This window comes from Vicugna pacos, chromosome 17, assembly GCF_048564905.1.
Source record: "Vicugna pacos chromosome 17, VicPac4, whole genome shotgun sequence".
NCBI classification, from domain to species: Eukaryota; Metazoa; Chordata; class Mammalia; order Artiodactyla; family Camelidae; genus Vicugna; species Vicugna pacos.
The window spans coordinates 48,607,189-48,677,628 of record NC_133003.1 but is presented as its reverse complement, the minus strand read 5'-3'; the positions used below and the strand labels follow the sequence as shown (position 1 = coordinate 48,677,628).

Here is a 70,440-nt window from a genome sequence, read left to right as displayed (position 1 = left end):
ATTTATTACAGTATCCGAAGACGCAGGAAGGGGAACATCTGTCTATAAGCTGGAAGATTTGATTTTCCACTCACACAGAGCTTTTTCATGTCACTTACTAACCATAGCTCTCACCTCAAACCTCCCGAACTCCCCCATGCACCCCCCCACTGGCCGCTGGCCAGCAGATGACCTCACTCTGTTCTTCACTGAGAAAATAAAGACAACCAGAGATTGCCCCATGGTCCCTCCAGGTCTCCCTGCTCCTGTGGTCTCTGCCCTCCTGCCTGCCCCTCTGGAAGGCATGTCCCTGCCCCCATCAGAGGCCAGCCCTCACCTGAGCTGGGGTCCTGTTCCCTCCATCACCCTCTCTGCCGGAGCATCCCAGGAATATTCTAGCATATTCTAGGACCTTCCATCCGGGAAGAGCCTCGAACAAGACCCTCAACTGAGCCCTCCCTCCAGCCTCATGGAAACCGCTCTCCTCCTATGCCGTCATGCCTTCCCTTTCCTGGTTTCTTCCCACTGTGCGGGCTGCCTCTCCGCACCGCCCTTTTCTCTGCCTGCCTTCTCTCTCTGCTTTACGTGTTCTCTCCCTGCTCAGGTCCAGACCTTTCCCCTGCGTTCCAGCCCATTCACCTGACTGGCTGCATGAAACCTCTGCTCGGGTGTTTTAAAAGCCTCTTATAACAGATGTGTTAAAACAGAACTCCATTTTTTCTAACTTCCTGCCTGGAGTCAAACCTGCTCTTCCTTATCTCAGTGAGTGGCCTCGGGCATCCCCATCCAAGTGGCTGCTCAAGCCAGAAACTTGGAAATGACATCTGATTCTCCCCTCACTATCCCCAGCACATTCAGTCCCTCAGCAAGTCAGCTGGTTCAACTTTGAAGCTATCTCCAGTCCGTCTGTTCCTGCCATGCCCTCCACCTGTCCCATCTAAGTCACCCCTAGCTCTTGTCGGCATAGAGTACACACATACACTTCACCTGGGGATCTTGTTAACATATGGATTCTTACTCTAGAATTGTGGGAATTCTGGGGTGAGGTCGGAGATTTTTCATTGCTAACAAGGTCCCCAGGAATGCTGATACAGCTTGTCCATGGAACACACTTTGATCAGAAAGACATTTAGATGTCTCTGCCTGCTGTCATAGGTAACGATCATACACACGTGCTTGTTTTGGCAGGAAGCAAAAATGAGCCCTTATAATCCTTATCCTGTATTCGAGTAGCTTTCTAGGTGTTTGCACTTGATAACTTGATAACTCCCGGGGCTGTCTTTTGGATCTCTTGCCTTTCAGGTGGGTTACATCTCTGTGTTTGAAAGCAAAGACTGCTTCTCAGAATTCAATTACCAACTACTTTCCATACCTTCATGACTGCAGCAGCTGTCCAGTGGGTGGCTGCGGGCTTGCCGTGGCACAGGGAAGGGGCATGAAGATCTGAAGATGTGCTGGGTGCTGCGTTGGGCTGGTGTGGGAGATCCCAGTCCTGGATCTCCTGGAATCACTGTTGCTGATGTCTTAGACGTGCAGTCACCAGATCCTGGTGATTCAGAGTCTGTCTGCGTCCAGTGAGTTTCCTCAAGCAGCTTTGCTGTCTGGCCTTTGTCCCCTGTGCTGGCTTTGCCCATCTCTTCACTTGAGGCAGAAGGACTGACGCCCAGTGCATCCAGCCATTGTGCCTGCCTTTGCCTCCTGGGTCGGGCACTGTGGCTTTGGCTGCGGTCACTCGTCCCTGTCTCTCTGCCCCTAGCCTTAGAGTTCATGCATGCCCATTGCCACTGGAGGGATGGCTGGCCCCTAAAACAGGGGCTCAAGCGAAGGGAGGCACCGAGAAGACAAGCTCTGTTAGGGCTCGTCCCCACACCTGTCTGAGCATTTGCTATCAGCCAGGCCTGTGCTGGGTAGTTACCCATCTCTTCTCTCCCCAGCTCCTCCTGACAGCTCTGGGAGGAAAGCATATGAGACTCAGGGAAGAGCTGCCAAGAGAGGTGGCTGGCTCACGCAGGGTCTCACAGCTTGGGGGTGGGGGTGACCCACCCTGCACTGCAGTGCAGAACTGCTGTTGCTGCTTCATGGCAGGTGTAATCGCGCAAGGCCCCCTGGGGAAGACATTCTGTCGAGCCAGGGCCTCATCTCAGGCTTAGAGGAGATGTTGAGAAAGCACAGGAAAGCCGGTGCCACAGGGATCAGTCTTCTTGGGGCTCTCGAGCAAGAGGGCTCCGGGGCCAGCTTCGCCGGGGTTCTTCCTGGGGGCAGCCTTATCAGAGGCTCTGACACCCGCCCTGGGAAATCCCACCACAGCACCCAGTTCTGCCCTCCAGGCTGCTTTCTGCAGGGCAGGAAGTTTTTGTAGCTGTGGGTCTGGCCCGCTTACAGTTATGCAGAGATACTAAGTTAGGAGCATCTCGCTGTGAGCTTGTTGATGAGACCATGTCTGAGACAGGAGGCCGTGGTCACTGAGGAAGGTGGAGCAGGTGGGAGGTTGTTCCTGAGTTATCAGTTCCATGAGGGTGAGGCAGGATGGGGGAGGTGAGAAGAGGCAGTGCTCAGAGAGAGGAGGGTAAAGGCTGGCAGCTGGCAAGGGACCAACCTGTGCCTGAAAATGAATGAGGAGCTGATGAACGCTAACACCTTCTGGATTCTTAACCATGTGCCCGGTGCCGTGCTGAGCACTTAGAATTCATGTCTTCCTCCTTCCTCCCTCCCAACCGTCCTTTCATTTAACTAACATATTTAACGTGAATGGGTTTAGCATGAACCTGCATGTTTACCAGTCCAGGTGATGCTGAAATGTGTAAAGCAAAGAGCAGGCTTAGCTCTCCCACCTGACACCAGTCTAGCTCTCAGAGGTAACCAGGCATTGTTAATTTCCTCTGTCTCCTATGATCAATATGAATGGATGTAATTTTTTTAAATATTTTTTTCTTTTTGCAAAAAAAGCCATACCATACTCTCTGTTATTTTTCCATCTGCCTTCCCCCCTTTACCGCAGAGCATGGAGTTTTTCCGGTCAGACATATGAATTTCCAAAGGGTAACTAGACTCAGATGAGGATGGGCAGAGATGGATTGTTTGAAGGTCCTGGGAAAAGGTAGAGAAAGTGTCAGGGAAGCGGGATGGGGGCCACTAACACTGGTTTCTATCCACGCAGGAGAGTGCCTGCCATCCTGAATTCATCAATGGTCCTGCCTGGTAGGTGCCAGTGGAGCAGATCACCCTGGAGTCCTCTTCTTGGTTTGCCACCCCCAATTCCCTTCCTGTCAGAAGTCCGTGCGGCCAGACAGCCAGGGTGCTCCAAGCCTCTCAGGGTGAGCCATTGGGCTAGAAGCCAGGCTAGAAGCCATTGGGCTTTGAATGCAAGATTGTGACATTGAGACACATGTTGCTTAGCAACTGCATCCACAGAGGACCAGAGGGGTTCAGTTGATGGTAAGCGGCATGTGAGTCAACGTCATAGGAAGGAACGTCCAAGGAAACCAGTTTGTTCTCCAGCTACATTAACAGAACTGTAGCATTTAGGACAAAGGAGAGGGCTGTCTCACTGTTACCAAGTCCAGACTCATTCTGCTTGCCACACGACAACCCAGTAAATCAGGAGACAAGGTGTTGGGGCAAGAAATAATGACTTTATTTGGAAAGCCAGCAGATTGAGAAGATGGGAGACTAATGTCCTAGAGAACCATCATCCTCACCAGAATTCAGTCTCCTTTTATACTAAAAAAGGGGAGGTGTGTGGTTGGTTGATGCAAGCTTCTTGGTGTCAGAATCTGCTGTTCTCGCAGCTGTCTGCGTAGGTCAGGTCATGATGTCCTGTAAACCTCCAACAAGACAAATGTTATTTTCGATTATGCAACTTTTAAATCTTTATATGAATGGGAAAGTGTTATACTTTTCAAGGTCAGAGCCTTGAGAATGGGCTATGCTGTATATTTCAGGCTATAGACAACATTCTTTTGCAAAAGGTGCAGAACAAGCATGACTAAGCACTGGAAACAGAGCACAGGGTTAGGGCCAAAGGAACAAAGCAAACACGGATTCAGATTTGTTCTTCCCGATTATGTTACCAGCCTCTGGGCTGGGCAGACATCATCTGGAGCCATGGACTCACCTCTAATCTGTGCTTTGTGAGGGACAGGGCAGAACGACATGGGGAGAAGAGTCCACAAGCTCTGTCCTGAGGAGGGATCGGAGATCAGGGATATGAAGGTGGAGGAGCATGAACAAGGGACCTCTGCTATGGGGTCTGTAGGGCATTGTAGTCAAGTCCACAGGCATCAGGGCCAGGAAGAATGTGCTGCCACTAACAGTGTGACCTTGGGCTGACCTCACCTTTGCTGAGCCACAAGTTCCTCAGCTTTAAAAGAAAGGACTTGGACATGTGATCTCTAAGGCCAACCCTTGCTTGAGCATTGCAGATCTACCTTTAGGTGTATTCTTTACTGTCTCCTGGTAACAGCTCTAGAAACACCATGAACATAGCCAAGCTGAGTACTCTGGAGGAGGGCAGGGAAATGCCCAGCATGGGTCTTAGCCAGTGGCAGGACTTGGCTTTCTTCTTGATGATCTGTTGTCTTCAAATCAGGGAGGAGCAACCAGAGAGAAAAGATGTATTCTGTATCTTGCCCTAGAGGTAGAAGAGGTAGGAGCAGAGCATTGATTCCCTGAAGGCATTTAGACCTTGATTTTCCCAAGCAGTAAGATTAAATCTCAAACTGACTTGGTGAAGTTGTGCCCAGTTTTTCTGGGCAACAGCAAATGAGTTTTATTAAATACCAATAACAATAATATGAAAGACTTAGCACTACCTGTGCCAGTCCCTGCTCTGAGTGCATCTTATATATATTGATGCAATTAGTTCTCAAAGGAATAATAATAATAATAAACATCACCATCATCATCATCATCATCATCATTATTATTATTATTACTCCCATTTTACAGATGAAGAAACTGAGATGGAGATAGAACTTACCCGAGATCATCTGGCTGGTTTGTCATCTCTTCCTGCAGATTGAATGCTGATAGGAAAAATCAAACAAAGAAAATCCCTATGAAACTGTCTGAATTGAATTAATCTAGAGGTATTTCCCCACCAGCTCCATCCAACCAACCTCCCTCTTCTAAACCCAGCCAGGAAATGCTTTCTGGGAGGTGAGGTTAGATCCATCAGAAATACCAAAATGCTTTACATAATGAGCAAAGTGATTCACATCCTTTTCTGTAAGGATTGGCTTCATCAGTTCAAGAACTGAGTCAAAGAGACAAGTTCTTTGTCTTACTTGTTCACCCTGCTTTTAATAGTGTTAATATAACTGGATCTTTTGCTGTAGAACTCCTCAGATCCTTTTAGGAAGCCAACAGAATATAAGTAATGAATAATTGGAATAATTTTATGAGCAAGCCTCTGCTCCTGGTGCTTTGATCCTGACTGGATGTCTGTTAAGTTCTTTAAACATCCCCACATTAGAGATAATACTAATGGCCTTCATAGATCGAAACCACTAGAGCTAAACTTTATATGCATTATCTAATTTAATTGTTATAATAACACGATTTTACAGTTGAGGAAATGAAGATTTGGGGGGAAGAACTGACTTGCCCAAATTTGTACCCAGATCCAACTGTTTTTGACATCTCTCTCTATTACCCTGTCTAAGGCATCATCCTCTGTCTTCTACCTAGTCACCTGCTTTCACTCTTGATCTGTGTGTAGATTGCATCATTGGTCCCAGTTCTCTACCATTCCCTGTATTCTTGCCCTTTACATAGATTTTGCAGTTCTTCTACTAAAGGGGTGTTAGGTATTCTTTTGCCCCTTAACTTTGAGTTGGTCATGTGACTTGCTTTGACCAGTGCAATAAAACATATCCTTAAAAGATTTGTTTTCACTGACATCTTGAGCTTCTGCTGTCATCAAGAGAAAGATGTGTCTACCCTAGCCTGCTGGTCCCAGGAGAAGGATCCAGCCAGTCTCAGCTTAGATCAGTCTACATCCAGCTAATTCACAGGTGCATAAGCTAAATAAATGCTTATTATTTCAGTGGTTCTCAAAGAGTGGACCACAGATCCCTTTCAGGGGGGTCAATGGGGTCAAGATTATTTTCGTAATGATATGAAGACATTATATATCTTTTAAACAATGTTGACATATGCACTGATATTTAAAAAGCAATGGTGGGCTAGATAAAAAAAACTATATAACTATATGTTGTTTGCAAGAGACATAGTTTAGATTCAAAGGTAAAATAAGTTGGAAGTAAAATGATGTAAAAAATATATCACGCAGACAGCAACTATACAAAGCTGGAGCAACTATACTAATATCATAGATTTTGAGACCAAAAGTTACTAAAAATAAAGTAGGGCATTCTACAATGATAAAAGAGTAAATGCATCGGGAAAATAAATAAACACATGCACTCTCTCTCTCCCCTAAAAATGGAGCCCCAAAATACATGAAGCAAAAACCAACAGAATTAAGGGAGAAATAGATAATTCAACAATAATAGTTGATGACTTCAATATCCTAATTTTAATAATAGATAGAAAACTAAGCAGAAGCACAACAAGACTGGAACACCATTATAAACAAACTAGACCTAACAGTTATCTATAGGACATTCTACCCAACACCAGCAGAATACATATTATTCTCAAGGGTACGTGGAACATACACCAGGATGGACTACATTCTAGGCCATAAAACAAGCCTTAATACATTTGAAAGGACGGAAATAATACAAAGTGTGTTCTCTGTCCACCCACAGAGTGAGACTAGAAATTAAAAACAGGAGAGATTTTAGAATATCTGCAAATATATGGAAATTTAAAAACATAGTTTCAAATAGCCATTGGGTCAGGAATGAAACACCTTACAGACTTTCTGACCTTACAGGAATTAAAAGGACTATAAGAGAATATAATGAATAGTTGTATGACAATAAATTAGATAATTTAGATGAAATGGACAAGTTCCTAGAAAGACAGAATTTACTGAAACCGAAGAAGAATTGGAACATCTGAGTAGACCTATGACAAGGGGTTGAATTAGTGATTAAAAGTAAACAAAATTACCCACAAAAAAACCAGACCTAGAAGGTTTCATTTATGAATTCTGCCAAATATTTAAAGAATACTTAATGCCAATTCTTCCCAAACTTTTCCAAAAATCAAATAGGAGCTAACACTTCCCAACTCTTTCTATGAGGCTAGCATTACTCTGATATCAAAATCAGGCAAAGATATCACAGGAGAAAAAACCTACAGACTGTTATAAGAACAGACGCCCCCTAAATCCTCCAAAAATACTAGCAAACTGAATCCATAAACAAACAAACAAAAACCCCAACACCAGTATGCACTATGACCAAGTGGGATTTATCCCAGGAATGCAAGGTTGGTTTAACATCAGAAAACCAAATAATGTAATATACCATATCAAATGTTCATAGCAGTAGTGTTCATATAGCTCCCAAGTGGGAAAAACCCAAATACCCATCAACTGATGAATGGATGAATAAAATGTGACACAGCTACACAGTGGAATGGTATTTGGCAATAGAAAGAAAAATAATACTGATACCTGCTGCAACATGGATAAACCATGAAAACGTTGCATTGAGTACAGAGGAACAGACATAAGAGACCACATATTGTGTAACTCCGTTTATATGAAATGTCCAGAACAGGCAAACCCATGGATACAAAATAGATGAGTGATTGCCTGGAGCTGGGAGTTTGGGAGAGAAATGGGGAGTGTGCTGATGGGTATGAGGCTTCATCATAAAGTGATGAAAATGTTCTACAGTTGATTGTGGTGATGGTTGGGATATTAGTTTCACACAATTTGTGGCTTAAAACACCATAAGTGTGTTTATCCAGTTCTGGAGGTCAGAAGTTGGAAATGGATTTCTTAGGGCTAAAATCAAGGTTTCAGCAGGGCTGTATTTCTTCTGGAGTCTCTAGAGAAGGATGTGTTTCCTTGTCTTTTCTAGCCAGCTGCATTTTTTGGTTGTGGCTCTTTCCTCCATCTTCAAAGAGAGCAGGGCAACATCTCCCAGTCTCTCTCTCACTGACACAGATTCTGCTCCCTGCCCCCTTTCATTTATAAGAAAGCTTGTGATTACATTGGGCCCATCCATGGAAGTCTCAAGGTCAGCTGCGTAGCAACTTTAGTTTCTCTTTGGCTTGTAACAGCATATTCACAAGTTTCTACTGGGTAGCACAGGGAAGGATATTAAATATCTGTAGTAACCTATAATGAATCTAAGAGTTTCTTCCTAGAATCCCAGACACTTGGGGAAGGGATGGGAAAGAGAGAACTCCCTTTATGTCCACCTGCCCTGGGCCTTTTGGTGCCCCTCTGAACATTTAATAGACACTATTGAACATTTCTCTTGTGCCAGGTGCTTTTTATACACAGTTTCATTCTTTGTTTTTCAATTGGGATATAATTGACATACAGCACTGTAGAAATTGAAGGTGTACAGCATAATGAGTTGACTTACCTACAACACAGTCTCATCCTTACAACATCCATTCAAGGAAGGTATCCTAGTCATCTAGTTACAGCTGAGGAGACGTCCCTGTTCCCTCTTTTGGCCAGCCAGGCCATTGTCAGTGCCAGGATTTCCATGTTTGTGGCAGGCATTGGTTCATGAGGCCACTTGTGTATCACGTGACTTGTGCATGCACCATGTCCTAGGCGCGGGGACACAGCGGTGAATACAGCAAGACTGGCTTCAGCTCTTGGGGCCAGCATTATCCAGAAACCTGCACAAATGTACATGAAATCACACCCATGGGAGGTGCTAAGGACGAGAGGTCCTAATGGAGTTAGGAGAATGGGACAGACTTGCTGGGATATGAGGTGTGAGCAGGAGGTAACTTGGCCAGCGACGTGGGGGTGGTGGCTGAAGCTCAGAGACCCGGAAGGAGGGTGATGCCTGACAGGGCCAGGGCCAGTGTGGGCAGCAGGGGCTGGACCACTCGGGCACTCTAGGCTGCCTTAAGGTGTGTGGTCTTTACCCACAGGGCAGGGGGAGGACATTGAACTATTTGCAGCAGAGGGTGACATCATCACAAGTGTCATTTTACAAGGTTACTGGCTGCTGTGTGTGAGTGAGCAGGTGGGAGGGGACAAGGGGCTGCAGTGCCCAGGCTGTGTGTGGGCCACAGCTTGGAGTGAGGCACTGACATGGAGATGGGGTGGAGAGGAGACAGTTTCAAGAGATACTTAGCAGATAAATCCGATAGTTCTTGGGATGGAGTGGATGGTGTGAAAGTGGTGAGCAGGTTGGCTTCACGGACCTGCAACCTGTGCGTTAGCCCCACCCTCAGAGGGCCTGGCACTTGGTTTAACGCTCTTCCGTCACTTTCTTAAATTCTTTATGAAGTTGGAACAAGGTGCTCCATCAGCATCGTTACTTTGCACTGGGCCTTGCAAGTTAGGTGGCTGGACCTGCCCTGAGACTGGAGCTGGGGCTCTCGGGCCCCTCCCCCCAGCTCCAGGCAGGCGAAAACCAGCTTATCTGGAGCAGATGGTACAGGCCCAGGACTGGGGGACTCACTGCCGAAGCCGTCAAACTGAGGACAGGCCAGAGCTGCAGCCAGAGGGGCCCGGGCCCTGTAAAGAAGCAGCAGGAACCAGGGCTGGTCCTGATCCCATTTCAGATCTCACTTCCATTTTCTGAGAAATGATGAGATTGCAAGGCGTGAGTCCTTCCTGGCCCAACGTTTAATGTCTTTAGGACTCTCTCCTGTCTGTTCCCATTCCCTCGGTGCTCCATGCTGTGCCAGGCCCTCAGGACTGCCAGGATGTGTAGATGCAGGTCGGAGGGGCTTGGCAGGGCCCTCGCTTGTCCTCTCTGTCACTTCTTTGTCACTCTGTACCTGATTTCCCACCATTCAAGAGAAATGCACCTCAAGGTAAAAAACAGAAACAAAAACAAACTCTGGGAGTAGTGATATTTGGGCTACTTTCAGCTGAAATTTCTGCAGCGTGATCTTCACTGGTGGGGGTGGTGGGGGAGATTTACTAAGAGGACAGACGTCCACTCACAGTGTGGCCCTGTGCTGGGCAGTGCAGGCCCTCAGGGACTGTTTTGCTGGCCTAAAGGACACCTGGCCCTCTCTTCCTGGGAGCTGCAAGCATCTCCACTGCCCCTGCAGTGGTTTCTGTTCTCACTTCCCAAGCTGTTTGCTCAGTTCTTCGTGTCTTGTTTAGGATGTGTGGCTTCTCCGGGACCAACACCCTTGGCTTCTAATCTGGGGTGTCGGGCAGTAGTGTTGGGGTGATGGGTGAATGGTGGGGTGCATGGGGAAAACTCTCCTGAATGAGGGTTTCCAGTCATAGGCCTCTGGTTCACTCAAATCGGGGACAGTGAAGTGAACCTTGAGCTTTGTGTTTTGGGGTGTGGAGGACAGATTCCAGCTTGATCCTCTGGGCGTGGCCACTGGGTCCTGACCTGTGGTCCCTAGACTCCTGGGCATCCTTATGGGCAGCACCCACATCATAGCTCCCGTGTCTTGGATCCTCGTCATGTACCAGGCACTGCTCCAATTCTTACTTCATGGAAGCTTCCTGAACGACACAGTGACATGGTGGGGGTGTACAAGTTCCCAAAATGGCACAGCAGGACTTTCAGCATCTCACCATTCCCTGTGAAAGACAGAGTCTGTTTCTCCTCCTCCTGCCTCTGGGTGGGACTTCATGACTGCCCTGTGGATCAGCATGTGGCAGAGGGATGCCCTGTGACTTCTGAGACTAAGCCGCAAACGGCCTTGTGGCTTCTTCCTGTCTGTCTCTTGTCTCTCTGTTTCTTTCTTTTTCTGTCTGTCTCTCCTCTCACTTGTGATGCTTGCCTTTGGAACTCGGCCCCCATATGGTGAGGCAGTCTAGGAATCCACCACACACAGGCCTTCTGACCCACAGCCAGGGTCCCAGCCCGAATGGAAGGCTGTGTGGGAGAGCCACCAGCCACGAGATGATGGTCCCATCCCCCAGTATTTGCATGGCTCCAGTCGATGTTGAACGAAGCAGAGGTGAGCTGTCCCCGTCCAGTCCTGTCCACAGTATCGTTTCATGAGCAAAGGGCCCATCCACTCTCTAGAATCCTAGTCCAAAGTTCCAAAACACAGTTCTCAGAAAAAAGGGTGACAGGCCAGGAGGGAGTCAGAGATCTGGTCTGACACTAATTGGGGCAACTTTAGGCAAATCACTTCATGTGATGAGCCTCAGTTTTTCCATCTGTGACATGGGCAAGGTGTGGGATTCGATAGAGGGAGGGCACTCCCAGCAGGGGAAGGGGCTGGGCAAGGATGTGGAGGTGGAATTGCCCAGTGGTTGGGGGGACGGGCCAGGGGCAGAGGAGGGGTTGGGAGACCTGCCCTGTCTGGGGAGCCATGACTGGTCCAAGGAGCAGAGAGCTGTGTAGGTAGAGGGGAAGCAGATGGGACGGGCCAGAGGCTCCTAGGGGCCTGCAGCGTGGGATTAGGGAGAGCCTGCTAAAGACTGTGAGGTTGGTGTATTGGGGAGGCAGCTCCGTCAGTGGGGACCTTAATCAGTACCCCGAGCCTGGCATCCTGGTCCAAGCTGGATCTCTGACTCGCTGGGTGACATTGAACATGTCGTCTTCCTTGTTCCACACCTCGGATTCATCCTGTGTGACATGAATGTAGACGGGTGCCTGGGCTCCTCACTTCCTAAGGCTCTAGAATTCTTGGGGTCCTGCCCTCAGCTTGGGGCTCCTGGGTCAGCTCTAGGATGCAGCTCATTCAGGAAGAGCTTCTGCACGTGGGCTGCCCCAAAGCCCAGGCTGCAGGGACCTTGGCTTGTGGAAATAGATTCTGTAAGGATTCTCTAATAGATTCTCTGTTTTGCAATGTGAAAAGTCATATTGCAAAATAATCCCTATGTACAGTGAAAATCAGAAGTTACAGATAATAAAAATATTTAAACCACCCCTAACGCTACCGTCCGGAGATAAGTGCTGTTCATTTGCTTGTCGTATCCTCTGTGGACGGTTCTCCTTCTCCACTCCCCCCACCTCCTGCTTCCTTCCCCTCCCCACTTCTCTCCCCCACTCCCCACACAAGAATAGTCCATGTCAATTAGCACAGATCCACTCTGTCACTTTTCACTGGCTATTCATCATAGCAGCCTTGTTCCCCTCATCCTCTGTCACTGTTATCAGCAATGCTTGCATAGCATCTGTGTTTGTATCTCTTTGCATTTTTGAAGGATTGTTTCCTTAAGTTACCTCCTCAAGGGTTCACTGCTGTGCCCAAAGGTATCCATGTTTTTGAGACTTTTGCTGCATCTTGTCCAGTTTCCTTCTAAAGAGTCCCTTCCAGCATACAGTCGCGTGAATGGTGTTTGAGAGCCTCAGATTCCCCCAAGGCTTCCTTCTCCTTCAGCTTCACCAGTGTGACCAGTGAAAGTGACGTCTCGGTTGTTGAAGCCTCACCGTCCTGGCTGAGCGCTTCAACCGTTTCTGAACCGTCCGTGCTCGTTCCTTCTGCGGGTGATTACCGAGTACCTACGAGATGCCCCAGCTGTCGGAGCGCTGAGGATGCTTCATCAGACCATCTGTGCTCGCTGCTTCGCTGCGTGTTTTGCTGAAGGATGGACAGTGAGAGCAGTGAGGGAGCCGAGAGATCGTCAGACCCCCTTGTGCTCAGGAGAGGAAACTAAGGCCGGGGAGGAGTGGGGACTCACCCTCGATCGCACAGGGCAGCGGGTTCCTGGTAGAATTGTGACTCGGGATCCCATCCCTCTGCTTGTCTTGATTTTCTCGCCCAGCCCAGGACTGCTGGTTGGTGGAGTTCAGCTCCAGACTCAGCCCTGCCTCTCAGTGGTACGATCCAGGGTCCCCCCTGCCAGGCCCATAGTAGGTGCTTCGAAAAGGTGTCTTGAATGGGTGTTTGTGCACAACAGCACAGGCTCCACTCTGTCACCGTGAGCACATTATCCCAGGAAGAAAGGCAGAATTCTGCAGGGGGCCCCTCGGGGAAGAAATTTTTCTTTTTTTTTTTAATGAAAAAGAAAAGCAAGTGGGCTGTTGGAATTGGTGGAGGAGGAGAGATGGGGCTGCCTGGGGCTTGGGACAAGGTTTGTGTTTGGAGCTATCACATCCCTGGAATTTCCTTTATGTTCCTTTGTCCTACCAGAGATGGACGGATAGAAGAAAGCAGGGCGGCAGGCCGGAGAAGAGCTTTGCTTTCTTTGTGTGCCCTGTGTGAGTCTAGACCGACCTCTCCATTGATGCCAGGGGACCATCTCAAGTCGCCTTTCTCGTCCCCTTACAGTTGGTACTCCCATCCTCTGCTGACCCCTTGTGTTATCACTGATCACATCTGTCCCTTAGGGAAAACGCCCAGTACTTCCCGGCACTCTTGAGAGCCAGGTCCCCCAGGCTGGGGAGTCTAGTGCCAGTGACCTCTCAAGATCTCTCATGCTTTGCTCCAGCCCTGCTGGCCTTCTTTAACCAGCTATGTGGCCTTGGGCAAGCCCTTCCCCCTTTCTGAACCTCAGTTTCCCCCTGCATAGCATAGACATCATGAGAATCCCAGTCGTTCCGCTGACAGTGAAGATACCAACCATGTTTAAATGCCTCTTCCCTCCTCTAAGCCCAACTCCTCCAAAAGATGATACAAATTCCGAAGCTCCTGATTCTCAATAAGCCTTTTCTTCTGCAGAAGAACAGCCTGCTTGTATTCCGAGCTTTCTTGCTCCCGAAGAACGCCTTTTCTCTCTGGCTATGCCTTAAACCAGGTCAACAGCATCCACAAATGGAGAATGTGTATACTGAGCCAGTTCTTAACAGGGGTAGTGTTGTCACCTCGGTGTTCAGTGGACATGTTTGTGGAACTGGAAGTATTGTGTTTTATCTCTGCAATCGCCCCCTCTCCAGGAGAATGGCACACGTGTATGAATAGCACGCTTTCTTACCATAATTCCTCTGAAATATTGCTCCGGGAAGCAAGGGTCTGACCCTTGTGATTAATTTGCTGTGGGAGGTTCTGGGGTAATCCATCTGTTACTTTCTTGGCACATTCTCATTGATCGGTATGGATGGTAGGAAAGATAATTGGTGAATATATAAAGTACTGTGATCTACGAGGCTTATTCTAGGCACTTATCACTGCACTGGGGAGACTGGGCATGTTCATACTGCAGGTGATGTCTGCGGTCTTGCAGCAGAGGTTCAGAAAATGAGGAATTCTCTGTGGGATGAGGTGGTCAGGGAGGGCTTCTCTGAAGAGGTAAAGATCTCAAAGTCTCATCACATCAGTTAGAGTTCAGACTTTCCTTGCCTGGGACAGTCAAATACACACACACACACACACACACACACACAGGGTTCGTCTTACTGAGTTGAAGAGACACGTGAGTTCGACCTGGAGAGATTAATAAAATGGAGGTTAATTGGATGAGAAAATATTTTCAGAGGATGGTCCTGGGGTGGGGATTGTCAACCTGAGAAAACAGCTTCAGATGTACAGTACTGAATTGTTTGCAAAGCACTCCTCATGTGAATTAAGTCTTATTTACTCACACAGTCTCATGAGGTCAGCACCCAGGGAAACGGAGTCCCAGAGACTCAGTGACTTGGCCACACAGGTAGTCGGTGGTAAAACCCAGACTCTAGCACTTACTGCTGCGAGTTTACAGTGCTTTCCAATATGAAAACATGTTTTTCTCTCTCTCTACTCTCCATGGAACATAGGAATGGAACATAGGCCAAGAAGTGGCCCAAAATGATGCTGACTGGAAGATGTACGTGAGAGTTATAAGCTGGCATCCTGGCACAACCTCATGAACCTCCTGGGCCATCCCACGTCCCCTGATGTTCCTGTATCTGGACAGCATCGGTAAACAAGGAGACCGGGGGGCAGAGTTGCTGGCAGCAAGATTATTGCTAAGATGTGTCCTCGGTGTTCATATCTGAGAGTGTTTTGGACGCCCTTTTGAGCTAGAGGACCCAGCAGAGATGGAGAGATCATTGGATGGGTGGGGTATTGGAGGATGGTGTTGGGGTGGGGAGAGTGGATTAAGTGTGTTAACAGCTCGCTTCCACCCTGACTAAAGAGTAGGGCCACCTGGGCTTGGATCCATGTCTAAATAAATGTACCAGAGCTGGAAGATTCCCAGGATACTACAACTAAGAATCCAGTTCCTGGAGGTAGGAGTGGGTACTGGACAGGTCATTCTCTGGTCATTTCTTAGGGGACCTGGTCCACTCAAGAGAGTGAAACTGCCCATAGAGATGTATATTCTGTTCTTCCGTCCCTCTGTCCACCTCTCCCACCTTCCCTCCCTTCCTTCCTTCTCTGTTTAATAAATGCCTATAAAATGCCTTCTCTGCAGTGTCCTATTCTGCAGCCCATATAGATACAATACTGGCCCTACCCTCAAGAGGCCTGGCTGCTCAGGGAGACTGGGAAATTGGTAGAACAGTGATGGCTGAGACTCCCTCTGTGATTGCTAACTTTATGTGGCAACTTGGCTGGGCCACAGTGCCCAGGTATGTGGTCAGACATTATTCTGGATGTTCCTGTGTGAGTATTTTTGGATGAGAGTAACATTTACGTCAGTGGACTCCGAGTAAAGCAGATTGCCCTCCCTAATGTGGGTGGGCCTCATCCAAACAGTTAAAGACCTGCATAGAAAAAAAAAGGTTGACCTCCAATGAACAGGAAGGGATTCTGCAGCAGATGGCCTTGAACTACAGCACTGCTTCTTCTGTAGGTGTCCAGGCTGTCTGTCCAAACTGGAGATTTTAGACTTGCCAGACTCCATAATCACATGAGCCAGCTCCTTAAACTAAATCTCTTTTCATGCATATAAGTGTGTGTGTGTGTGTGTGTGTGTGTATACAGTATAGATTCTGTTTCTCTGGAGAATCTTAATACTCTCCAGTGTCACCCACCTAGTCTATGACTATAATAGCGTCTCTTACCTGGATCTGCAAGGGTCTTCTGATGCCAGGATCTCCTTCCCATCTTCCCTGTGGCCACCAGGGATGTCTCACTAAAGCACATGACTATGTTCTGCTTGCAGTCGTTCTGTGTGCCCAGCCTTCCCCAACTCTGTTCCTCAAAGCTTCCTTTATGATTTTTGTTATAAAGAGTGTCTCTTTGCTGAACTCAAAGGAATGAAATAGAACTTATTAAAGAACTCATTTCTTCACCATGTTACTCAGTATCTCTCAACAGTAAATCCACATCTTGAGTAACATCAGAGAAAGTATTCCATCCCACATTTGGGGGGAACATTAGTTTACAGAATAAAATCTGTTCTTGGCAAGGCCTGCAAGGTCCTTCAGCACCAATAAGGATTTTTTTTCCTTTTTTTAATTGAAGTATAGTCAGTTTACGGTGTTGTGTTAGTTTCTGGTGTACAGCATAATGCTTCAGTTATATATGTACATATATTGATTTTCATATGCTTTTTCATTATAGATTACTACAAGATATTGAATATAGTTCCCTATGCTTTTCAGTATAAACTTTTGGTATCTCTAGAAGTATTTATTAACACTAGTGGCAATGCCCCAGGTTTCAGACACTCATCCCACCTACATGGAATAGTTACACTGCAAATATATGAGTGATTGTCTCCCTCGCTAGAGGTCAAGGGGGTGGGAGCATGTCTTCCTCATTGTGAGGTGTCTTCACGGGACTCCACAGTAAATAGCACCTCTCTCCCCTGCCTGGCTTCTGAACATGTTGAGAAATAAAACATAAGAGAGAAAATGGGTCTCACACTATTCACTTTCTTGTTTCAGATGAAGGCTAAATGAGAGCTTAGCTTTTGCTTGAGACCAGACGGTCCTGCTAAGTGAATCCAGAACTCACTTGGCAGTCCCAGCCACAGTGCAGAGAACACACAGGACTGGGCAGACCTCTCCACGTGGGCTGGAAGAGCCCAGCCCTGGGGAGATGGCCCAGGAATCCCACTCCCTGAAGGCAGCTCTCTTCAAGGAGTGGGGGGCAGGCTGTGCTCTGCAGAGCCAGTGTTTTCTGTTCTGAACTTACCCCTCAGGGTTCTTCAGGGAAAACCCCTCCTATTCCCACCATGGAGCGGGGCAGATGTCTTTTAACCCATAGGTTTAAGCTCTCGGATGGCATAGATAATCAGAAAACCCAGGGCATGAGAGCTCAGAGATTAGCTATCGTGACCAGCCCTCTCATTTGACATATGGGGAAACTGAGGCTTGGGGAGAGGATCAGGGTCACTTAGTCCTCACCTGGTTGGTCTGTAACTTTAACCTGTAATTTGTGTGAGAGACTATTAATATTGTTAAAAACAAGACAACAGGACCAAAATGGAGCCACTTATGCTAAGCCCCAAGTTACCAAACTGAGATTTAACTTAATTACAGTTTCAGCTATCCCAGAGATGGAATTTTAAACCAGTCAGGAATCACCTGGTCAGCATGAGTTAAGTAATCTGCTTGATCGACCCCTGCCATCCCCCACATAGGGAAAGTAACCTTGCCATAACCAATCCTCCCTTTCCTAGTATAACTTCCTTGTTGCTACTCCCTTCTGACTATAAGTCTTTCATTTTTGTACAGCTCCTCAGTGCTCCTTTATATCTGCTAGGTTGGATGCTGCCTGATTCAGGAATCATTGAATAAAGCCAATAAGATCTTTAAAATTTATTCCGTTGAATGTTGTTTTTAAACAATATTATGATACAACTCTCCAGGGCAAGAAAAAGACAACTTCTGCCTCTTACCCCTTCCCAGTGCTACCAGAATCCCCAGGCGCATCCTGGGATGCTGGCTCACCTAGAACCCTGGGCCCAGGGCGGCAGCAGTGGTCTAGCCCAGGATGTCTTGGTGCAGGGCTGTAAGTGTGGAGTCAGGAAAGCCTGTCCTTAGCTAACTCAACTCTGGCCACATAATCAAAAGAGGGATGATAAGTGAAATGTCAGGAGGAAATATGCGTTTAATCATTTTTAAAGAGCCGTGTCCATTTTTGAATCCTCACTTTTTTTTTCTGCCTTAGTTTTTGGCCACTGTAAATTACTTCAAAGAATGATTTTAGAATAGAAAAGGAGCTAGGAGTCAGAGAAGCCATCTTTAACATTTCATTTAGGATTTTAATTTTGAAGCATGGCAAAGAGGGAGAAATGGCTTCAGGCTACAGATTACCAGAATCACCTGAAACTGTAGATTTTTAACTAATTTATTTATTTTTGCTTGAGATCTTTCCCTAAAACGACCTAAGGAATGAAGACTTCTCCCAGTGCTGACTGGATCAGAAAGCATTTCCAATTCCTCGTGAATGGGAATAACAAAACTATTCCAAAGGGAAGGACTTACTTGAAATTCACTGCTAAATCCACTCTGTCTAGCTCACTGGAGGGAAAAATAAAAGCGCTGAAATTAACCTGATGATTGGGAAATACCAGTTAAATGCTTTTGTAACTCCATCACTGTCTCCTCAACGGGAAAACCCTGCTATCCAAGCCTCCCATTTGCCTGAGAGTCAGGAGCTTCTAAACCAAGAAAGGAAGAAACCAAGCGGTGTATTTATGAGCTCCTTGCCTCTTGCTGCTTTAAGCCACTGAAATAAGCTGTTTGTTACCTCTCTGGGGTAACGCTGGGTGAGGTAACCCGCTCTGGGCGGGGGTCGGCGCCGCCTGCCTTCCGCGCCTCCTAGCGGACTTGTGTGGTGGTGCAGCCTGGGCCACCTGCAGAAAAGCGGACCACCAGCAGACAGCGCCGCATCCTGACGCTGCCCGCGAGCACAACCTCGGCAGCGCTCCTCACTCGCCTCCTGTCCCTATCCAGCGACCAGTCAGGCTGCGGAAGAGGGGATTCCAGCCCAGCCTCCAGAGTCCAAACCCTCAGCCTCCTATCGGACTGGGTGCCGGCAGCAGCCACCTCAACTGGGCCGGGAGCGCACGCGTCTTTGGCGCCGTCCGCATCGGTGCAGATTCCCCAAGGGAGCCAACTTTAGGCCAGCCCCAGGACTCAGTGCAGGTGGGTGGGTCTTGCGCACGGAGGGGACGTGATGGCTGGGAGCCCCGAGTGGAGGTGGTGGGGTGCCTTGGCGATCCTCATTCCTGGAGGTGCTGCCAGTGCTCTGGGAGATTATGAAGTGACTGCTCAGGTCCCAGATGCATCTGTTGGGGGCCAAGGCACGCGTTAGGTTCCCGAACCTTCAGGTTTACTGGGCTGGGGAGGATGCCTGCGAGAGGTGTCTAGGCCTGAGGGATACTGGAAACAGCGGCTAGGCGTCCTGAGTAGTACTGAGTGTGGAGTTCCTCTGGGATGAGCCGCTGGACTGGGGTTCCAAAGAGGCAGCTGTTGTGGAAGTTCAGGGGTGGATCCTAAGCATCTTGGAAACAGGAGGTTGGAGGAGGATGGTCCTGCACTGGGCTTTCCAGGGGAAGTGGCTGTTTGGAGATCTCCGGAGGGAGCACCCGCAGTAAGGTTTACTAGGAGAGGTGGCTGGTTTGGGTCTCAATGGAGGTGGGTTCTGGTGGGTACACAGCTAGCTGGAGGATCCCCGGGGGAGGTGGCTGGCTTAGAAGTCCCAGCTCCGGAGGAAACTGATTGTGATCCTCCCTCTTTCAGTGGAAGCAACTGAATGTCTCAAGGCACTGCCGGTCCGGTAGACTCCCGCTCATTTCCAGTGTCTCAGAGGAGGTACCTTAAATGGGGATTTCTGGGGTGGCGGCTGAGCAGCCCCAGGGCTGGCGGTTGTGGCGCTAGTCCCAGATGACTTGAGTTCCCCCGGAAGGGGGCAGCTGAGCCGCAGGTGCGTTGGAAGAGAACCGCGCGGCCCTTTCGCGGCCCTCGGGGTTTGTTTCAGAGTCGGACCTAGCAGATCCGTCCGTGGAATCTCGGGGAGCGGATCCCAGGAGCGCCCCCCGCTCCCACCCGCAGGCACTCCGGCACTGCGCGTCCAGCCCCGCCCCGTGCACCACGCCTTAAAGGGCTCGAAGGCCAGGGGCGCACGGCGGGAGCCACGGTCATGGAGGGGGCGCTTGCGGCCAACTGGAGCGCCGAGGCGATCAACGGGAGCGCGGCGCCGCCGGGGGCCCAGGGCAACCGCACCTCCGGGCCGCCACAGCGCAACGAGGCCCTGGCGCGCGTGGAGGTGGCGGTGCTGTGCCTCATCCTCTTCCTGGCGCTGAGCGGCAACGCGTGCGTCTTGCTTGCATTGCGCACCACGCGCCACAAGCACTCGCGCCTCTTCTTCTTCATGAAGCACCTGAGCATAGCCGACTTGGTGGTGGCGGTATTCCAGGTGCTGCCGCAACTGCTGTGGGACATCACCTTCCGCTTCTACGGGCCCGACCTGCTGTGTCGCCTGGTCAAGTACCTGCAGGTGGTGGGCATGTTCGCCTCCACCTACCTGCTGCTGCTCATGTCGCTCGACCGCTGCCTGGCCATCTGCCAGCCGCTGCGCGCGCTGCGCCGCCGCACGGACCGCCTGGCCGTGCTCGCCACGTGGCTGGGCTGCCTGGTGGCCAGCGCGCCTCAGGTGCACATCTTCTCGCTGCGCGAGGTGGCCGACGGCGTCTTTGACTGCTGGGCGGTCTTCATCCAGCCCTGGGGGCCCAAGGCCTACATCACGTGGATCACGCTCGCCGTCTACATCGTGCCTGTCATCGTGCTCGCCGCCTGCTACGGCCTCATCTGCTTCAAGATCTGGCAGAACTTGCGGCTGAAGACCGCGGCGGCTGCAGCCGAGGCGGCCGCGGGGCCCGAGGGCGCGGCGGCAGGCAGCGAGGGCCGCGCGGCTCTGGCACGCGTCAGCAGCGTCAAGCTCATCTCCAAGGCCAAGATTCGCACGGTCAAGATGACTTTCATCATCGTGCTGGCCTTCATCGTGTGCTGGACCCCATTCTTCTTCGTGCAGATGTGGAGCGTCTGGGACGCCGATGCACCCAAGGAAGGTATCGCGTGCAGGAAACCGGGAGGAGGGAGCGCGGCGGCGCGGGGCCCTGGTCTGGCTGCCTCTGAACGTCCAGGGTTCTGGGGACCTCATGGGGGAGAAACGGGTTTGGGAATCCTGGAGACCTGGATTCGAGTCATGGCCCCCTCATCCGCTGGACAAGTGATTTTGGGCGTAAATTCTGAAACTTGGCTTCCTTTTCTGTAAAATGGCAATGATGATAAAAGTACCAGCTCTCCCCAGCAGTAGGGGGATGAAATGAGAAAACGCACGTAAAATCCTTAGCACAGGCTTTGGGCTGCATGTGGGACATTTGGTTTGCTATATGGACCAGGAAACAGGTTCCAGTAACTTGCCTTTCCCACCTGATTGGCGAGTGGGGGAGGTAACTTTCCAACCCAGGCCCCAGCTCAAGTTCCTTCCAAGTTAAGTTCTCTTTACATTGAACTTCCCCTTTAAGTCCAAGTCAGTCTGAACCGGTGAGGTCTAGTTTGGATCAGAGCAGAAGGAGGTGGTTAATTCCATTCCTCCAACCAAGCACTGAGAAGGTGCCAGCAGGGCGTCTTGGGGTGCAGAGACTAGTCCCTGGACCCCTTTCCCAGTGGAGGGGACAAGCCGTGCGAGTGGAGAGGTGAGTACTGCTGGGGCTGGGGACAGGCACCTGGACTGGCGGTGCCCAGGAACCGGTAAGTAGCTCCTGCTGGGGGCGGGGAGTGGGGCGGGGAAGGAGCAGGCAGGAAAGGGAGCGGGGATACAAACTTTCCCATTTGACTGGGGAGGCTAGGTGATTTCGGCAGGCAGGCAGGGAATGCGCCATCCAGATTGGAGGACGGGGAGGTCAGGGCTGAGGGTGGCCAGGGGCCATCCTTGAGCTTGGGTGTCGGGGAGACCAGGAGAGCGTAGAATGGGAGGCTCTGTGGGGAGAGAACTTGGGGGAGCAGAGAGCGCCGGCCGCTGTAGGCTGTGGCCAGCGCTTGTGAGCTCTGAGCTGCAGGCAGCTCCACTTTCACCTCCCACAATTCCAGTAGCTCATTTCCAAAGAGCAAAGGGGAAGGTGAGTGGTGGTGAATGACTTACACCTTTTGCCCGCGGTTAAGCATTAACAGTGCACTGGGGTGCCGGCGGCTTAAATGCTTCTAAGGAAAGGCTGAGGGGTTCGCTGTTATCCGTTCTGTCCCTGAGGTAGTGCACACGTCCCATTTCTGGATGGAATCACTAGTCCTCCCAACAGTCTCAAATACAACTATCCCGTGAAAGCGGAAATGTCCCTTCATTCCGCTGGATGGGTGTGCTTTGCTCTCTTCCCCAAATCACAGACTGCTGGCTTTACCCAACCTTCACAATTAGCCCAATGTCTGCCTTTGTGGCCGGAGCAGTTACCTAATTCAGCATTGACTGAGCACCTGTGGAGTGCCCGGCCGGGTGGTTTGCATGGTGAGGGCTGCTGTGAAGACTCAGCAGATCCAGCCTGGGCACACCCTGCAGAGGGGGTTCAGGGGTCCAGAGAGGGCAAGGCACTGGCTCCAGGTTACACAGCAGATGGGAAGCAGACTAGAATTGGGGTTTCCTCCCTAACCCTTGTTGCCTCAGTGCCAGGCTTCCTCTGAAGGGCAGACGACTAGGGCATTGAGATGAGTAAAAGCCAGTAATGAGTGTTTCTAGATAAGGCATCAGGCCACACCTGTTTCCTGGGCAGGATCAAGAGATGCTAGACCCAGGTCTTGAGGAGCTTAAACACCAGCCCTTGAGGAAGTGAGAGCTGCACCCATTTAGAGCAGATACTGGGGAGACCTGGGATCTAGTCCTCCCTCCAGCCCTTACTAGCTGAAGGGTCCTCTTCTCCCCCTGGCACCTCAGTGTCTTGCTTTTAGAATGAGGGTGATTCGGCCTTCCATTCATTCATGGGGGATAATCCTGCTCTTCTCTCTTTGCTGCATCCTCCTGCCCCCCCCACCCCGCCTCTCATTTATTTTCCACCCTGCTGACCTTCCTCCCTCCTTCTCTCCCCCCATATGACTTCCATCCCCGCACCTGCACCCCTCTGTCTCACTTTCCTTCCTAAAGAATGGGAATGTGTGATCAACACATGTCATAATCACTCAGTGAAGTTTAGATCTTTTCTACACTTTAAAATGTATTGAATGATTCATGTTTCTGACTTAAAAACAAGACACAGGGAGAGACATAGCTAGAGGGAGTCCCCAGCTGAAGTGGGGGCTGGAGGACTTTGGGGTACATGTGGTCCCCCAATGATTTCCTGAGTGAGACTGGCTTCTGCTTAGGCTCCAGGAGCCTCAGGTCCCTTTGTTCCCTTTCCTGGTTCAGAGGAAAGAGTGGAGTCTCATGAACACCCAAGTGCTCAGTTGCTCATTGACATTCTGTCCTGGGTGCTCTGAGCACAAATGCAGACAACAGGGGAGTCCTAATGCCATGGCTCCCAGCACCCTGCTTCCCCCAGCGTGTTGCCAGGGGTGGGCTTCCAGCTCACCCAGCACAGAGGACTTAGGTACCTGCCACTGGCCTGGTCAAGTCATTCCTCAGCCTCAGGGATACCGATCCAAGTGGACGGGACATGAGCCAGAAGCATGCCTGGTGCTCACTTGGCATTCATTTGAATAATTTGCAAGTAGCAGGCTGAGCCATCCGGAATGCTGGCTTTTACAGTCACTTAGGAGACATGACTCAAGTCTAGAGGCTTTCGGCAAGTAGTAAGGAAGGAACAAGGCAGGGACGTTTGAGCTACTGGAGATTTTGATCAGCAAAGTGACATTGATGCGCAGCTCTAGCCTTCCTCTCCAAGAGGAAAGGAATTGACAAGAATGCAAACTGTCTAGATCAGGGCCCCTGGGCTCTTCTCATCTCTTGGTGAGTGGGAAGTGCTTTGTGAACAGCATGACATCCTTCCTGGAAGCCCAGGGGCAGGCAGGCTCTGTGGGAGGCAGGAGTGGGGCATCCTTCCCGCTGACACCTTTGTCATGAAAACCTCGGGGAGAACCAGCAGCTCCTCAACCTCTGACAGGTCAGGGGCTAACAGAGCAGGAGAACTCGCATGTGCCCTGTAGGCTTCCTTGGGACTCCAAATTCCTCCTTCAGGAGGGTTCCCTCCCCCTGCTGTTCTTGTGAAAATCAGATGCTCCTTTTCCTTCTCTCTCCTTGAACAACTTCTTTCCCCGTACACCTTCACTCCACCAAGCACTGCCTTTATGGGTTTAGAGCTCCTTGTTCCAAAAATAATTTGAGGAGAGCACAAAGATTTGGGGGATACCACAAGATAAAGTAGACATGGGGAAACTGGGAAGAAGGGGAAAGGATAGAAAAATAATAGCAATAACAAAAATAATGAAGGCTCTGTGGCAGGGTGGTGAGCTGTCCTTGGGGCTTCCTTTTCATCAGAGCCAAAGCAAAGAGGAAAACTCAATTTCAATCTTTCCAACATTCAGAGGAAAAAACAGAAGAAAAACCTCAAGGGGAAGGACTTGGGAATTTCATGAGCCCTTCTCCTTGAGAGCAGCCCCGTACTGCTGGGCCCTGCTTTGGTGCTGCTGCAGGAGGCAGGCTGGGACCAGTCACCCGGGGCAGGTTTGGAAAAGCCTTGGATGTAACTTTCAGGATCCAATTCCACAGCAAAAGATTTGACACCAGCCTTTTCCTTTGCGCTCAGTGTAATTTGCTTTGCTGCTGGTCCCAAGGACTCTGACCCCGGGGTGGTGCTGAGGGAGGTGGAGAGGAGATGGAGGTATCCAGCTGGCCAGGACAGCGGTGGGCACTGTAGGACCCCAGGTCCCAATGCAGGGAAAGAGCAGATGTTGGAGCCACGTGGCGGGCCTGTGTGTGGAGCCCACCCTGCCACTTTCTCCTGTGTGTCCTTGAGCAGGTAGTGTCCCTCTCTGAGCCTCAGCTTCCTCCTCTGTTATAATGAGGATGGCAGATCTATTCCTGGAGATATTATGAGGATGATATGGTGTGACCTGTCTTCCCCTCCCCTCTCCCCATTCTTCTTATTAAATGTTTTGTTTGCATTCTTGGGATTGACTATGAGAATTTTGGCACTTACTCCAGCTGGAGAAATGGACATTTTTCTCTTGAAAGCCTGGGTGGAGGGAGAAGCGGGGTGAAGGCAGAGTCTTCTGGACAGTAGCCGGTGTGTCCAGGGAGGTTGTTATGAGGAGAAGCATATTAAAGCCCGAGAGGTGAACTGTGAGCCTCGTCATAGCAGGGACGCCACCTGTCCTGCTCACGGATGTGTGTTCTGTGCCTGGCACACGGCTGGCCGCCCATCCGAGCTCAGCCAGTGCTTGTTGAACAAACATGTGGGAGACGAGAGGAGGAAGGTGCAGGGGAGGGGGCAGGGATGGGTGTATAGAGTTGTATTCGAGAGAAATAGGGGCTTTCTGGGCAGCCCTCTGGCAAGAGAATTGGTGACTTAGTGAAGAAGTGAGTGTCCCACCACTGGAAGTAGTCAAACATCTGTCAAGGTCTTGCACCAGGAAGGAGGCTGAAATGCACAGGAGGCCTGGTTTTACATGTTTCCCCATCTGCAGAATGAGCTTCCCTGTTTCTGTGGAACTGTGGCCCCTCCTGTGTGGCCTGCCCACCTTACCTTCCCTAGAACACTGTGCCCGAGGTGTGGATGGGCTGGGTACCTCGGAGGGGCTTGCTCTTCAGGTGACCTACTGAGATGGAGAGCAGTGGGGACGGGGGTGCAGGAGGAGATGAGACAGAGCTTTCCTTTTCTCAAGCTTGGTCCTTCTGGGCATGAATTGCAATTAGACAGGCAATTAGTGACCACAGTCTCATCCGATTGAGCAGTTGTGGATTCTTGTGTGCCCTCGTTGAGAGCCACTGGTTTGGGCCCACTGTGTAGGCCTGGCCGGGACTACGGTCTAACAAATGAGTACCCTCACCACCTCTGCACTGGGCTCTGGCCAGTCCGCCTAATGTGCCCAAGCCAGACCTGCTGACTTGCCACTTCCCGCAGGGCCTTTTGCTTTGCACGCAGGCTGATTCTCTTTCCATCCCAGGAGCACCTACCTCAGTCTCTTCTGTGGAGACCCATCCTTCACAGTCCAAGTCTAATGTGTGGGCTGCTTTGTGCACAAATCCAGGGGGTTCCATTTACCTTATGGTCTGTGAGAATGGTGCTCCTAGGAGCTGTGCAGTGTACAATCTTAACAGCTGGATGTGGCGGCTTCGTCCCCTGGTCACTTTCATGAAGCTTTCCCTGTTTCCCCCAGCTGGGGGTGTCCCTCCTCCTGTGAACGCCAGTGCACTCATTCTGCAGGCAGTTATTCAGCACTGCCCGAGGGTCCTGCACAGAACCTCTGCCTTGAGTTGTCAGTCTTCCCATGAGGAGAGCGTGCAAGGAGCCCTCCCTGGGCCCTCACCCACCCTCCTGTGGTACAAGCATGAATGTGGGGCGGTCAGGCCAAGGTTGGTCTCTGGGTGTACCCACCGACCTCTGGGAGGGACAACCCTAGTTTCTGCCAGGATGGTTCCGTCCTATGTTGTGGCCAGATGGAGCCGTGGCAGTGACCCTGGGTGATTGACTCTACCTGCCTGCAACTCAGTTTTCAGGGGTTAAGAGTAGGGTTTAGGTTGTGGGGAGGGTGGAATGAATGGTGACACAGTACCTGGATGTAGCAAGTGCTCAGTAAATGCTTGAAAAAGACAAATTTCAAGCCATGTTGTCAAGGTCAGTCAATGCAGTTGAGGAGGTGAATTGTTTTGAGCTCAGGAGTGCATGTTAGCAGAGGGAGTGAGTGGTGGCAGGCCCGGTGATGCTGGGAACAAGACTGTTAACAGGTAAAGGAAAGTTGTGGCCTCGCCTGGAGGAAGCAGTAGGGGAGGAGGTGGGGAGGTTCTAGCTCTGGGCTTTGGAAACCCAAGGGGACTCTTGCATGAGGGGGTGGGGGTGGGGGAGGGAGGGAGGAGTAACCAGGCAGCCTTTCATTCCCAGCCCCCGATTCCTGATTCCTGTGCTCCTGATTCCTGGCCACTGCAGACCAACCTCTGCCAGCCCCGCCCTCTGTGGTCTGCTGGGGGCTGGCTCCTCCCACCTTTTTGCCAGAAGCTTCAGTACCATGGGCCTCTGCACTCCGGCCATGTCTCATGCTGTAATGGTCACTCTTACTCATTCTCTTTCTTTCTCTCCACCTGACCTTGATATCTGAGTGTGAACCTAACTTTCCTGGAGGGAATTGCACTGGAGTCCAGCTGTCTCGTTAGGGGCCCGTCTCCCACTGTTATGCGGGGGAGTTGTCTTTTTGTCTTTCCATCACGCTAGTGGCAGTGACTGATTGACCAGGACTTCCTGTCTGCTAATTTCATGCTTCAGTTCAACTTAGTCGCTTATTGAACATTTCCTACTTTGCAATCTCTGCTGGCAATGAAGGACAGAGCCTCAAATGAGTCACAGTACTCTACCACAAATTGTAAACATAAATAATGACAATAGGAAGGGATGATTTATTTACCAAGTGCTGTGAATGCCCCAGGAGGCATTTGTCGATTTTGTCTCCCTGGGAAGAAATCAGGATTTCAGAGAGGAAGCAGCATTTAAAAGGGGTTTTGAAGGATGAGTAGGAGCTGGCTGTGCAAAGAAGCAGGTGCGCATTCCATGTTGTGATCACTGGACAGTTACTTTATTATCTTTTCCCATACTGGAGGAATACGTCTCAGACTTCAGTGTGCTCACAGATCACATAGGGGAACTTGTTAAATTGCAGATTCTGATTCAGTAGGTCTGGGTAGGGTCCAGGAGTCTGCATTTTTACAAGCTCCTAAATGATGGCTGTGCATTATCCATGCAGCTGGCTCATTGGCTGCACATGAAATGATGAGGCTTTAATATATTAACACTGTTACCAAAATGTGTGGCTAGCCTTTACATGGGTGGCCCAAATTGGCAGCAGCGCCCTGTCGCACTCTGAAGGGTAGACAGGGGCTGGTCGTTTGTAGGAAGCCCCAGCTCTTCTGCCTCCAGAATGTGGTTATTCTGTAGGTCCTGTGTAGTGGGCCCCACGTGCCTCCAGATTTGAGCAGTGACATTAGAGAAACCCATTTAAAGCTCTGGAGCCCACAAATCTGGCTTTTATTGCTTATCATGACTTCAGAATACGTGGCGAGATCCTACATCTGTGACTTTTACAATTCCGTTGTTGTAGATTGGTGGTCTGTTCAAAGAAGGTGCCCTGTAATACATATTAGAATTCAATTTTTATGTACGTGCACATTGAAAAAAATATATATATATATATTTTAAGTCTTTCAGTAGACCACAGTTTCCAAATTCCTACAGTCTCTATCAGGATGAGAGACTTAGACCTGAATTCCCGCTCCCCTGGGAGAGAGGCCTGATTGGAGCGCTGGGGCCAGGAGGCCTTGAACTCAGTGATTGGTTTCTGGGGTGAGAGCCTCTTATGAAATTGTTGAGCTTGATCTGATCCAGATGAGAGAAGTCAGATGAGCCATATGTCTTTGAATCGTATGAATACAGGAAACGTGTTAGTTACCCTAGGAACAACACAGCCAGAGAGGCCCTGGCCAGCTGCCCGTCAGCTGTTCTGGGCTAATTTGGGTGCATGGTGACGGTGCTGGTGATGGGTGGAGGGAGTGCCGGGAAATCCGAACAGGGGAGTTCTTGGGGCTTGAGTCAAGCCAGGCTGTAGGCGGATGGAACGCTGGGGTCACACTGTCCTCGCGTGGCCCTCTGCCGCCCACCTGGATGAATCACAGTGCTGGGTGTAAGTTCCGAGTTGTTTCTGTCTCCTGGGGTCAAATGCCCAGCAGGGGACATTTACTGTTGGCTGGCCCTGCTTAGTCCTCTGGCACATAGGAGCTGTGGTGGAAGATGATCCCTAGTCCCCAGCCTTGGGTCCCCCCACCCTCTCCCAGATCTACACACCCCCCCGCCATTGGCTGGGTGGAAGAAACAGATGAGAATGAGCTCTCCTGGTGGAGACCCTCAAGTCCTGCTCTCGCTCAGGGTTGCACCCCTTCCCCTCTGGGGTTCTTACGTCACTGGCAGAGTAAGTTTTTCCAAAATGGACGCTCTAGAGTTCCCCCGGGGTCATGTAATCTAATGCCAGGACTCTGGGTTTTGATTTTCGTTTTTTAAATTTTTGAAGTCATGGAAAAAAGGAAGAAGGACAGTTTCTTGAATCAACCATAGACTAGGAGACCCCAGCCTTGGGCTAGAAAAAATTACGCAGTCAATCATATTTCATATCTGTTAATAATAATTTGAACAAACACTTTGCCATTCACAAAGCCCTTTTGCAGTTTTTTTTTTTCAATTTTCTCAAAGTCCTCTGGGTGTGTCACTTCAAGGATGGGCGGCTCAAACAGTAGATGTGACTCAGGAAATGAGGTGGGAGCGGGGTTCAGACCCTGGGGGTTTGCATCTGGATCCTTGTGAGGGGCTCCCCACTGGCCTGACCCCCCAGGAGTTGCTGGCTGCCACTCCTTTGGTGAGTCTGTTGATTGTGACTTCCAGGTCCTCCTTTTGTCCACACTGACTATATCATTGCTCTGCTTTGTGGAAAGTGTGGCCAGGGCCAGTGTCATGGGACACTTAGGAGCTGGGCTGGCCCTTCAGAGAGCCTGGGATGAAGGTGAAGGGGTGGGCTTTGGTGCACTGGGTGTGGACTGCCCTGAGCAGGGTGTTATCCTCTGGAGGAACTCAGGGATGAGCACCTGCACCTAATATGGGACTGGGGCATGGGTACCACAGCATCCGCTGCCGGCCCGCTGGACTCCACTGAGTCTAGCCTCTGTAAGCCACCCTTTCAGTCAGTGTCCAACTGCAGCAACCTGCTGGGTGGCTGTTTTGAAAGAAGACAATCAGCACAGGAAGGATTTCAGGGTAGAAAAACCACTAGGTGATGGCATGGCCCTAGGACTTGGAGCTGAAGTGCAGGTGGGCAGGAGACAGGGAGATTTTACGACATAGAGAGACTGCAGCTCCTCACAGCTGGAATGACCAGGCTCTGTGTAAGCAAAACAGATCTTAGCACTGAGGTCTGCAGGGCAAGATCAGATACTCCCAGGACAAGAGCATCCTCATGGATCAGCTGGAAGAAGACAGGAGCCTTCTCGTCTAATGCTGCATCATTGCTTCAGCACACCTTTGACCTAGTGGGGCCCCGGGCATTGCCCTTGTCCTCCCCAAAGATGGCCCACTGTTTCAGTCTGTTTAAACCCATCAGGAAATTAGAAGCTAGCTGAGAAGGGCAGACCAGCTCTGCGGGTTACACTAGTGGGGCAGGGAGTGGGGGTGGGACTTTTGAGCTAGCACAGAATCGACGTATAAGCTGATCTTCTCGGCCATGCAGTCTGACCCAAGAGCCACACTGGACAGACATCACCATATGGCAGTGCAGCCTCCAGAAGCTCCGACGGTGGTGCCGAGTCCCATGCCCCACGCTGGGCCTCTGCCTCGGGTGCCAGGACACAGCCCAGCTCAGGGAGCAGCCTCTCCCCGTTGTTCCACACGTCGGCCCTGACTCTCTTATTGATAAGAGAAGTGACATTTATTGGGCACGCACATATCATTGTAGTGATGATAAAAGTAGCTAAGCTTTATTAAGTACCAGGAATCAGGGCGAGCACTTGGCATCCTGTCTGGTTAAACTTTGCAGTGATTCTGTAGAGAAGTTCTTTGTATTATTCTCATCTCGCAGGTGGAGAAGCTGAGGTTAAGAGAGGCTCGCTGACTTGCCCTAGAATGCGTGGGTGAAGGGTGACAGAGCGAGGGTTTGTGCCAGGTCTGGGTACTTTTTAAAAGCAAAGGCATCACTCAGTTCTGCTTCTAATGGTTTGGGAAAAGTGGGCTGAGCTTGCCTGGGGGGATCTGCCCCTCCCTTTTCTGAGCTCTTCCCCTCTACTTTTTAATATCTGCTCCTCCCACAGGCATCTAGATAAGGACAGGCTAACTTTTTCTCTAAAAGGCCAAACAGTAATACTAGGCCTTTGGGATATAAGGTCTCTGTAACAACTACTCAACTTTGCCCTCAGAGTGCAGAGGCTGCCATTGGCAATATATAAATGAATGGGCTTCGCTGTGTTTCAATAAAACATTTACAAAAACAAGCAGTGGGCGGGGCTTGCCTCCCACACCTTCTGTGTCTAGACCTGGAGACATTTCTGCCAGGGAGGATAGTGGTCCAATAAGAGGCAGTGTGTTTCTCCTCCCAAGTTCACTGGATTTTAAAAGACCATCACTGGGAGCTGGGCAGTGTTTAGCCTCTGAGGGAGCCCACGTCTGTTCTGGGAAAGGGGGATTGCTCTCTGACTCTGTCCTTCAAATCACACCATGAGGGTGATTGCCCAGCAATCCGGTTAGGGAACTAGCCGGAACCAGCCTGACGTGTGAATGCTGACCTTGCTTTCCAAGGCCTCAGACTTCATTTACTTTCAAGTAGGAGCACAGGGTGACTTGCTGTGTGTCCTTGGGGAAGTCATTTCCCTTCCCGGAGCTTCACCTTCCTCATATATAACATGGGGATGAGGCTGCTTTGAACACTGTTGTGTTCTGCGGAAGCTTGAGCCATGATTCCGGTGGTCGCCTGACTGCATTGTCATGTGCTCCCTTGGAAACAACATCACAAAATGCCAAGGACAGCATTTTCTGTGCTTTGTTCCTGTTCTTCAATCCTAGGACGCCTTTCTAGCCACCAGAAAGGGCAGTGTTGTAACCTAAACAGGATACAGTAAGCGCAGAAAGTAGATGAGGTGCAGTGAGTCACTCGCCTGCTCAGAAACCAGTGACTCCCCATCGCCTGTAGATTCAAGTTCATGCTCAGCCTGAATTCAAGGTGGTCCTCCTCCGCTTGGATCTTTCCAGTCTCTTCTCCTGTGAACCCTCCCTCCCCAAGCCTGGCAGCTCCCGAATGCGCTTGGATGGTCTCACTCACATGCCTTTATTCCTGCTGCTTCCTTCCTTGGAAATTTCCTACATAGCCTTTTTTTTTTTTTTATTCACAAACAGCTTGAAACACCACTGCTGGGGATGCGTATCTTTGGTTGGTTAGGATATTGCCAACTTTTTAACAAGTCCAAATGTGCCTTTAGCATTTGGCAACTTGACATGAGCAGGTTGAGCTTAGAGGGTCATCCTTTCCCGAGAGCCAGGCCAGGCTGGTCATTTGTGTCTGTGGCCACCAGGTCGGGGCAGAGATGCTGGCTGTGGTCCCAGCTCCTCCCATCCACTTGGAGGTAGAAAAACTCCACGTGGCTACTTGGGGATTCCTTAACTGTTTGCTTTTTTGTGATTATTGTTTCTTTAGGTTGTTTTTTAAAAATAGGATAAACAAGTGAAAATACCCAAATGTCAAGAGTGAGGCAAGCAGCTGCAACAGCTAAGATTATGTCATATAATTCTGTACAGCTGGGTGAAACGTGCTGCCCCTCAGTCCATGTGAGGACTTCGCCCCTGAGACGTCCTTCTACCCGTCTCATAGCTTTCTACACGGATGTTCATCCCTTGTGTCTGACAGTTTACTTCTCAGTGCCTTGCTAAATGTTGACGTTCATGTGTTGATTTTGCCTATTTCATTCTGTATGTTTCATGGCGATTTTGAGGACATTCTAGTTTCAGCCTTGGTGATGTCACTAGAATTTCTCAACTTATATTCCTCTTTTTCTGACCCCTTCAAATCCAGTGTCTCTTTTTCACTCTCTTTTAGAGAAAGTGAGGAATTCAAAAGCACTGGCTTCCCCCTCCCCACCCCAACCCTTTACTTTTCTACTTTTCTTTTCTTTCCTAGTTTAATTTAAGGATTAGACTCCACTCCTTTGCTTCCTAAACGTTTTCTTTTGCAAGACTTGGGGCTTTGTGCGTTGTGGCTTGCTTTTGTTCTAACAGGTGCACCAGGTAATTAGAGCAGTGGTTTCAGACTTGCGTCAAAAGGGGAGGAGGGCTGTTTATGACACAGTACTGAGCGTCACCCCCTGGAGTCTGATTCGGTAGATCTAGGGTGGGGTCTGAGCTTGTACTTTTCTAACAACTTCCCAGGTGAGCCGGGAACCCACTTTGAGAACCACTGAATTCCTCTTACAGTCACCCTCCCACTTTGGCACTTGGTAACTTTGTTGACAGATGTCTCTGTGCTCAGCCTACATTGGTGGTGGCATCCAGATCTTGCAACTCCAGTGTCCCTGTGAGAAATGCTTCCCTGGATCGAGCTCTTGAATTCTGGGGCTATTTCTTGAAAATTTTTTGCAGAAAATGTTGAGGACTAAATATCAGATTTTCCAAGCCTCTGGCAGCGCCTTCACTCACAAAGATGTGTCTGTGAACAGCGTTCTTGGGAACATTGTTTTCCTCATGAATTTCTAGGGGGGGGTGTCTGTACTTCTCTGCCGGTGGGGGTGTCTGCAGTTTGTCAGATTTAAGGCCATTGAAAGAAACCCAGATTCCCACCCCTCAGCTGGAAGTTCTCAGGAATTTATCTTCCCCTTTGAAGCTTAAATTTGTGACCAACAATGTCTTGAAGTTGCTTTCTGATCATTAATCTGATCTGAAATTCAGTAAGTCTTCAGTGTAACAGCTTCTGCACAGTTCCTCATAGAATTTCAGTGCCCTCTTTTCCTGTTCAAGTCCTATTTGTCGTGCTGAAGCAGTGCTCTTAGGGGTGTCCTCACAGAAACGCTTCCTCGGCTGTGAAGACAGCACGCGCTTTCTTGCTTCCATGCCTTTGCCTGTGCTGTTCCTTCTGCCTGGAGTGCCCTTCCTCCCCTCTCCGCCTGGGAAGCTCCTGAGCGTCCTTCAGATATCAGTTCACATGCTGGTGCCTCTGGGGCCAGCCACGATTTACTCTCAGAGCGAATTCGCCCACCTCGGTGTGCCCACCTGACCCATACCGTGCCCACCTCATGGGGCTGCACAGTTTACTTTTGTGTCCCAGCGCCTAGCCCGGCACCTGGCACGTGGTCGTGATGGCAGCGTTCGTGTGTTGGGCACCGGCTGTACCAGATGCTCTTTCACCCTTGTAGCCCTCCCACGAGCTTTGTGGACTCCTGTTATCCCCATTTAAAGACTAGGAAACAGCAGTTTCTTGGGGAATTACTTTGTTGCTGGCAGGGCTGGAATATAAAGTCTGGCAGCTTCCGACTCTGTGCCCCTGGACGCTCTGAGTAGGAGGCACTTGATATTTGCGGGCTGAGTAATGAATGCACAGGTGGCCATGCTGATGGAGAAAGGACAGGGATGGTTCCAGGGCTGGGCTGAGCCAGGGAAGGCTTGGGGGGGCTGGCTGAGTGCACCCCCAGCACAAGCATATGGAAAGAAGGAAGACAGACTTCGTCTCTTAAGCCCTCCGTCTTGCGACCCATCCCCTGGCACCTGTTCTCAGGAGACAAGGCTGAAAGCCCCAGTAGTGATGCCCTGTTCTCCCTGCTCCCTCCTGCAGCCTCAGCGTTCATCATTGCCATGCTCCTGGCCAGCCTCAACAGCTGCTGCAACCCCTGGATCTACATGCTTTTCACCGGCCACCTCTTCCACGAACTTGTCCAGCGCTTCCTCTGCTGCTCCTCCAGCCGCCTGAAGGGTGGCCGGCCCGGAGAGACGAGCGTCAGCAAAAAGAGCAACTCATCCACCTTCGTCCTGAGCGGGCACAGCTCCAGCCAGAGAAGCGGCTCGCAGCCGCCCACCGTGTGACTGACCGGCGGGGTCAGGACCGCCCCCATTGGCTTGGGTTTTGCGACAGGGACAGTCTGGCCTTGGTGGCCGCGCACGTGTGTATATAAGGTACCTTTCAGTTTGGACCCCTCCACACCCTGGGGGAGCTGGAGTGGGGTGGGGCATTGGGACCTGCGGTGGGGAGGCTGTCTCACGGGGGAAGATGATAGGGCAGCTCAGTTGTCAGACAAGCCCTGGAGCCCCCCTGGGCTCCCACGGTACTGCTGCTACCCTGACCCCACTGCTACCCCTGGCTATTGGATGGGCTTTTTTTTCCCCTGGACCTGTGATTTCACCCCAGTATCCTTTCACTCCTTTATCCTGGGATCACGTGAAAGGTGGTATGTATAGGATTGGTGACCAAATGGGTGCGGAAGCCTGGCATTCTGAGCTTGGGGTAAGGGGTGGGAATGGGAGCTCGGATGGAGGGTGGTGCTCACATACCCCCTGGCCTCAGAGTCCTTTAGCCTTCGAGTGGGAAGGTGCTAGCATCCTTGAGCGCCAGCTTGCCAGAAGGTGGCCCTAGGAGCCAGGGATTCTCTTGAGAGAACGTTCAGCACAGACAGTCAGTTAAAACTTGGGTTAAAAATATTTAAGACCGAGTGGTATATAGCTCAGTAGTAGAGTGTGTGCTTAGCATGCACGAGGTCCTGGGTTCAACCCTCATTACCTCCGTTACAAAAAATAAAAGTAAAAAAATGTTTTAAGAATCTACTACTTAAGAAACCATGGTGAAAGAAAAATAAAAGTCATCCAAATTGGAAAAGAAGTACATAGAAGATTCTAAGGAATTCATACACAGAGATGGTCACGCAAACCCATTACAACTAACACGTAACTGCAGGTTGCAGAGTACTAGATCAAGACAAAAATCAGTTGTTTTTCTTTACACTAGCTATGACCAGTATGAAAATGAAATTAAGAAATAATTCCATTTATCATAATGTCAGAAAGAATAGAAATAAATTTAATGAAAGAAATGCCAGACTTATACTCTGAAAACTACTAAATATCATTGAGAGAAATAGAAGTCTTAAATGGAAAGACATCCTGGGTTCATGGATCAGAGACTTAAATATTGTTAAGGTAACAATACTCTCCAAATTGATCTACGGATTCAGTGAAATCCCCATCAAAATCCTAGCTGGCTTCTTTATACAAATTAGTAAGCTGATTCTGAAATTCATATGGAAATATGAATAGATGAATAGCCACATAAACCTTGAGAAAGAAGAACAAAGTTGGTAGAGTCACACTTCCTGGTTTCAAGGCTTACTCCAAAGTTACAGTAATCAAGAGAGTGTGGTGTAGACCAAAGGATAGACATATACACCAGAGGAATGGAGTAGAGAGTACAGATATAAACCATTACATCTGTGGCCGATAGACTTTTGACAGGTGTGACAAGAGAATTCAGTAGGGAAGATCGTCTTTTTGATATATGGTGCTGGATATCCACATACAAAAGAATGCAGTTGGACCCCTACCTCACATGGTATGCAAAAGATAACTCGAAAGTGCGTCAGCCTAAAGGTAAGAGCTAAAACTATAAACATCTTAGAAGAAAACAGGGCTAAATCTTTGTGACCTTGGATTAGGCAACAGCTTCTTAGAGATGACACCCAGAACACAAGCAAAGGAAGATTAGATCAACTGGACCTCATCCAAAAGGGGTGCAAAACTTTTGTGCTTCAAAGGGCACTATTAAGGAAGTGAAAAGATGGGGGGGGAGAGTGCGTATAGCTCTGTGGTAGAGCACATGCTTAGCATGCATGAGGTCCTGGGTTCAATCCCCAGGACCTCCATTAAAAAAAAGAAGAAGAAGAAAGTAAAAAGACAATTCACAGAATGAAAGAGAATATTTGCCAACCATACACTTGTATCCAGAATATATCAAGAACCCTTACAATTTAACAATGCAAAGCCAAATGACTCAATTTAAAAAATGGGCAAAATATTTGAAGACACACATGACTAGATGTATTTTCATATCTTCTCCAAAGAAACTATATGAATGGCCAATAAGCACATGAAAAGACATTCAGTATTATGACTCATAAGGGAAATGCAGATCAAAAGCACAGTGAAATACCACTGCACACCCACCAAGATGGTTCTCATCAAAGAGATGGGCAAGAACAGGTGGTGGCAGGGACGCAGGGAAACTGGATTTCTCAGATACCGCTTGCAGGATTGTAAAGTGGCGCAGCCACTTTGGAAAACAGTTTGGCAGTTCCTCAAAAAGGGAAACATAGAACTACCTTATGAGCCGGAAGTGCTACGCCTAGGCCTTCACCCAAGAGAAGTGAAGTCATACACACACACACACAAACTTGTCCACAAATGTTTGTAGTACTCTAATTTATAATGGCCCCAAGCGGGAATAACCCAAATGTCTATCAGCTGTTGAATGGGTAAATAAATACAGTTTGTCTGTATAATGGCACATTATCCAGCTAGAAAAAGAAACAAAGTACTGACACAGATTCCAACGTGGATGAACCTTGAAAACATCAGGTAAAGTGAAAGGCGCCATTGCAAAAAGCCACATAGGTGGTTCCATTCATGTGAAGTGTCCGCAGAGCCTACGGAGACAAATTATAGAATGCTGGTTGCCAGGGGCTGGAGGCTCGGGTGGATGGGGAGTGACTACTAAGATACAGGGCTTTTTTGGAGGTGATGAAAATTTTCTGGAATTAGTGATGTGCACGATTTTGAGACTGCTAAAAACTGCTGAATTAAATACTTTAAAAATTAAAAAAAAAAAAAACTTTACCAGCTGGATTCAGAGGCAGCCAGCTTGAAGGATGAATTCCTTGAAATCTCTTACCTCCCAGAGCTTTTGTCTCCATGTGACTCACCATTTCAGAAGAACCCATGGTTTTCATTCTTAGTTTTTTCCTGCAAGAGGTGATGTTTCCTGTTTGCCCCAAAGCACCAGCAGTGATGGTGCCCGCGACCTGCTCTAGGGAAGGCCGAAGTGATGCCCTGTAGCTGCAGGCTGCTGTGTTTTATTCAGAAGAGCATCACCGAGGGTCCCAGGTTTTACTTAACCTGGTAAACAGGTTCTCAAATGTCCTCTCAGTCTTGAGCTGCAAAGTGACCATGTCCAAGAAATACCTTGAGTCATCAAATACAGGACATTATAGGAGGTTTCTCGACTGAAACTGGCCAGCTCAGTGGTGTTCTAGAGCACTTTTTTTTTTTTAATTTTCACACATATTTTTGGGCTCACTGTGGCACAGCAGGAGCACTTCCCAAAGCCACAGATCTCTCTCCATGAACACTTCCCCTTCTCCCTCCACACTGCATTATACGCACACGTTCGCACATGTACACGCACAGCAGAATGAGCTAGCAGGGCCCTCTTGGTAAGAAGAGAGGCGTACACTGAAATGCCGGTTTTCAGAACCTCAGCGTTTAGTACAGGATCTTCAGTGCTAACTGGAGACTGAAGACAGTGTCATCTTTGGACCGAAATGTGTTGTGCTGTTGCTGTCACCAGCCAGTCCTGGCTCTTTGGGAAACTGACAGGATGCTGGTTTGGGATCTCAGTGCCCATGTCCAGGACCCGAGCGCACCCTGGATGCAAATGCAGCGATGCTTGGGTCTGTGGGCATCTGAGCGTCTCTGCTCACCAGCCAAAGATGCCCGGTCTCTGCTGTCCCCAGGGAAGATGCGCTCCTAGCAGCCACCAGAGGCCACTGCGGATCAGAGAGACCACTGCTCAGTAGATTTTCCTGACCACGGACACAGTCTTGCTGAGAACCCTGGAACTGCAAGGTTCTTGGGACCAGAACCAACTGGGGTGCTTTTCTCATTCTCCTGCTGTGAAAGCTCTGGATGGGACCTTGATTCTCACGATGCCACAGGGGGTTTGCTTTATAGAAAATCAGTGACATTTGCTTTCAGCCGCGCCACTGGCTACATGCCCCTTCCCTCACAGTCTCATTTTTGAGGATATTTTGCCATCTCTTTCTCCTTCCCTAAGTGAAGCCTGGAAAAATGAGGGCAGGGGCCAGGACGCTGCCTCAGGCTCAGTGGTCTCTGTCCTCCTCCTCCAGACCCCGCGCCTGAGGTCTTCCAATCACCTTTGCCTGCAGTTTCAGACCTGTTTACAAACCTAACGCGTGGCTGGAGGGACCAATACATTGGAGTGTGCAGATTTTCTTCTGCAATGTTTGTCCTGATGGTCCAAAGTGAAGTGCGAACACTGGCAGACCCTGAGCCTTATTACTTCTTTAGGCCCTGAAAAAAAATCTGCCGCAACGTTTGGTCTCCTTTTGGGGTGGGTCTGCGGGTTGTGTCTGCTGGAGGCTGCCCTTTACGAAGATCCTAGTCTCAAAGCGCTTAACCTTTTGTACTTAATTGTCATGACATGCCACTAAATGCAAAATGTGAATTCCTCAGTTTTGTTCTACTTGGTGGCTTTCTGTGGTACCCCCTGTCTGTGCCAGTTGGTGAATCATGTGCCCAATAATGAGATGCCTGCATCATTAGCTGCTTTATAAAAGGTGCACTGAATAAACATGTTTTTTTCATACACGGCTTTGTCCTTCTTTTGCCTCCTGGGAACAGTATCCGTTTCAGGTGGCTTGTGGACTTGAATTCCCTTGTGGGGCTTCCCTTGAATACCCTAATCTGCCTGATGATGACAGAGGTGCATCGGGGCTGTGTGGGGTGGGAGGAGGGGCCCTGGTCCATTCTCTTCAGTCACAGGTATTCTGATTGCTCAGAGTTCTGTCAGAAGATGCTCTAAGACCCACCAGCAAAACCTCTTGTATGATGTAGCCACACGCACTGCGTCGCAGTCTAACTCAGCACAATGGGATTCTAGATCATTACCTTGAAGGGACCCTAACGCATATTTCTTCAAGTGGGATAAGGGGGTCACCTGCAGAATCACAAATAGGTTTATGTCCCTTCCTGAGCTCCACTACTGAATCACCCTTTGAATCTTGGACCCCAAACCTGCAACTTAAACAGGAGACCCTTCTGAGCCAGATGTAGCGAATGAGAGAGCATGGAACCCCACCTTCCCCACCTGACCACTCTCATCGCCCCCCCCGCCCCCTGTGGTGTGCTGTCTCGTGGGCTGCTTGGGGGAGGTGGTCCCAGAAGAAAGAAGCCCTCAGACAGACATGCATCTAGATGTGTGTCCTCTCTCCAGCCCCATGAACTTCATGGGTGATCAAGCCCCTGCCGCAGCCTGGCCCTTAGAGGAGAACGAGCTTGAAAAATTGGAGTCAGGGTCAAGCCAGGTTATAGCCAGTGCCAGGAGGGCATAACCCAACCCACAATTCCAAATCTGAAATGGGAGGCCTAATGACGTGAGAGATGTTTGAGGGGCAGGCCCTTCGAGGGGGTGTAATTTTGGCTTTAATTCTTTCAGCAGGAGGAGCCTGGCCTCGCTGAGTCCACTTGAGAACATGCAGGGCCGTTGGTAGATCAGAGAGCAGCGGGCTGGAACCACAGCATCAGTGTGGCTAGCTGTGCACCTTTTGGCAAGTCTGCTGACCTCTCTGGGCGATAACTTTCTTGTTTGCAAGAAGTAAGGGATGAATGATGAGTGTTTAGCAGTAAAGTATACCGGTATCTGCAGCTTATTTAAAAAGGCATAAAGATGAGATGGGTGGATGATAGATGGATAGAGATGCGACAAAGCAGGAGCAGTGAATGGGAGTTGTCGAGCCTAGGTGGTGGGTAGATAGGGGTCCACAGCAAATCTTTTCAACATTCCTCTGTGTTTGGAAATTTCATATTAAGATACTTGAAAAAACAGAAACAGGTAAAAAGTTAGAGCTGACATGGACATTAGAGATCATCTCAAGGATGATAAAATTGAGGCCAAAGAAGGCAACTAGGAGGAGAAGCAGGAACAAAACTGAGGCTGCCTGCACTGTCTTTGGGGATTGGGGGACATTAGTCTAAACAGGTTTCATTACTGCGGGACTTGTCAGAGCTTTTAATGTACTAATGTCTGTTGAAAATCTCTTGAGAGAAATATATGGCACTTTCCAAACAAATTTAGGTACAAAAGCTACCCCCTTTCCTTTTTCTTAGGGCTAAGTTCTGGATGACACACTTGGGAAAAGCATCCCTAGAGAATGTAAGATTTTTGTTTGGTTTGTTTGTTTTTCTGGTGGAGGTTGGTGGGCAAGAGGGGGGCATGCCCTTTCCGTTGCTTTTAATTTCCATGGTGAGGCCGCACAGGCACAAATTGGACCTTCTGCCCTCACCACATCTCTTGGGGCTGAGGGTGTACACGCCAAGAGGCGATGTCAGGGTCTCGGTGTCTGAGCCGAAGGGGAGGTTCTGAGGGTTTTGAACCCAGGCCCTCCCTCAGTGGTGCCCAGGGAGTTGTCACCTGCCCCTTCCAGCCCAGGGGCCATTTTCTTCTATTAGTGACCGCTGCTGGCCCAGGGGCAAGAGAAGTCGGTGGGAGATAATCTCCCAAGGAACACGGAGGGAGCAGGTGCCCAGCAAACAAGAATCCCAACAGAAACCGAAGTCTGGTTCTTGCATTTGGCCGAGAGGAGGGCCAGCCGACTTGCCCCTCCTGTTTCTCAGGGCAGCAAAGTATCTTTTTTGGAGCTGATCAGGATGCACACCCATCTTCTGGACACACACAGAACACATCACTCGGCACATGCAGCGGAAACCCTTTATTGAAGCCACCCTCCTAATGCCAACAGTCACTGGTGGTTTTCCCGGGTGGGGTGCGTCCCGGGTGGGAACTGAGTGCTGGTTTATGCTGTTACAGTACAAGTGAATGCAAAGATTTGCAGTAGCTGCCTCTTAGCAAATGATCTTCCCTGGTGCTCAGTGACAGGGGCATTGTGACTGGGGCAGGGGGCAGTGGGAAGGTCACTGCACTTCCGTGGCAGGCTGTCTTTTCTCTCTGGCTTCCCTACACTGTGTGCTCCCGTCTTGGGGGTAAGTAGCAGTCCCTAAGGAGAAAGAGCTCTCCAGCAGCCCTGCGGAGCAGTACAGGGGGGCCAGCCTGGCCCAGCACCCCTGCCCTGCCACCCCCGTCGCCCACCCAGCCTTACACTTCTTTCCGCAGCATCACCTTGATGTTGCTGCAGACCTGGCCCAGGGCAGCGAAGAGCGGGTTGCAGAAGGTGCGGATGCAGAGCGAGTAGATGTGGCTGATGCACTGGATCTCGATCAGGTAGCTCTTGATGCACGGCACCACCGCCCAGATGTGGCAGAAGGAGATGCAGGCAAACAGGAAGCCCCAGAGCAGGGCCAGCGGGACGCCCAGCAGAGTGGACAGCAGGCGGTAGCACCAGTACTTGGAGACGGTGAAGGTGGTGTAGCTCACCTTCCACACACCATCGAAACTGTAGGTACCCACAGGCTCTGCAATCACATCTTCAAAATCCACCTGCAGGGGTGGGAAGGGGAGTCCTCAAATCACAACATCCACCCACTTCTCAAGCTTTTGTGCACGAGCGTCAGAAGCTCCCTGGAGGGCTTGTTAAACCAGGTGGCTGCCCCCCCATCCCCTCCAGGTCCAGGGTGGGACCTGAGATTTTGCATTTCTGACAAGCTCCCAGGTGACACTGTTGCTGCCTAGAGCAGTGAGGCACAAGGGCTGGTCTAGCTGCCTCACCTCAGGGATGGAAAAGAGGCCCTGAGGAGAGCTGAGTGACTTGCTCAGAGCAACTGTCAGTCAGAGGCAGGCCAGGAGCCACGCTCTCAAATTCTGTTATTTTATGATCCTAGGGAACTGGAGAATCAGTGATTTTGAAAAGATTTATCGGGTGCCTGCTAATGCTAACACGATGGCGATCAGGACTGCCCTCCCCGAGCCGATGGCAGGCAGTTACATCACAATGACCAGTGCTTGGGGACGGGAAGGACAAGGGGCCATGTGCACTCACAGGGCAACATTTAACTCAGCCTGGAGGTAAGGCTTCCTGGAGGAAGGGACACCTAGCTAAGCTGGTACCTGAAGGTTGCCAGGGAGAGTAGGGGTGTGGGCTGAAAAAGAGTGTTTGGGGCTCCTACTGCCTGGATGTACAGGGCTAGACAGTGTGTGTCCTCAGGGAGATGCACGTTCTTCTGGAGGCTGACTGCAGGGCCAGAATGGCCTGAGTGAGGCTAGAGAGGCCAGGCGGGGCAGACATTGTGATATGAGCAACCTCTGAAGGCTTATGCACGGGGAGTGGCTTGACTGGATTTCAGGGTTTTTTTAAATTAAGGTATAATTTACATAGAACATGTTAATTTCAGGTATATAACATAATGATTTGATATTTGTCTATATTGGGAAGTGATCGCCTCTGCTGCCTGCCCCTCCTCCATCGTGGCCGTGCCCAGCCTGGGCCCCATGCCTCCTGGGATCCAGACTGGCCTGTGGAGCCTGGTGTGGCCCCAGGAACTTTGCTGGCAGCGGCGGAGGGAGGTCTTTGGGTGGAGACATGCTCCCTGCCTCTGTCCAGCATCCTCTCCCTCTTTCCTTCCCTGCCCATTTATGCCGGTGGCCCCTCCTGCCCTTCCTGTGGCTGTTCCTTAGGACAGTGCCTGCCTCCCCACTCACAGATGACCGCCCTGCCTCCTCACAGTCCAGCTGGACAGACAGGTGAATCTAGGCATCCTGATTCTAATCTAAGCTCTTCATGCTGGCCCTGCCAGAGTCAGACCCCGAGGTAGATGCTGGCTGTCAGGGTGGGTGATTGTCCCCTCAGAGGTCTGGTCCTTGTGGGCCAGAGAGACCCTCCCCAAGGCAGGGCCCTTGGCCCCTTCTTTACAGCACCCCCCACTCTGCTCCAAGCAGTTAGCGATTTCCTCACCCTCTGCAGCCCAGCCTGCTTTGCTCGCTTATTTCAGCATATTTCTCCTTTCAACACATTTGATGACTTGTGTCTGGCTTCTAAGAGGCAACAGAACAGAAAAAAGCGGTTGACTGAAGTCACGCTGCTGAGGTTTGCATCCAGCTCTGCCACCTTCAGAGTGTGACCTTCAGGGAGTGTCAGCTTTTTTAACGCCTCATTGTCCCAGATGTATCTCATAAAGTTGATTGAAGGGTTGAGTAAGCTGAGACATGTAAATGCTCAGGACATTGCCTGGTACAGAGTACCTGGTCACTGTTAGCTGCTGGTGGTTGTTACAGGGTGCTTTCTTCAACAGGAAGCTAGAGTCCCAAAGGTGTATTTGCACACCAGTGCCGCTGCTGATCTGATGGGTGACTTTGGCAGATAACTTAACCTCTTCAAACTTTATTTCCTCATCTGTGAAATGGGTTTGCTACTTCTTACAACCTTATTATGAAGAATATAGAAATATTTTTTCTTCCGTCTACCCATCCTCCCGTCCATCCATCTATCCATGCATTGATCCATGGACCCATCAATCTATTCATATGCATTCATCCATTCCTATCCATCTACTCATTTATCTATCAATCTGTCATTCTTTCCATCCATCCATCCATCCACCCACTCATTCATACCCATCCATCCCATTCATCCAAACAAATATTTATTCAGCTTTGCACTAGGCACACCACCTCTTGGGCAATGCTTAGTACAACATGTGACACATGGTAGGTGCACAGTGACTGTAATCATTTACTCATTTCCTCTGAAGTTCCTAGGAAAATACATCTCAGAAAGTCAATTGATACCCCAGATCGTAAGTACAATTCTCCGGCCTACCTAGTCATCAGTGAGTGTGTGTGTGGAGACTCAGCCTGTGCCCATAAGATGGATGGAGTCCTTTCCCTCTTTTTCTGCTTGTGGTCGTAATCCTACCCTCAAGGATGTCTCTATCTTTTAATTATCTTTTTTTTTTTTCAGAAGCCATTGAGGCTGATGTTTGAATTATTTCCAGTCATTGCCTTCAGGCACTGTGCACAGGGCAACTGTCTCGTTGTCTGTGAATCTGAAAATGTGCTCTCAGAGGGGTGCGCCATCCTGGGAGAAGGCAGCCCTTCGTCTCACTGGGACTGACCATTGAGACAGCGCTAGTCACTGAGCTAGTTTGGGGAGATACTTATAAGGGCTGGCTCAGGCAGCTCTAGGCAGACATGCCAGTGTATCAGAAGCACACAGTGACTTCATTTCTTAATTCGTTTCCGGAAGCTGAGGGGACGTGGCTTTTTCTGGAGGGTGTGGTTTGGGAGCTGGGTCCGTGGGCTGAGCTGTGGGGCTGGGTGTGCACTCGGAGAAGGGGCTGGGGGTGGGAGGGGGAGAAAGTGGCTGCTCATTCAGTTGGTGCCCCCTTCTCTGGCATGTTTATTTTTGGAACAGCAAGGGAGCCAGGGGGTTAATCAGAACCCGCCAGGGCCACTCCCGCCGTCCCCCAGAGGGCAGAGAAGGTGCAGGGCCAGGAGCTGCTGGAGGATGTGGGGGTGGCTGTCCAAAATTCCTCCCCCAGATTCCTGCGTGACTCAGTCCTTGGGCATCCTGGGGCCTGGACAATTCAGAAGGGCTCTCTGTGGGTGGGGGAAACGGCTCTAGGTAGGGGCCTGGACATCTGGGTCCATCTCCACTCGGTCACTGAGCTGCTGTGTGATTTGGGGCATGGTGCTTTCCCTCTCTGGGCTCTGGTTTCTGCTTGTTGGTTTTTGTTTGTTTGAACTCTTCCGAGAGGAGTGGGCCAAGATCCCTAGAGACACGGAGTTAGTTTTGGGGTCAGAAGGCCCAAAGGGGTGGCTTAGCTTCGCTGGATCTTCGTTGTCTCGCCTGTTACCTTGCTGCTTAAAGTGTAGTCTACAGTCCGTGCCCCCTTCCCAACAAGGGAAGTCGAGAAGCTGAGAGCAGGCATTTAGAAATCATCACGGCACTCTGAGCCAGTAATGTTGTATCTGTTGATTCTAGTGATAATAAAAATTGGAGCTTCCATTGTTGATGCAGACTCTTCACTTCATATTTCTAGTGGTTAATTTTTACTGACTTCTGCAAACTATTGGTGTACAACAGGTTGGAATAATAATAATTAAACTGGCCCTTCATCCACATCGCTTGAGAAGCACTGGCATAAAGTAGAAAGCTAAAATGAGGTGATCGCTGCAGAATAGCAGAAAAACGGCAAAGCGTTTTCAAAACTACGTGGTGTAGTTGGTAATAACAGTAACAGGCTTCTGTACCATCTGGGATAACCATAGTGACGCCTACAATTTGGTCCTTGTAGGTGTCGGTTTCTGGCCATGTGTCTTATATCCAGTATTTCAGTCGGCATATAAGGGACAAGCAGCGGTGGAGCCCACGTTGGCCTGACATCAATCCTGTGCCTGAATTTCCTCTGCCATCTTCCTGACCAGGGTCTTTGCGGGACTGGGTACCTGGGCGGGAGCTGTGGCAGGAACGCAGCACAGGCTGGTTCTTAGGGCGGGAGGAGGGGGTCAGGGATTAGCGGGAGCTTTGGGTCTGGAGCATCCTACAGTGGGGACCTAGGGCACCTGGGCTGGGTCTATGGGGCACTTGGGTTCATGTAAAGGAGCCTAGAAGAGGCAGAGATAACAGAGGGCATCAAAGGGGAGAGAAGGGACCCCACCAGAGGAGCCCCATCAGATCTCAGTGAGTCCTGCCCTAGCCCATCTCTTACCACCCTCTCCCTCCGCTGCCCACTTTGTCTCTGCCTTTGGGAAGGCTGGTGCAGGGGACTGGAGAGCAGTAGGAATAGCCCTGAGCCAAGTTTGAGGCTGGGTTGTGCACCAGCTTCTGGAGGATGATTAGCGAGTCTTCAAAGATGACCCCCCGTCATGCCTCTCAGTTCTTATGTTCCCGCATAGTCCAATCCCATAGCATGTCTGGGCTTGCCCTGGGCCTTGCTTTAACTATTCAGTAGGAGGGACGCTGCTGCAGCTGCATGAGAGGCTGCCGGTGAGACCCGCAGCACCGCCCAGCTGAGTCTAGTCAACCCACAGGACTGTGAGCAATCACTGAATAGCTGTTGCTTTAAGCCATTGAGTTTTAGGATGATTTGCTCCATAGCAGCAGTTAACTGATCCTGTGTGTCTTTAGGGAAAGCTGGTGATAACGCTGGGCTCCAGGTGTATCTTCTGTAGGATTAGGGGGACTGGTTTGCCTCTGAACGTGCAAAACATTCACCAGCTCTGCCGAATAAGAATTTCTGCTGGCAGAGCCCAGAAATCTGCATTTTAACACACTCCCTTGCTAAAGAGGACCACGTTCTAAAAACTCTAGACTAGTTGATACCCAGGAGTCCCCCTGACACTAAGTTATAAATACCTCAGTGTGAGTTAGTCCAATGTAGCCCTTCTTGGGCAAGATGTTTCCAAAAGGAAATAATTGCCAACATGGAATGCCTCGCAGGTCATAACCTTCCTTAATTTAGCCTCAACCTACCCCCTTTTGCCTTCTCTCCCATGAATTCCCCGTGAGATTCTCTTAGCCCCATTGTTCTCCTGCAGACAGAGGAGCAAAGAGGTTTCATCTGTGTGCCACCTCAGCCTGGCTGATGGTCCACGGCTTCCTGGAAAAGTGCTGGGATCCATTAGTAATGTCTGCCACGGACACAGGGGAGGGGCAATACCCGTGCCTCATGTTCCGACTCTGCCCAACCTTCTCAACGCTGTTGCCTTTGCTTATTTTCTCCTCTTCTTGGAAAGCCCAATGCCCCTTTCCCACATTGTACACTTTTCTCATTATTTATGCTCCTTGGATACCACCTGCCCATGAAGCTGTCTCCTGACTGTCCCGGATGAAAGTCCTGTCTCCCTCCTGTAACCTCCTGGACCCTCAGCTGGCCCTGATTTATGGCGTTTCGCACCTCCTCCTGGACATTCTCATCATTTTGGCCTCATCTCCTCTGCTGAGTTAGATTCTTCTCAAGAGGAAGCACCAGGTCAATTTCATCTTTCTGCGGCTGGGTGTCCAGATGGGCCCAAACTGGGAGTGAAGTTTGGAGAACCAGGGGTGGGGGTGGCGGTCCTGGGTCCTCTGGGTGTTTATTAGCCTGAGCAGATGGGCAGGAGGTGGTGTTTGTGTGACTCCTAAAGGAGGAGGATGTGTGGTGGCAGATGTGGGTTGGAGCTGGGTGGGAACCAGGACGCTGGGCTGGGATCAGGTCTGTCCCTGGCCCTGTTTGAAGGACTGGCTCTGAGTGCCTGAGGGGAGAGCGGTTGAAGCCAGAAGCTGAAGGACCTGCCTGACACTGGGCTCAAGTGTCCTTGCTCTAGGGCCCAGGGCCTCACTGTGAGCTGGGGAGAGGGAGGGTGGCTGCTGGGGCAGCCATGAGACCTCGTGGAAGTAACTCAGGTGGACCTTGGGTGGGGGCTGGAGCCCTGCAGAAATGCACAGGAAAGGGGCTGGAGGCTTTGCAACACAAGCCTGAAGGGCACGGTGTTCTCAGGGGTTTACGTGGGTGTGATTGGCTTATCGCCACCTCCTCTGAGAGAGAACAGTGCCTGGCACACAGTAGGTGCTCTGTAAAGATTTATGGAATTGATGTTCCACAAATGGTGGTGCTGGTAGGGGCCAAAGGGAGTGGGGTGCGTCTTCCCTCTGCCCTTGGCCCAGCCGGGAGCTTAGAGATGACAGTCAAGTCTACTGGGCTGAGCAGGGCTCTCCATCTGCCTTCGGCACTCATTTTCCAGCCTGCACTTGAGGGCAGCACCAGGCCATACTTGGGGAAATTCGGGGGTGTTTTGACTTTGGAAATCCAAACGTGATTACCTCCCCTGCGCTGAGGGTCAAATCCACGGATCTGATGGGTGCGCCTCCTCTTACTCTTTATCCTTGGCTTTTCCATGTGTTTTTAAACCTCAGTAGTTGGTGGCAGCAGGGAAGGGTTCCCCTCTTCTCTGCCTAGCCTCTGTCTACATCAGGGACTCAGGCCCAGAGAGGGAAAGGGATTTGCCCAGAATCACACAGCAAGTTAGTGTCTGGGCTGGGGATAGATTTGGATTTCGATAGCCTGTCTTATTCTGGCATCTTACCGTGTCATCATAGCCCACGTGAAGTGCGTTACCACACAGACACCACCCTGGCGGGTGCCTGTCCAGCCTTGATCTCGGCATCCTTGTTTCTCTTTCTCTCCGTCTCTGTCTCCCTCATCCTCTTGCTACTCCCTTGTCCTCTCCCCTCCCTCCACCTTGTCTTTCCCTGATGATGAAAGATGCCTGGGTGACCCAAAGGCCGGCCTGTTCAGACAGATTGCCCACGCCCCCTCCCTTCCTGCCATGCTCTCTCTACTTTCTTCCTTTGCTTTATTTTTTCACGGCCCACTACACCAACCTGAAGTCTACTTGAACCGTCTGTGGTATTTATTTGTTGTCCCTGTTCTAAATTTCAAGATGTTTCCATTTCTCACTCATTAAAAATGAAAGAAAAAGTCGAATAAATTCCCAAACCAGGGAAGGTCCAGTAAAGATACCAAATAATAATCTCCTCTCAACAAGATTATTTGGGGCCTTTTTGCCTAGCCTTGGAGCGACATGTTTCTGGGGCTCTGGGCCTCCAGGAGAGGGCCCGCCCAGCCCCAGCAGGGGCCGCGTAAGCACCTGCATCTGTGTGGTCACCCCATCCCTCCCTCGGATTATTGTCTGGGCCTGAGCCTGAAGCCGGCTTACTCCCAGCTCAGCAGGACCTGAGAGCCTAGATGACTTGTTCAGTGTCATTGGTTTTAGGTAGAAGCATCTGGATTTGAAACCAGATCTGTTAGCAACAAGTCCTGGACTATTCCCTCTAGACCCGCCCTGTGCAAACCACAACGAAAACTGTTTGACATCATGTAGTACTTTTCAGTTTGCAGAGTTCACTCCCTAATTTTCCCCTTTGCAGCATTTTCCACACTGTGCTGTAATGACCCTATCTCCACAACAAATGATATTTATAAGTACGATAACAGCATAATGTGAGCTGTTAAAGAGGAATGCCCTGAGTAAAGTGAGGGCATAGAGGAAGGAGCAACTGATTGCCTGGAGGAGTTGGGGAAGGCTTCCTGGAGGAGGTGACGTTGACGTTGGGTCTTAAAGGCTGAGGAGGGGGTGCATTCACCACATGGAGCAGAGACCCAGGAGTGTGTTTGGGTTTATGTAGTCTGCTCCTGGCGTAGGGGCTGGAGGGTGAGAGAGGATGATGGGGGCTAGATTATGTTGAGGTTTGAAAGCCATGGGGAGAATTTAGACTTATCCAGCATGGGAGGTGTCCCCCTGAAGGTGACAATGCAGGGACCGTGCTTTAGAACCAGCCCTTAACCATGCTGTCTAATCCAGTGGCCTTGATCTGTGGCTAGTGCAACTGAAGGACTCTAAATCTTGTTTAATTTTCATTAAAATGTGAATTAATGAGAGTTAATTCTGTGACTGGGAAACTTGTCAGAATGTTTGGAACAGTTCAGGCGTGTGAACTGATTGTCAACTGGACGTTTTATGATACCTAAGTACAGAACAAGGATTTCTGATAAAAACTCTGGAGTCTGAACTGAGATGCACCCGACATCTCTGAGACACACTGGACTTTGAAGATGAAGAAAGACTGCAGTAGCTCATGAATCATTGTTCTGTAGCTGAAATGACACATCAGAATGGTACTATTTTTGATATACTGGGTTACGTGAAACATATCATGAGAATTAATTTCACTTGTTTTTCCTTTTTCAAATCATGGCTGCTAGAAAGTTTGAAATGACACAGGGTGATTGTATAACTGGTCGCATTATATTGCTCTTGGACAGAGCTGGTCTGTGATTCTGATGTATTCAGAGGACCCAGGAGGCCCCAGTACCTGCTCTTTTAAAGGCCCTTCCAGTGACTTTGATGCTGGTGGTTGGGCACCGAGCGCCCAGGAATTCTGCTGTAGTAAGATCCCCGTGGCTACCAAGTGGAGGTTGGACTGAGGGTGTGGGCCTGGAGGCAGCTGAGCTGCTGGTGGCATCCAGACCTGACTCGGGCACGGCCATGGGAGAGACTCCGTGAAGGCTGGGTAACCCTCATCCAAGATTCCCTTTCAGGAGCCCAGGTGCCCTCTGAGAGGCCTCTGCCCTGGCCTGGCCGCCGGACCTGGGGGCAGGCTGGAAGCAGGCATGGGCACTGGCCACGGCCCCCCAGCCTGGGGCAGGGGATGTTGGGCAGTGTCCTGGGGGAGTGGGTGTCCCTGCAAGGGACCGTCAGCCCTGCTGGCAGCCGACCTCCAGGGATTAACCCCGCACCCACTGTGGAGACCGCAGAATGCCCCTGGCTCAGAAAAGAGCCCAGCTTGGCCACCTTGGCTGTCCCCGGCAGAGGGCCAGGGGCTAATGGGAAGAGCTGTAGAGTTGTAAGGAGTTTCTTTTGAGACTTGCCTCCTCTGCTCGGGTCAATGGTCCTGTATGTGTGGCTGATTCTTTGAACCTGTTTGCACTCAAGTTCTTTGCGGGGTACAAGCTGGCTTTGAAGGGGGGGATTTGGAGAAGTTGGAAGAGAACAGGTCTCTTTTCAGGATAGCCAATCACACACAGAGCAGAGCCCTTCCCCGGCCAGCACCCAGCCCGACACCCTCGGGGCCCGGGACTCCAGGGAGGCCCGCGAGCCTACCTTCACTATGTCCTCGTTAATGTTCTTGGGGTCCCGGTTCACCAGGTCAATCTCCTTGAAGTGAATGTCCTTGACGATCTGGGCCTCCAGGTCTGTGTGCTCCTCGGCCATCATCGTGGAGCTGGGGGAGCCGTAGGAGGAGATCTGGGCCGCGTGGCTGGCGGGGCCGAGAAGACCTGGGGCAGGGACACCAGTTCAGTGTCCCCAGACTTGTGCCCCTGCCGGCTAAATAGGCCCCACCCAGCATGCCGGCTGACAGCTGTCCCACATAACTCCAGCCTGCCCCTGGCTAAAGCCTCCAGTGGCAGACCTCCAAGCTAAAATTAAGACTGGAGCCCTGCGGGAAGGCCCAGAGCTCCTTAAAGGGGGCTGCCACAGGCGCTGGGCCTCATGCAAGAGCCGAGGGCCTGGCATCCCCTGCCGGCCACCGCGGTTGGCTGCTGGCAGGGCCCTGGTATGTGCACTTGGGCTCCTCTGTGAGGAAGTGTTGGGTCGGTCCCCAGCTCTGCCACTTGCTGACTGTGTGAGCTGGGGAACACCTTGCCTCTCTGGGCCACCATGTCCGCACCTGTAAAATGGGGCTGTAATAATAATAACAGTGAAGGCTCTGAGTCCCCAGGTGGCAGGGACTGTGCATCCATTCATCACCCACTGACTCATCTGTTCAGGATTTGCTGACAGCTGAGGATAAACAGACCCATCAGGCCCTGTCCCTCCCTGTCTCAGGGAGCCCACAGCCTAGAGGGACAGACCAATCAGAAAATAAGTAATTGTAAGACTATGTGGAGAGTGCTACAGATCAGAGATATTTTACAAAGAACTTGCCTTAGAAGTCCATAAGAGACCGTGGCTTACTCTGAAGACATCAGGGAAGGCTTCCTGGAGGAGGTGGCTTTAGAGATAGATGTTGAAGCATAAGCAGGAATTCACCCTATGGAACATTTCAGGTAGAAAGGCTGAAGGTACCAGAGGACTGATGTGAACTGGAAGTGGGCAGCTACTGGAGCGCATTTTGTCTGGGAGGTGAGGCAGGGGATAAGGCTTGGCTCCGGTCTGGGTGTGAAGGATTCTAAATGTCCTACTAAATAGTGTAGATTTTTATCTAGAAGTGCTGAGAAGCCATCGAAGACTTCAAAGCAGCAGAGGGTCTTTATCAGGTTTGCATGTGAGGAGGATTTGATTAGAGCTGGGTGAGGTTTGAGGCAGGAAGACTAAGCAAAAAGCTGGAAGCCAGAAGTGACTATGCTTGGCTACTGATAATGAAGATGCAAAATAATAGGGGTGACTGTCTCCAGATCTACCCATGTTGCTGTAAATGGCATTATTTGATTCTTTTTTATGGCTGAGTTGTATTCCATTGTATAAATATACCACAGCTTCTTCATCTAGGAGAGTGACTTTCTGAAGCCCATTTTGTGCCTGGGGTTTTATGGAAGACTCTGTGTTCTTATTTTAAAGGCATTTTTGAGGAGGTTATTGTTTGGCTTGCTAAGGGAGTGAGAGAAAAACATTCTCTGAAAATGAGATGTACAGGATGACATAAATTTGTGGAGTGTAAAAAAGGGAAGTAATACGAAACATGATGTGGATGGAATTGCAGAGTCAATCTTAGTTCTAAATATCTGAAGTCTCAATTAACTATCAAATTTAGAGCTACCATTAACCAGCAAGATTTATCACCTAGGCACAAGTTTCTAAGCCAGGTAAGGCTACAATGAGTGGTAGAAAGGAAACACTCTTTTTCCTTAGGAGTTTTAGACCTAGACAGAGGGTTTTTATTTTCTGTTCACTCTTTGGCTTTCCAAGTCTGTATTTAGAAGACAAATCACAGCATGTCAGAGCTGGAAGAGCCCTAGTTTCTGCATTTTACAGGTGAAGAAACTGAGGGATGAAAGTGTCTTGGTTAGGGGAGGGTAGAGCTTGGGATTTGGAGACAGAAGAACCAGAAGTAACTGGCCAGGTGCTCATCAGCAGGTCACTCCCCTCCCAGCTTCAGTTTACCTATCTACATGATGACAAAAAGAACAGCATCTCTTAGCAGCTTTTGGTACCTGATTCCTACCAGAGATTTTGGAGATTTTTGGAATGGTTTCCAAAAAGGGCAATGTGATTTCAGGATGCATTGATAGAGATATATCATCTACAATAATGGAGGTGATCCATCTACCCAACTCTGCGCTGGCCATACTACACTTGGAGCCTTGTTTGGGGCCTTGGGAAATAGATCATATCTAGAAAGGGTGCATAAAATGATACAAGAGCTTGAAACATGTCTTAATGAGAAATAACAATTTTGGGTTAGAGAAGAGAAGGCTCAGCAGGGAGGAATAGAAGAACTCTAATCCCTGGAGGCTGAAGGGATGAGATTTATTCTGGGTGGCCCCAAGGACTGATAAGTAAGTGGCAAACTCTGGCTTCATTCAAGCCAGTTCTTGGCTCCTGTAGACCCACTTGATCGTGACAGCTGTTGGGGTTACCCTTAAGGAAGAACTGACTGTTTCCCAGAGGTGCGATAGGCTGCTTCTGGAAGGGGTGAGCTTCCCGAGGCCAGAATTAAGGCCAAGAGTGAAAGGGAGTCAAGGATTGGAAAAGTAGACAGACAGACAAACCTTGGGGCTGGGTCATAAACATTTTAGGCAGGACTGGCTACAGAATTTATAGGACCCCCATGGAAAACAAAAATGTGGCACCCTTGTTAAAAAATGATCCTGAATTTCAAGGTGGTGGCAGGAGAGCATTATACCAAGGTTGTGGCATCTTTGAAGGCAGGCTTTGGGAAGGGGTGCTATACACTCAATGGCAGAGTGCCTGCTTGGTGTGCATGAGGTCCTGGGTTCAGTCCCCAGTATCTCTATTAAAAAACAAAACAAAACAAAACAAAACAAAACAAAATAAGAAGTGTTTGAAAAAAGAAAAAAAATAAAACCAGGGCCCTGTGGGTTGCACGCCCAAGAAGCTGACCCTGGTTTGGGGCTCTGCCATTGTATTGGATCACAGTGATTCAACTCTGCAGTAGTAGCAGGAAGGCAGCCACGGACAGTACAGAAGTCCAGGGGCCATGGTTATGTTCCCGTGAAACTTGATTAAAAATAAGGTCCCTGTTCCTTTGCAAGAGTAGTTGCCGAAACAGGGGAGACTGTCCCTGGCCATTGCTCAGGTGATGTCCAGCTGCGTCTCAGCTGAGAGAAAAGAAACTACCCTGGAGCAGCTCTGGGGGAGGGGGGAAGGGGGAAGGGGCTGTGTGCACATGGTTGGGCACAGGGCTGGCTGTTTTCTTTCAGACACAGAGCGGGCCCTGATCTCTGAGAACAGCGAGAGCTTTGGCCTTGGGTATGTGGCTTCATTTATAGAGAGGCCTGAAGTCCACTGGGGGTTCTGTAGCTGGGATTTCTGCACCTGTGTTTGAGACTGGGTACCCTGAAGTGGATGTTTCCATCTGAGACATCACGAGGGGCTAAGATGAGAGAGCGAAGTCTCTGCAGCCTCCCCCACTACTTTGTCTCCCTTAGCATCTGTCTCGGCTTCAAAGAGAGTTGACTAATTCCACCTGAGCTGCAGGGGCCAATCTCGGAGGCCTGGCGATTCAGAGAATTCCCTCATGTCACAAACAACACAGCCTTTGAAAACACTGCATTTGAGGGCCATGCTCAGCTCCTCCGAGTAGAGGGAAGCTTTCCTGGGGTCCTTTCTGCATTCAACTCAGTGCTGGTCTGTTTGCCAGGCTCAGGGGTTGGGAACCACAGATGAATAAAGCATTATCTCAACTAGCACTTACTGGGTGTGTGACTCTGAGCAGGTGTTGAGGGTACAGTGGAGAAGAGGCCAGGAGCCCGAGCTGGGTGACTGCACGGCCCTGCTGGGCTGTGGACAAGAAAAGTCAGTGACCAACACAGGGCCCGTCATCATGCCACACGTGGCAGGCAGGCAGCAGGTACTGGAAGCTGGCGGAGGAGGAGGAGGTGGTCCTCACCTGGAGGATTTCACTGCCTTGGAGGGAATGAGGGAGGCACGGCGGCACCGTGACCCCGCAGAGTGTGATGAACTTGTAGTGAGCTGTGGGTGGACACTGTCCCCAGCATCCTGGGCCGTTGGTGTGGGCCAAGCAAGAGCGCCTGAGGAAGTGAGGCTGGCTTGTTTTTGCAGGGAAGGAATTATTGCCTTCCTCCTCCCAGTTTTTCAAAGGAAGGCAGCTTCTAGGAGTAATGTTGTGTGTGGGTTGAACTGTGTCTCCCCTAAAAAATGTTGACGTCATCACTCCCCATCACCTTGTTTAGAAATAGACTTTTGCAGATGATCAGTTCATTAAGTTCATTAAGTTCATTAGGGTGGGCCCTCATCCTGCATGACAGTGTCCTTATAGAAAGGAAATTTGGACACAGGGACAGATGTGCACCCAGGGAGAGCATGATGTGAAGGTAGGAGTTATGCTGCTACAAGACAAGGAAGAAGCGGGGAGAATGGCCTGAAAGAGAGCCTTCCCTCCACCTTCAGAGTAAGTGTCACCTGGTGGGCACCTTGATCTCAGACTTGTAGTCTCCAGGACGGTGAGACAATGAACTTCTAATAAACTCCTTTTGTTTAAGCCACTCCGTCTGCAGTGCTTTGTTACAGCAGCCCTGGGGAACGCATACATGCAGAAGGACCCACACTTTTAACTGCGTTAGTTTCCTTTTGCTGCTGTAACAAATGAGCACAGCTTTTTTTTTTTTTTAATAACACAAAAATTTCTCTCTTACAGTTCTGGAGGTCAGAAGTCCTAAAATCAAGGTGTCAGCTGGCTAGTGTTCCTTTTGGAGGCTCTAGGGGACAATTTGTTTTCTTGCCTTTTGTATCTTCTAAAAGCCTTGTGCGTTCTCTGGAGAGATAGCCTCTGCTTCCATCTTCACAGCACGTCCCTTCAACCTGGGCTCCAGTCAGAGACTGTGTTCCAGGCTCTCCCCTCGCTCTGCCCTCCCAGTGCCCCCTCCACCCTCACACTTCTGGTCTCCAGGAGCCCTTTGCTCTTGCCTGTTGGCGTATGAGCACCTGGATTTCTTTTCAGCCCTCAGCATCTGGCTCTGGGGGATTCTGGGGCCCCACATGCCAAGGTGATCTTTCCAGACAGCAAAGACATGGCTGGCCCCAGCTGAGCAGAACCTATTGGTCAACCAAAAGGCATCTGGCCCCTAGACCCTTCTTCACTCCCTCTGTTTTTATATGAATGTTATATTTGCAGATGAAAAATAGATTTGGGAGTCCCTATGGAGGGACTTTCCAATAGCCAGCGCTCTCTGGGAATGGAGTGGAATAAGGTACTAAAGGCAGGTCATCCGGGGACTACAGAATCCTGTAGATCTTAAGAACTTGGGTTTCTGAGTCAAATTCAGAACTGAGGGGATCCACCAGTTGTATGACTTTGAGCCTTAGTTTTCTCCCCTATAAGGTAGGAATAATAAAAAAATAGGATGAAATGAGGACAACAGGATCCAAACAGAAATGCCCTCCAGAGAAGTGAGCAAAGCCAGCCGGCTGGTCATCTCTCTGTTGACAGACCCAGGGACAAGAGACAAGCCCTTGTCCTTTTAGCTGTAGGGAAACCACCGTTAGTGATGATACCAAGAGAAGCTCAGCTTCAGTGTGGGCTTAGTTAAGGAGTGGTGGGGACTGTGGAAAACTGGAGACCACATGCCCTAGTGCCTTGGAGAGGAGATGGTGTTAAGGCTTGAGGATGGAGCTGCAGGCTCGGTCCAAGTGAAGGGGGGACATAGTCTGGGCGCTAGTCCCTGTGGACTGTGAAGAGCCAATGCCCAGGCCACACCCAGGCCAATTATGTCAGCATCTCTAAGCCAGAGCCTGGCATCAGTAAGTTTTAGAGCTCTCCTCGCAGTGATTCTGAATTTTATTTTATTTTTATATATGTTTAATATTTATTTTTAATTTTATTTTAAAATTTTAATATAATTTAAAAGTTACTTTTCATTTACAGTTATTACAAAATAATGGCTATATTCCCCATGTTGTACAATACATCCTTGAGTTGTATTTTTTTCAATTCCACATGTAAGTTATATCATACAGTATTTGTCTTTCTCTATCTGCCTTATTCCACTTAGGTTAATGTCCTCCAAGTCCATCCATGTTGCTGCAAATGGCAAAATTCCATCCTTTTTATGGCTGAGTAGTATTCCATTGTATATGTATACACCACATCTTCCTTATCTATCGACCTGTTGAGGGACATTTAGGTTGCTTCTGTATCTTGGCAATTGTAAATAATGCTGCTATGAACTTTGGGGTCAGTGATTCCCAGTTTTAGAACCAGCAGTCTGGCAGTGGGGACAGAGAGATCAGGACCATGGGGGTCCCTGGTGATTGGAGCCAGGGAGAGAGACTAGGGGAGAGAAGGAGTTCGTGGTGGGGATTTGGGGGTGAGTGCTATTGACAATGCAGTGTGACTTCTCCTCGTGACCCCTCACTGTCTTCATAGAGCTTCACATGTCCCACGTGCCTGTTGTCCTGGGCTTTGGAGTTTAGTATTAAACTGACAGGCAAAGATGGCTGCTGTGAATAAGAGGCACAGCTGACTCCCTGCAGGCGGAGAGGCCAGTATTCTTGTGCAACTGCTTAGTTGTGGCTGGTCTTTGATGGGAAACAGTACAAACTTTTTCAGAACTCAGACAAGAAGGGTAACGAAATGTATATTTACAATAAGAAAGGATCTCAACAGATTGGAAATTAGGAAGATGGCCTCTGGTTACAAAGTTACAAAGCAAGTGGCTGGTGTCAGCATTGGAAATGCAGGGCTAGCTGCTAATGACCTAGCATAAAATAAAATGTCCCAACCGCATGAGCTTGGTAAACTCCAGCTTAAAATGTAACCCTGGCTCAAAGGAGACAAAGATAATAGGATGTCTGGGAAATGACTGTGAGGAGTTAATGGAGTGTTTTTTGTTTTTAAAAGAGTCTTTGATCACCCCAGTCGGGGGGGAAAAACATTCTCGGACATTTAATAGGATCATTCAACAGAGGCAGCAATGGAGGTACGTTCATTTATCTGATGAACTTGGCACCTCTGCCAGGTAATGACAGCCATTCTTACAGAAATAGGACTTCTGTGGTTTTTGATTGGCCTTTATTTTGTTCAGCTCTACGAGGGCTTTGTTTTGCTCAGATATGTGAGGATAGCACTGTAATATTTCATTTTCATATGCTGTGCAGTGTAATATTTCATTTTCATATGCTGTAAAGCCAGCAGGGAGTTGTAAAGAGAAATTTTCTTTTTTCCCAACATGTATATTTATGTCTGCAGTTTGTGTACCCTAGCACAGGGGGAGCTAGTCTTATTTGGGGAAATGGAATGTCCTTTTGACAGACCTTAATTTTATCCTTAATTTTAATTTAGTGGACCAGGCAAAGAATGGTCCAGTTGGTTGGTTCCCTGGAGCCAAGAAAGTTAGGGAAGAGGGAAGTGGCAGAAATGTGGAAAAGGGACAATGTAATACTGTGGCTTGTAATGACAAATACATATTTGGTCTTTGTCCCCATTCCTGACACAGTCCCCCACCCCTGACCTCCTGGGAGGGGAGAGGGGTGAGACACTGAGCAGTCACATCCATGATGGAATCAATCATGCCTGTGTAGCGAAGCCTCCGTAAAAGCCCAAAAAGGGTGGTGTTCACAGAGCTTCTGGGTTGGTGAACACAAGGAGGTCCTGGGAGAGAGGAGCACCCAGGCTTGGAAACCCCCTGCCCCTTCCCGCACACCTTGCCCTATGCATCTCTTCCATCTGACTATTCCCGAGTTGTATCTTTTTATAATAAGCCAATAAACTGGTAATCTAGTGAATCAAATGCTTCTCTTAGTTCTGTGAGCTGCTCTAGCAAATTAATGAACCCAAGGACAGGGTCGTGGGGACCTCCAATCAGAAGCCCAGGTGACAACCTGGATTTACAGGTGGCCCTGGAAATGTGTGTGTGTTTGGAGGGCAGGGGCAGTCTTGTAGGACTGAGCCCTTAGCCCCTGGGATCTGGTGCTGTCCCCATGTAGCGTCAGCATGGAGTTGAATTGCAGCACACTCAGCTGGTGGTGCAGGATTGCTTGGTGGTCCGGGCAGAACACACACTGGAGGCAGGTACTGAGCATCTTGCCCTGGAGGGCTGTTGAGGAGACATTGGCTTTGGAGTTCAGGCAAGGAGACCAGGGGAGACTGGGGAGGAGAGCCTGCAAACTGAGGGGCGAGAGTGGAACCAGAGGAGGGAAGGAAGTGTAGAGGGGAAAGCAGTGGCCTTGTAAGCTGCCCCAGGCAAGTGTGGTGGAGGCGGCAGATTTATCTACAGGGGTTGGAACAGGACAGTCTTCCCTTAATAAAGTCAGGTTACCTGGGGAGTTATTGAGCCTACAGAACTTTCAAGGTTTCTGACCGTATTCTGAGGAATTAACTGTACCAGCCCCTTCAGAGACCAAAAGGGACTTGTGGAAGAAATTGATTCACAGGAAATGAATGAGAACTGGGAATAAGGTGTTTTTCTGAATTTAACTTTTTGGAGCAGAGTGCCGGGCACCCAGCAGGAGCTCTATAGACATTTGTTGAGCCAATAAGTGGAGGTCATACCACACAGATTTATGTCTGAGACAATGAACAGAAATACTTGGTCGGAAAATTCTGTGATGAATTTTCACAGATGATGGGAAAAAATTGCACTTTATTATAAATGTGCGAGCTATGAGGGTCTAGGACCTTAGCATCACTGGGCTGGCTTCTCCCGGAGAGACGGGGAGGGTGGAAAACGAAGGTCCAGCTCCAGTCAAGTTGAATGTCTGTTCCAGCAGGAGGGAAGCAGCTGATAGCAAATCAAGGCTTTGCATAGCTCTGGAAGCTGTTAGGACTGGCTGTTGTGATGCACCTGGAGTGACTCGTCACAGCTGAGTCAAGAAGTCTGAGCAACTTTCAGCTAGATTCCCAGTACTTTTGAACTGATGTTTAATATTAAATACAGAAAATCTTGAGCTGTGTGTTTCTGAGAAGGGGAGATATAAATTGAGCTGTATCAATTTAGATTCATCCTGGCTCTGCTACATACCCAGTTTGACTTCAGGCAAGTTCCTTAATCTCACCATGTCTCAGTTTTCCTCCTCTGTAAAATGGGCTGTGTTTTCTAATTCCTAAGATGAAGTGAGTGAACAGAGGAATCAATACATGCAAAGCACAACAGTGCCCAGCACATTGGGAGAGCTTGATATATTAGTTATTGTTGTTGCTAAGCAATGGTAGTAATGTTTTTCCAAATGGAGGAAGGAGTAACATTTGCTAGTTCTCACTGAATCTCCATCATAACTCAGAGGAGGGTGGCGCTACTGAGGTTCAGAGAGATGCAGTAATGTGCCTGAGGTCACACAGCTGTGAAGTGGTGGTGCTGAGATTTGAACACAGTGATGCCAAAGCTTTCCCTCGGGCCACAGGCTGGTTGTGAAAGAGAACAGGACGACCTGTGGTTTGCAGCTGAAGATGGCCTTTTGCTTGAGTGGGGACCACCTTCTGTAGAGATGCTACACATGGATTCTGGGACTATTTTTGCAAGGGGATTGGAGGGGCCTGGCTTGGAGTGTGAGGTAGGAGACCTCTGGGTCTGACTGTGTGAGCGGTTTCTAGACCTTCACCTTAATGAGTCAGTCTCTCATGGCCAGGGAGATTGGAGGGGTTGGGGTTAGGGTTATAGGTTGGCTTTTGAAAACTTTCAAGCACAGTGAGACATACAGAACCACTCTCAGACTGAGTGCAAACAGGCTCTCCTGCACAGTGGAGGCCTCTGGGATGGCTTCCAGAAGAACTGACCCCAGTTCTCCACCACCCCCTTGGAGTTTGTCCCACACATGCTTCTCTGGAGCTCTGGTCAGAGTGAGCATTTTCTCATCATTGAGGTCTGGAGCAGCCCGGTGACCTCGGTCCCCATTTCCTGTGCCCCCTGCTGCCTGTCCTCCCCTACCCCCACTGTATTTACACCACTATGCTCACACTCCTCCATCCTCAGGCTTGACACTTGGCATAAGTCCAGAGCTCGTGGACTACTCTGGACCACGCCGGCCTCTCTGATACATACCCCCATCACAACAACAGCGCCAGCCTGCTGACACCTAGAATTTAAATCTCAGTGCACCGGATTGTTCCTCAGCCCTCTGCTCCTTCACCCTGCTGACCATTTTAAATGAAAACTTGACAGGCTGGTTGTTAATTCACACCCACTAAAGCATTAGCTCCTGATGGAATAAAGGTTTTACATCCTGTGGCATCTGCTAGGTGCCCTGTAAATATCCATTGAGCTGATGGGTGAGTCAACTATCCAAGGACATTTTAACAAAGGATTCTGGAAAATAGGAAGACTTCCCTGAAGGCATTAATTTCTGGTGGTGGGATCTCAGGTGTCACGCCAGCCACTGCAGTTCGGGGTACTCACCTGGGTTCTGCATCCTCACCTCCCCCTGCCCAGGCTCCTCACCCCTCCTTGGAGCAGGTGCAGCCAGGGGATGAGAGCATTTCATTCATATCGCATGCATAAATGCATGACAGTAATCTCATGTCAGTGCACGAGAGAGACCTCGAAAGGCCGCCCCCATCATTAGTTCATCCGATTGATGTGTCTGCTGGCTCTGCCCACAGGAGCTTTATGACATGTGCTCCGTCCCCTGAAACCACAGCCTTGGATGTTGAAAGCCCTTCTCCTAATTTACAGGTGGCTGGAATCCAGATCGCCAGCCTGTCCACCTGGTCATTGTTGGCCATGTGTCTTGCCCCTATTCCCACGTGACACTCAATCGCTCACCCTTTCCACTTCCACACCTTCCAACCCGCTAAAACCCTCACAACTGAGCACATGTGGTTCTAGTTACTTTAATGGAAGATAGTGGTGGAGTTGGAAGCGAGGTCACTTCTCATATCCACAGCCTCCCTCCCGTCTGCTCTGTCTTTTCTCATTTCACTTCCCTCGTGGGAGCAGAAGGATACATTTTTGTCCTTGGTTTTCCTGCAGACCATTTCTTTCCTGCTGCCCCAAGTCATCTCTAAGCTCTAGCCCTACCAAGACTTCGAGACCAGTGCTTCTCAAAGTGTGGTCCATGGACCAGCAGGACCAGCATGAGTGTCACCTGGAAGCTTGTCAGATATGCAAATTCCTGGGCTTCACCCCAGACCTGAGTAGGGCCCAGTGATACATGTTTAAAAGCCCTCCAGGTCATTCTGACACCTGCTAAGTTTGGGAACCTCTGGACAGCAAGTGTTCTTTCCCTTGGGAGATTTCTGGTGAATCAGAATTTCTCCTTATGAAGGTTTCAGGGCAGGGCTGAGCTTCTGCCAGTAACCTCCCTATTTAGCCAACAGAACATGGGCTTTGGAGTCCTCCGGCCTGGGTTCTACCAACTCTACCACTTACTTACAAGCTGTGCAACCCTGGGGAGGGTGGTTCACCTCTCTGAGCCTTGGTTTCTAACTCAAACATTAAGCCCCACCTCCCCATCACCACCATTCCCCGCGGAAGTCTTACACCCCTCCCCAAAGTCTCACTGAGCTCCCAGGAGGGATCCTTTCTTACGGTGACTTTCAGTTCTGAATTCCTATTTCTGTAACATATAAGCCATCCTGCTTTGTCTACTTTGCACTTAATGAGCCTGGAGGTAAAACTTTATAATTTCTCTCCCCATCACAATCCCATGCACGCACGGCAGTTTGCAAATGTGCAAGCCTTCTCTGGTGAAGTTGTGTAAGGAGCGAGGTGAGGGGTTGGATTCCTGTCCCTGACTTTGAACTGGGTGGTGGGTATCTCTGCGTGAGCCCCTGGGCAGGCCCCAGCAGCATTTTCCAGAGCGTGTCCTACATTTCTGGAGCCCCATTTCCAGTCATCTCATCTCCATTTCCCATCCACCTCCTCCCTTGTCTGCATGTTCTTGGGCAATTCCAACGAATGGCAATGTGGTTCTACCCTCATGGCCTCATGTGACATCTCCCCAAATGTCTCATCAAGATATTTTCCCAAATAAAGTTAGATCCTCATTAAGAGGATGCAATTTTCACCCCCCTTGAGATGGACAGTGTCAATGAAAATGCCCAAGTCTTCAGGCCCTTGGCCTCCCTTCTCCCAGCCTCTGTACCTCCTTAGAGCCCCATGATGCTTACAGTCTTTGAAGTAAAGAGGGTTTGGCTCTGAATCTCATCTTTGTCACTCAGTCGCCTGGGTGGCCAAGTCTCTTCACCTTTTTGAACTTCAGTTTTCATACTCAGTCTTTAGTTGACCTGTTGTAACAGAGATGGGGTGGGATTCATGGGCAACCCTTATCAGGATTAAAGCAAAAGTAACCCTAAGGGGGCATATTGGGTTGAACATTGACTAAGTTAAAACCACATCCAAATGCTTATAAAGATTCTGACTCTCAGAAAAGATGTGTAAGTGCAAAAGGAATATATCTTATAAAAATTGCCTGGCAAAAATGACCACTCCAGGCTTCCTATTTGCTAGAGTAGTAGGCTAGTGTCTGTTTTGTAGTTTTCCTTTTGCTCTGTTTTAGAACAAAGCGTCTCTCACATCCATTTGTCACTGAGCAAACTTTCCGGATAATCCTGCAGGCGGGCTCGATGACTAATTGTGATGTGGAACATGATCTCGTGTCTCTGAGCCAGCAAGTCCATTCTTTCCTCACTGTGGTACTGTCAACACAAAAACAGCTTCTAATGCTCTCACATCTTCACAAATCCAGTTACTGAGGTTGCCCACAAGGCAGGTAGGACAGGGACTGAAATCTTCACCTGACAGCAGAGAGGGGATTTTGGAGGGTTAAGGGATTCCTCCAAGTCATGCTGAGGTTGGAGCCTGAGTCTGGGTGGAGAACCAGGGGTCATGGCTGGCTCAGTGTCGCCTGGGACTTGTTTAGACTCTGCTGAAATTCTGACACCCAGGCCACAGGGGTGTCTTGTTAGAATGTCCTCTCCCACCTGCTGCTTCCCCTGGGGCTGCCCCAGCCCATTTGCACCTCTAAACTGGACTCTGAGTGTGGGGGGAGGGTCAGAGCGCTATAGCCAGTGGTTGGGGACTTGGGGATCTGCCCCAGCCTTCCCTCTCTTGGGTGGTGGGCAGCCTCATGCAAAATGAGGTTGTGCTCTGTGTGTCTCTTGGGTGGTGGGCAGCCTCATGCAAAATGAGGTTGTGCTCTGTGTGTCTGCGTTGTCGGTGGCCCTCACCCCTTTCTGCATTACTTCCTGCCCTGCCCTCCCCAGGTGATGCCTCTGATATCACCGGCCCCCACACTGCTGTGGTGTTGGAATCTTCTGGCTGCTTTTCATAGCTTGTCCATTTCTTCCCTCACTTTCAATAGCCACTTCTTGTTACTGTCAGCTGCCTCTAATTTCTGCCTCCTCTTAAGTCACTATTTCTAATCCTCTGTGATCTGGGCTATCAGGTAACTCACCTTGTTAAAATTCTGTCTCAAATATGAGTCATGGCTCTGTGTGGCTTTGGTGCACACATGTGGTCATGATGATAGCTTTGACTTTGCCAAGGCCCTTTGGACTCTTTTCCATGTTGAGTCATGTTCTGAAGGGTGAAATTCTCAGAATCAGTGACACTTCACCATCAGGGTTGAGGGTAAAATTGTGGCTCCAAGGTTGGAAGGCACAGCAGCTGAGATAGGTCTTTTGGGGCTGCCAGTGCTCTGGGGCAGCATCATGGGCCGGCTCCCTTCCTTCTGTGCAGCACCGGGCCCGGTGATCCTTCCTTTTCACAGACAAGAAAATACCTTGAGTCCATGGAGAACCACTTCAGGCCCTGAACTCCAAGTCTTGACACTTGGTGATGGATTATTAAGAAACAGCTACTGTCGCCAAGGTCATAGGTCATGGGTGGCATTGAAAAGGGACCAACATGATTAATCCCAGAATCAGAGACTTTAAAAGGGAGATAGCCAAATCATTCAATGCTTACACACATTAAAAACAAAAAAATCCAAATTTAAATATTCGAAGAAGTCATCACATTTATAATGGCAAAATGTCAGAAATAAATTAAGGGGCACATATGTTTATAATGGAATGCTATATAACATTGATAATATTTAGAGAATATCTGATAATGTGGAAAACTGCTGATGCAAAGTCAACTGAAAAATTATTAATATAGATTGATTTCAAATGTAAAATATTATTCACAGAGATGAAGGATAGGAAAGGTACATTCAGTAATTATAACTTTGATGACTGTAGGAGCCAGTGGTTAATAGAAACTAGTGGCTCAGACCATTTGTAATACAATAGGGAGTGGTGGGGACTGAGGCAAATTGGAGAGAACATGTCCTTTGGAAAAGGGACTTTTAGCTAACTATATTGATAGCTCGTCAAATTTTTTTAAACATTTTTTATTGATTTATAATCATTTTACAATGTTGTGTCAAATTCCAGTGTTCAGCACAATTTTTCAGTCATTCATGGACATATACACACTCATTGTCACATTTTTTTCTCTGTGATTTATCATAACATTTTGTGTATATTTCCCTGTGCTATCCAGTGTAATCTTGTTTATCTATTCTACAATTTTGAAATCCCAGTCTATCCCTTCCCACCCTCTACCCCCCTGGTAACCACAAGTCTGTATTCTCTGTCCATGAGTCTATTTCTGTCCTGTATTTATGCTTTGTTTTTGTTTGTTTCGTCAAAATTTTTTTAAACATTTTTTTTGTTGAGTTACAGTCATTTTACAATGTTATGTCAAATTCCAGTGTAGAGAATAATTTGTCAGTTATACATGAACATACATATATTCATTGTCACATTTTTTTTCGCTGTGAGCTACCACAAGATCTTGTATAAATTTCCCTGTGCTATACAGTATAATCTTGTTTATCTATTCTACATATGCCTGTCAGTATCTACAAATTTTGAACTCCCAGTCTATCCCTTCCTACCCTCCTCCCCCTTGGCAACCACAAGTTTGTTTTCTATGTCTATGAGTCTGTTTCTGTTTTGTATTTATGTTTGTGTGTGTGTGTGTTTAGATTCCACATATAAATGATCTCATATGGTATTTTTCTTTCTCTTTCTGGCTTACTTCACTTAGAATGACATTCTCCAGGGGCATCCATTTTGCCGCAAATGGCATTATGTTGTCGGTTTTTTGTGGCTGAGTAGTATTCCATTGTATAAATATAGAACATCTTCTTTATCCAGTCATCTGTTGATGGACATTTAGGCTGTTTCCATGTCTTGGCTATTGTAAATAGTGCTGCTATGAACATTGGGGTGCAGGTGTCATCCTGAAGTAGGGTTCCTTCTGGATATATGCCCAGGAGTGGGATTCCTGGGTCATATGGTAAGTCTATTCCCAGTCTTTTGAGGAATCTCCATACTGTTTTCCACAGTGGCTGCACCAAACTGCATTCCCACCAGCAGTGTAGGAGGGTTCCCTTTTCTCCACAGCCTCTCCAGCATTTGTCATTTGTGGACTTTTGAATGATGGCCATTCTGACTGGTGTTATGTGATACCTCATTGTAGTGTTGATTTGCATTTCTCTGATAATTAGTGATATTGAGCATTTGTTCATGTGCCTATTGATCATTTGTATTTCTTCCTTGGAGAATTGCTTGTTTAGGTCTTTTGCCCATTTTTGGATTGGGTTGCTTTTTCCTTATTAAGTCGTATAAGCTACTTATATATTCTGGAAATCAAGCCTTTGTCGGTTTCATTGTTTGCAAAAATTTTCTCCCATTCCGTAGACTGTCGTTTTGTTTTACTTATGGTCTCCTTTGCTGTGCAGAAACTTGTAAGGTTCATTAGGTCCCATTTGTTTATTCTTGCTTTTATTTCTGTTGCTTGGGTAGACTGCCCTAGGAGAACATTTTTGAGATGTATGTGAAATAATGTTTTGCCTATATTTTCTTCTAGGCGGTTTATTGTATCTTGTCTTATGTTTAAGTCTTTGATCCATTTTGAGTTTATTTTTGTGTATGGTGTAAGGGAGTGTTCTAGCTTCATTGATTTACATGCTGCTGTCCAGTTTTCCCAACACTATTTGCTTGAAGAGACTGTCTTTATTCCATTGTATATTCTTTCCTCCTTTGTCGAAGATTAGTTGATCAAAAGTTTGTGGGTTCATTTCTTGGCTCTCTATTCTGTTCCATTGGTCCACGTGTCTGTTTTTGTATGAATACCATACTGTTTTGATTGCTGTAGCTCTATAGTATTGTCTGAAGTCTGGGAGAGTTATTCCTCCAGATGGAGGGTTTTTAAATGCCAGGCTCTTGTGTAGGTTCTTTACCTACACAAGCTCTTAAACGTTCACAGCAATCATGTTAGGTGGATACTATTACTTCCTTTTTAAAAAAGAGGAAAATTGGCTCAGAGAGGGGAAGTAATTTTCCTAGTGTCACACAGCTAGTAAGTGAGAAGACTGAGATTCAGTGTCTTGTCTAACTGGTGCCAAATAAAGTTAAATTTTTTTTTTTGTGGTTGCTACAATAGAGAATCAAAACCGATTACTTTGATGACATCCTCTCTGGAGTTAGAATCCACGCTACCTCCGCCCAAAAGAAATCAGAGTAGAGGCACATGGATCTGCCCTTAGAATCCATTTAACAATGAGATGGATTCACAGGCTGCTGCTCTCCATGTATAGAGAGACTAACAAGAATTGGTCCCAGTGTAGCTGGACTCCTGGGACCGCTCTGCCCCCTACAGGACATCACTGACACCATTCATCAGCTCTCTCATTGTTACGTCCCCCCTTTTTCTTTTGGGGTGCTGCTTGCTGAATACGACAGCAAACACCTCTTGCCCCTAAATTTCTAAGGCTCAAATCAACATATGGATCCTGGTTTATTGGAAAGAATGGGATATAATTTCTTCAGGAAGGGTTATGTCTAAAAATACTGAGCAGTGCTGCCATGTAGCCCAATTGACTTGGAAAACATCTGAGTCAAATGTAGTGTGGCAGGAACCAAGAGAGCAATACAGTCACAGCTTCCTTCCCGTCTCTTGTTTTGATGTTGGAGCTCATGCTACCAAGTGGACTGGGGCATCAGCAGGAGGAGGGAGGTTGAATTGGCTTCCCCTGGAAAGTGCGGGGACATAGCCATGGAAGAGGGGCATAAACACAGTAGATCTAGACAACCAGGGCAATGGTGGTAGGTGAGACAAGTAAACAGGGAAGGAAATCACTGTGGGTTAGAAACTCAGAGGTAAGGATGCTGTGGAGAGACAGACAGATGGTTTTTGAGTAGGGAATGTAAGAGCTGTTTATTAAGAAATAAATCAGGGTGAAGAGGGGTTCCCACATGTTTTCATGAGCATCCTACCATAGAATGTCCCTTTGGAGCTTTTTAAAGAGGTTTCTGTAAAGGTTAAATCAGTAAATATTTACCTCGCTTTTCACAGCAACCCATTTTTAAAAATAATCAAATTAAAAAAAAAAGGAAAAGCAATAAATGTGTATGTGTGTATATATATGTGTGTGTATATATATATGAATATGTATGTATATGTGTGTGTGTATATATACATACATATATGTCTCTATGTATTTTTATGAGCAAAAGGAACCATAAAGTTAACACCAAACGGGTCATTTTAAGGGGTGGGCTGGCTGGAGAGGGAAGGTGGAAGTTTTTCCTCATGTCTCCTATTTAGCTTGACTTGTTACCATGCTATGTTCTACTTTTTTCTCCTGTTTTAATTTTTTAATTGTGAAATAATTGTAGACTTACAGGAGAGCTGCAAAGAGAGTTCTCATAGACCTGTCACTCAGCTTCCCCTAATGTTAACATGCTGCGTTTATCAAAACTAAGAATTAATCCAGGTGCAAGACTATTAAGGAGAATACGGCCGTTACTCAGCTTCCCCTATTTTTCCCACCAACGTCCTCTTTCTGTGCCGGGATCCCATCCAGGACCCCACACTACATCTAGTCCTTGCGTCTCCCTGGTCTCCAATGAAGGAGACCTATATATATTTTGTAGGATGTAGGATGTCCCTCAGTTTGGGTTTGTTTGATGTAGTCTCAGGATTAGATAGCCTGCGGTTATGGATTTGGGGGGAAGAATACTGCCCTTCTTAGGGCGCAGTAATGGGGTGTGTGACGTTGGCGCGTCTGTTCCAGCTGGTCTTCACCTTGACGTGTGGCGTCTGTCACTTTCTCCACTGCAAAGTTGCTATTTCTCCCTTCATAAATCATAATTATTTTGGGGGGGATTCTTTGAGGTTATCAAGTACCCCGTTTCTCCTTCAGTTTTCACCCATGATTTGTAGGGTTCAGTGGTGAATCTTGGAGCCGTTACTGCTCTAGTGCTCTGCTGGTGGTCTTCAACATCTCTCATTCCCCTCCATTTGTTAATTGGAATTCTTCTGTAAGGAAGAGTTATCACTTCTCTCCACCCCCATTTATTTATTCAGTCTTTTTTTTTTATTTGAATATGTGATGGTGGATATTTTTAAATTTATTGGGTTATGATAAAATCTTCAGCTACCCATTTTATGGCTTGCATTTTTCCATCTTTGGCTAGTGGGGGCTCTTTGAGGCTGGTTCTTGTGTCCTCCTGACATGAGATGTTAATTTTATAATTTAAACAGTACGACACAGTACACATAATTAAAATCGCTTCTCCTTGCTTTCTATTATGTTGAACGGGCATTTCATCTGATGGGAGAAGACCCTGAGACAGTTCAGCTGTATTTGAGTTAAACAGACAAGCCTCTGTCAGGGATGGAGCTTTTCTTTCTTTTTTCATAGGGCCCAGTTCTCTTTGGCGTATGGGTCTGGATTGTACTAGAGTGTAGAATCAGGAATCTACCCAGCTTATAAACAGCTGAAATAGATGGGCTTTCTTAAGCTAGACAGATGACTTTTTAAAACTGAACTATAGTTTATTTACAATGTTAGTTTCAAGTGTACAGCAAAGTGATTCAATTATATATATATATTGTTTTTTAGATTCTTTTCCATTATAGATTATTACAAGGTATTGAATTTAGTTCCCTGAGCTATACAATAGAGCCTTGTTGTTCATCTATTTTATATACAGTAATGTGTACATGTTAATCTCAAACTCCTAATTTACCTCCCTTCTCCCTTTGGTAACCATAGTTTGTTTTCTATGTCTGTGACTCTGTTTCTGGTTTGTATATAAGTTCATTTGTATTTTTGTTTTTAGATTCCACATATAAGTGATAGCATATGGCATTTGTCTTTCCCTATCTGACTGACTTCACTTAATACCATGATAATTTCTAGGTCCATCCATAAATGGCATTATGTCATTCTTTTTTTATGGCTGAGTAACATTCCATTGTGTATATATAAACCACATATTATTTATCCACTCATCTATTGACGGACATTTAGGTTGCTTCCATGTCTTGGC

The 70,440-nt window shown here is 48.8% G+C and overlaps 2 protein-coding genes and 1 long non-coding RNA gene across 5 annotated transcripts; 1 reads left to right on the top strand and 2 right to left on the bottom strand.

Annotated features, from left to right (window-relative positions):
- The first annotated feature begins 19,818 nt into the window (after positions 1–19,818).
- Positions 19,819–40,043, top strand: OXTR (oxytocin receptor). Of its 3 annotated transcripts, none has more exons than XR_012060773.1 (3): positions 19,819–20,908; positions 34,317–34,654; positions 39,978–40,043. XR_012060773.1 is itself a non-coding variant. In XM_072941758.1 (2 exons), exons 1-2 carry the CDS (start codon positions 19,981–19,983, stop codon positions 34,562–34,564), a joined length of 1,176 nt encoding a protein of 391 aa, XP_072797859.1. In that variant the 5' UTR covers positions 19,819–19,980; the 3' UTR covers positions 34,565–39,126. The 3 variants fall into 3 exon arrangements, 1 of the variants encoding a protein (XP_072797859.1); XR_012060772.1 differs by lacking the exon at positions 39,978–40,043 and adding an exon at positions 38,257–39,126; XM_072941758.1 differs by lacking the exon at positions 39,978–40,043 and having other exon boundaries at positions 34,317–39,126.
- LOC140686814 (uncharacterized) lies at positions 30,459–31,558 on the bottom strand. Its single transcript, XR_012060774.1, has 2 exons — positions 31,288–31,558; positions 30,459–30,626 (listed from the first exon to the last, which is right to left on the bottom strand). It is a non-coding gene; the product is annotated as an uncharacterized lncRNA (long non-coding RNA).
- Positions 40,044–41,231: 1,188 nt separating the features above from the next.
- CAV3 (caveolin 3) lies at positions 41,232–51,288 on the bottom strand. The gene is made up of 2 exons (XM_006206835.4): positions 51,075–51,288; positions 41,232–41,975 (listed from the first exon to the last, which is right to left on the bottom strand). The coding sequence occupies exons 1-2, from the start codon at positions 51,186–51,188 to the stop codon at positions 41,634–41,636; spliced, it is 456 nt and encodes a 151-aa protein (XP_006206897.1). The 5' UTR covers positions 51,189–51,288; the 3' UTR covers positions 41,232–41,633.
- Positions 51,289–70,440: the final 19,152 nt, after the last annotated feature.

Excerpts from the sequence above, each read along its gene's own strand:
- CAV3 (XM_006206835.4), bottom strand. The coding sequence starts at position 51,188 with ATGATGGCCGAGGAGCACACAGACCTGGAGGCCCAGATCGTCAAGGAC. Across the intron at positions 41,976-51,074 it reads TTAACGAGGACATAGTGAAG|GTGGATTTTGAAGATGTGAT; the intron begins GTAGGCTCGCGG and ends CCACCCCTGCAG.
- OXTR (XM_072941758.1), top strand. The coding sequence starts at position 19,981 with ATGGAGGGGGCGCTTGCGGCCAACTGGAGCGCCGAGGCGATCAACGGG. Across the intron at positions 20,909-34,316 it reads CGCCGATGCACCCAAGGAAG|CCTCAGCGTTCATCATTGCC; the intron begins GTATCGCGTGCA and ends TCCCTCCTGCAG.